Raw genomic sequence first — 72,089 nt, forward strand, 5'->3', positions numbered from 1 at the left:
GACTATTTCCAGAATTATATCCCCCTTGAACTTAGATTTTTTTCTAGAAACTGGTATTTTCACTCCAACTTCTTCATTCCTTATAGGATTTACTTTAAAATCCCACATCTTAATAATATGACAAGGTTGTATAAACATAATTTCCTTACTAAGCATGGAAACTTAACACATTACTGTGATATAGACAAACTTATTTTATTATGTTTTGTGGTTGATATTTTCAAATACAGACTTCATCCTCAAATTCATTATAAATGGCAATACACAGGAGTGTATGACAATTAAAGAACTTTTTGAGGGACCGGTAGGGGACTACTGTATTGCCCGCAATACTATCAAATGCTTGTTGACCATAACTTGACCAATCAAAGTAGTTTTCTAAGATATTACATCCTTACAAATTTTGATAGGGATTCAGCTAATATGTTGTTTTCTACACTGTAGACAGACTTACTTTTGGTGACAAATGTGTCGTTAACAGGTAAACAGATCCTCACTGACTTATCTTTACAGCACTACAACAGCAGCAACAGGTACTTGTTTATATATGAAAGAAACAAACAAAAATTATGTCTTGGGTTGATGAATATAATATTTATTTATAAAAACTTAGGTTGTTAACATTTTTTCAATGGTAGTTATTATTTTTTTCAACCATCTGTATACATGTATCTTACAATACATGAAAGCACATTTTATAATTTTACAACTGGATAATTTCTGGACTGGGATAGTATGTGTTTTAGAATATATTTTAACTTGGTTGATTAAGACAAAGGTTTGCTTATTTCTCGGAGTCAGTCTTTAGAGACAGTTTCCATTACTTCAATTGTTTCGTAAGATTTATTATGCTGTAGTTTGATGCTGGTTTATCACACTGTATTGATAGCAGATTTAGCAAAGGCTCAAGGCTCAGTTACTCCTGACCATGAGTATTTCACAAGCAGAGTTTTGGTTTTCTCAAACAATGCTTTAGTTATGAGAGAAAAGAAACAGTATCCAGGGGTGAAGGCCCTTTGACTGTTTCTACCTCATTTCAATTGCAAAAAAAAGAAGAAAAATGTTTGATGTTTTATTGAGGAAACAAAGGGAGGTAATATTAACTTCACAACATTTCTGTATTTGGTGTGATTTAATGAAAAGGTAAGCCACTGAAGGAAACATGGCAGAAATAATGTTGGATGATGATGAGATAGTCGTTATTGTGGAAGGAGAGATGATTCTCTGGGGCGTAGGCACTGTGATCATTTCTGTCCCACTTGAACTTCTTCAAGGTTTGCCATGAGAAAGGTATAATGAATTGGTTGTGGGTTAATGTAAATCAGTAAGCTAATTTTAGCATACTAAGGACTCATCCTATGAGATAAGCATTTGATGGCATGACAGTCTTTAAAGAAAATAATGGAGTATTTTAAGTTCTGTCCAGAAATTATTCAATGCAAAAGTGGATGCTTATACCAAGAGTTGATGCTAATTTCTGCAAATGATAATCAAATATTAAAGTAAAGCATATTTTCTGTCAGTAGCGATAGTGATAATTGAAAAAAACAACAGATAGATCAAGAGACTGATGAAAATGAATTGGAAATTCACTTATTGTTTTCCTAATTTATAAAGGATCAATATGAGAAGTTCATATATATTAGATTAAAAATTAAAGAGATTTTTTTCCCTCTGGGAATTAATTAGAGTAGAGTTTATAGTATATTTTGAAAGCATTTATTTGTTAAAGACATGTTTTGAAATATAGCAAGTGCCTGTTGTTGTTTTTTGTACAAAGCAAGTATGGCCTACAAGACAGACAAATTATAAGTAAGACAAGGTCTACAATTTACATTTAAAACATTACTCTTTGGCTTAGATTTCTTTTATGATGGGTAAAAAAAATTCGTACAAAGAAAAATTTGAAGAAGAAAATTGAATATATTAATTACCATAATGTTTATGACCAAAGTAATATCAATTTTCAGATTATCATTTTAAGAGGATGCATATTGTTAAATATATGTTTTAATTTGGAATGATTTATTGAAAGATGATATTTGTTAATAGTGTGGTTGGGTATAGAACACTGGCGTCTCACAAGGTCTTGTTACTTTTCTCCAACATAAATGTAACCTTGGCAGTTGCATAAATGACTTTGTTGATTTACATGCTAGGTTGCACACCAAATATAAGGCCCCCTTTACACCAATAAATGTATAAGATTCAATGGCATACATGCAATATTTTACATATTATCTTACCAGACTTGGGAAAGGGGACTTGGTGGAAGAGAATCCCTTCTCAATCGCACTTTGTCTATAAAGCTACCAATTTTTTCTGTGCACACAAAAAACAACTTTAAATTTCATTAGCTCTATATATTACATACTTCAGTAGCCTAATGAATTTACTGCTATTGTCAAATATAGTACAACCAATTGACTGGGATGCTCCCGGAAGCCTCCTAGCTGATGACACTATGAGTTTTGAAGATAGTCTTTAGTGTCATTGATTTCTTCAATGTTCTTACTTAAATGTCATCCCCAAATATCCATTAAATGGATGATGGCCCATTGTCTTTGCTGCATGTAAGAGATTTAAACTTGTGATGTATTCTTGATTTGAAGCTTACTCACCTTGAAAAGAACTTGGTGTAACATAGCCAACAAGCTGACTAATATGCATCTGTATATTCATGTGTGGATAGTTTCTTTTTCTGTTTTGTCAGACATACATTTCTGTGCAACTGATGAGAAAATCCTTGAATTTTTGACAAATTCATATACCAATTTCTCAAAAATCTTCCCCTAGTCCAGTGTTGACCACTTGCATTGTCAATATTATTGTCGTTTTAATAAGCAATTTTTGCTACAAACCTGAGTAAAGTTTGATTTCTTGGACACATCTTTAGTATGTGGTACATTGTCACTGCTATAAAAATCACATTCATTGTCAGAAATATCAGCTCTATCAATTTGAACTCTCACATGATGTCCACTTCTGTAACCTTCCATATAATGAGGATTTACATTTTCATATTTTTCAGAATCATTATAGTCGGGCTCAAAATGATCTTCATTTTCTATGGTTTTCACTGCACTCCCAGTGTTCTTATCTGGCATATCTAACACGATCCTGACTTCTCAAAGCTTTTAATTTGGCTCCAGATAAACTGTTTGTATTAAATGGCTTGTATTGTGTAGAAACATCATGCACTTGTTGCTATAGAGGGCATGGTTGTAAGTAGTGTTGACAGAAAAGTCATTTGCAGATGTATTGATGACTTATATGCAAAAAAAAATCTACATATTGGATGAAAGTTAATTATTTTGAAAATCCTGAATTTAACTTCTTTTGTTGATTGTTTTATCTCAGAGATTTCTTACATAAATTGTGGTACACATAAAGTACATCCAACCTTCATCTAGATATAAATCATGATAAATTTGTTTGCTGTCTGAGGTCAGTAATGTCTATTGTGATTCCACTGACTTTATACTCTTCAAACCACTTGCCTCTCTATGCTGTAGGTCCTAGCCGAGTGTTTTCAGAAAGCTATTCAACTAGCTTACTCAGGTGCCCGTTTGTGCCTGAAATAATTCACAGAGGGGCATATCTGTGGTCTTTCTCCACAGTAAAGCTGGAAAGTGGCCATACAACCTGTACAGTGTTGGTGCAACATTTAACACCCCCCTCCCCCTGCACACACACACACACAGAATACATGTCTGCCATAATCTTTAAGTAAATCCTGTTCCTATGACTGAGTCAGATTACTTGACTGAGTTTATGACTTAAGGCCTGGCAGTAAACCTGTGACACAAATCTTTGGCAGGTTTTGATATTTTTATGTGTGGACAAAGGTCATTCCATATATTCCTGATAGTTATATTGCGTATTATAGAACCTTTGTATGGAGGGCGATCGTTGCCAAAATTCCAGACATGTAATGTGTTCCTTTTTAAAACTACTTTTGAAAATGCGAACATGTATGTCAAGCATTTTTGATTGCATTCGGGCACAGCAAATGGTATGCCTCTTAATCCAATCTTTTAATTGAAGGCACCCGCTTATAAATAACAAGTTTACATGTAAATCTTAACAACTGACCTAACATGGAGAACAACAACATATTAACAAGTTGGTATCTACCATTGCATATAATACATAAGTATGTTTACACACTTGTAGATATTTATCTGTACCTGAAAAACACAAATGAAATGTAAAACTCGAATGCAGAAAATATAATTTAATAAAACGTGTTTCCAGTCGTAGAACTACAACAGTACGTTTACACAGTTACATGTTCAAAATGACAAAAGTAGATTCACAAAGTTAAACGATTTTAAGTCATGCATGACGCCCCGCCCCTCTCTGAGTATTTACGATCTTCTATTACGGAAATGTACGGACAGGTATAATACCCGTCGCCTCTCTCCTATTTTTAGCTCACCTGTCACAAAGTGACAGGGTGAGCTTTTGTGATCGCTTTTCGTCCGGCGTCCGTCCGTCCGTCGTCCGTCCGTAAACTTGCTTTAAATGACATCTCCTCATAAACCACTGAGCCAATTTCATCCAAACTTCACAGGAATGTTCCTTTGGTGGTCCCCTTTAAAAATTGTTCAAAGAATTTAATTCCATGCAGAACTCTGGTTGCCATGGCAACGGAAAGAAAAATCTTTAAATATCTTCTTTTAAACAACCCTAAGAGCTAGAGCTTAGATATTTGGCATGAAACATCTTCTAGTGAGTGTCTACCAAGTTTGTTCAATTGAAAGCCCTGGGGTCAAAATTGGCCCCGCCCCAGGGGGTCATTGATTTTCCCTATATGCATATAGTAAAAACTTAAAAAATCTTCTTTTAAAGAACCCAAAGAGCTAGAGCTAAGATATTTGGCATGAAACATCTTCTAGTGAGTGTCTACCAAGTTTGTTCAAATAAAAGCCCTGGGGTCAAAATTGGCCCCGCCCCAGGGGGTCATTGATTTTCCCTATATACATATAGAAAAAACTTAAAAAATCTTCTTTTAAAGAACTGTAAGAGCTAGAGCTTAGATATTTGGCATGAAACATCTTCTAGTGAATGTCTACCAAGTTTGTTCAAATAAAAGCCCTGGGGTTAAAATTGGCCCCGCCCCAGGGGGTCATTGATTTTCCCTATATGCATATAGTAAAAACTTAAAAATTCTTCTTTTAAAGAACCCAAAGAGCTAGAGCTAAGATATTAAGCATGAAACATCTTCTAGTGAGTGTCTACCAAGTTTGTTCAAATTAAAGCCTTGGGGTCAAAATTGGCCCCGCCCCGGGGTCATTGATTTTCCCTATATGCATATAGTAAAACTTAAAAAATCTTCTTTTAAAGAACCATAAGAGCTAGAGCTTAGATATTTGGCATGAAACGTCTTCTAGTGAATGTCTACCAAGTTTGTTCAAATAAAAGCCCTGGGGTCAAAATTGACCCCACCCCAGGGGGTCATAGATTTTCCCTATATGCATATTGTAAAAACTTAAAAAATCTTCTTTTAAAGAACCCAAAGAGCTAGAGCTAAGATATTTACCATGAAACATCTTCTAATGAGTGTCTACCAAGTTTGTTCAAATAAAAGCCCTGGGGTCAAAATTGGCCCCGCCCCAAAAACTTAAAAAATCTTCTTTTAAAGAACTCAAAGAGCTAGAGCTAAGATATTTAGCATGAAACATGTTCTAATGGGTGTCTACCAAGTATGTTCAAATAAAAGCCCTGGGGTCAAAACTGGCCCTGCCCGGGGGGGGGGGTCATTGATTTTCCTTATATGTGTATAGCAAAAACTTAAAAATCTTCCTTGAAAAAACCCAAATAGCTAGAGTTTAGATATTAAGCATGAAACATCTTTAAGTAAATATCTACAAAGTTTGTTCAAATAAAAGCCCGGGGGTCAAAACTGGCCCTGCCCCAGGGGTGTCATTGTTTTTAACTATATGTGTTTAGTAAAAACTTTAAAAATCTTCTTTTAAAAAACCCAATGAGCTAGAACTTAGATGTTTAGCATGAAACTTCTTCTTATGGGTGTCTACCAAGTCTGTTCAAATAAACAAATAAAAGCCCTTTGGTAAAAATTGGCCTGGGGGTAGGGGGGGGCCTATATACAGGTGAGCGACCTCAGGGCCATCATGGCCCTCTTGTTCAATAAAGTGAAGTAAAACACGGTGTCCATTCTAACTTTTTTTATTTCTATAAAAAGTCCAATATTATTGGTATCAAATGAAAGATTACTCCATAAGCTTTCTATGAGTGCCTCGGCAATAAAAATGAATTAAATAGATGTATTGAATTTTTAGCTCGACTATTCGAAGAATATGAGAGCTATTGTAGTCGCCCCGGCGTCGGCGTCAGCGTCCGCGTCGGCGTCTGCGTTGGTTTAAGTTTTTTGTAAAGTCAAATATCTCAATTATTACTTGAGATATTCAATTGAAACTTACAATACTTATTTATAGTAACAAGGTACATCGGATTGACAAGTTGGATAACTCTGCCTACAATATTGACAGAATTATGCCCCTTTTTAACTTAGAAATTTTAGTTAAAGTTTTTTGTAAAGTCAAATATCTCAATTATTACTTGAGATATTCAATTGAAACTTACAATACTTATTTATAGTAACAAGGTACATCAGATTGACAAGTTGGATAACTCTGCCTACAATATTGACAGAATTATGCCCCTTTTTAACTTAGAAATTTTGGTTAAAGTTTTTTGTAAAGTCAAATATCTCAATTATTACTTGAGATATTCAATTGAAACTTACAATACTTATTAATAGTAACAAGGTACATCAGATTGACAAGTTGGATAACTCTGCCTACAATATTGACAGAATTATGCCCCTTTTTAACTTAGAAATTTTGGTTAAAGTTTTTTGTAAAGTCAAATATCTCAATTATTGCTTGAGATATTCAATTGAAACTTACAATACTTATTTATAGTAACAAGGAACATCAGATTGACAAGTTGGATAACTCTGCCTACAATATTGACAGAATTATGCCCCTTTGGAACTTAGAAATTTTGGTTAAAGTTTTTTTGTAAAGTCAAATATCTCAATTATTGCTTGAGATATTCAATTGAAATTTAAAATCTTTTTTTTATAGTAACAAGGTACATCAGATTGACAAGTTGGATAACTCTGCCTGCAATATTTGCAGAATTATTTGCCCATTTGAAACTTAGAAATTTTGGTTACAGGTTAATGGTCTTCAAAGATATTAACTTGAAACTTTACACATGTACTTAGGGTCATAATTGGAGAGTCATAATTGTATGTCACTGACCAAGTTCCATAACTCTATCTTGCATTAAGGCTGATTCATGTATCCCCTTTTCTACTTAGTCTCTTTGTTAATGTTTACATGCAAGTTTTACATATCTCAATAACTATTAAAGATATTTATTTAAAACTTCACATATGCATTTAGGGTCATAATTGTAGGTCACTGACAATGATCCATAATTCTATCTTGCATTTAGGCTGATTTTTCTCCCCTTTTTTCAACTTAGAAATTCATGATAAAGTTTTGCTTGTAAGCTGTTATCTCAACAACTACTGAAGGGTTTGTGCCTTTTTTGGGACAATTTTATGCATTCATAATAATAAAGCAGTAATTTACTTGATAAAACATCTTAATAACAAGCCTTTGTACCTTTTCTGTCAAATTTATGTATTCATAGGTAATTGATATTATTATACTCAATAAAACACCCTTGTGACATTACCTTCCGAATAGTCAAGCCAAAACTGTATAATTAGACTCTCTCTAAGGCCTATAACATGAATTTATAAAAAAAAATTAGCCCTTTTGTGAACTTAAAAAATTTAACATTATAAAGGCTCTTTTACTATCAAGCACTTAGAATAGTCGAGCGTGCTGTCCTTCCGACAGCTCTTGTTTTGTTTGTTTTTTTACTCTGAAAATAACACTCTCAAATTGGTAAGAAAAACACGGCGTTCCCTCCAAACTTTTTTTTATTTCGTAATCAATTTTGATAATTTTGGATTGAAATAAAAGTGTGCTTCATACGATTTATGATATATAATTATATTTATATTAACTGCAACAACCACCAAAAACTCAATTGAAGCTTGTATGGAGAAATAAGAAACAACCATGTTATGAGATTGATATTTGGGCTTTATTAAGCCATAAGTATAACATGAACAAGAATGGGGTAATTTCAAAATGAATTAATTTTTCGTTAAAAAGTTTATCATGTTACTTTCTGTAAAATAGAGAAAATAAGAATCCCTAAAGAACACTCAAAACAACAAAATTGAGAATGTTGCAGGCTCGGTTTCATTGAGCCTGCTCATGGACGGTAATGGAAAGAGCAAGTTATCGTCCACGCCCCCTAGCACCGGCTTAAGCAAAATACAACATGAACTGGTACAATTTTGAATTTTGAAACATCCGCAGATGTGTTAACATGGCGATTATCATGGAACCTTCAATGTAACATGTAAGTGCCATACCATGAAAACGGCATATGATCTCCAAGTAAAAAAAAAAACACACTCTGAAATTCAGTAAGAGAAACATGGCGCACCCTACTTACTTTTTTTATTTCATGGTAAATTTTAATTATTTTAGAATATGATAAACAAGATCATCAAAGAAAGGCGGCGTTGATAATTTTAGACTCATGTTAAAGAATCCTTTATGAACTTTCTAGTAATGCCTTAAAATGAAAATTAATTAAGTAGAAGTATTAAAAATTTTGTTTCTAACTTATCATTGTTTTTTTCTCTTAAATCCACACTCATATATTCGGAAAAAAATCACTTCGCTTCCTTAAGATACTTTATTCAAAAAAGAAATTGAATCATAATTGAATGCAATTTTAGACCATAAGCTTTGAACAAGTATATTAAAAATCTGGAAACAAAGTTATCCCTCGGAAGCATTAATCACAACAAAATTACATAAGAATTGCAGACTCGGTTTGATTGAGTCTGTACATGAGGGATAATGAACAAGTGCACCATCCCTCACGCCCCCTTGCACCGGCTTGAACGGTACTCAATTCTCAACACTTAATATTGCTCCGAAGAACCAGAAAAATATATAAATCACTGAAGTGAAGTACGGGGCAAATTTTTACAGCTGCCACACGGCACTTGACACCTGCTGTTGTGAAGTATAAAAATCTGGAAACATAGTGATCCCTCGGAAGCATTAATCACAACAAAATTACATAAGAATTGCAGACTCGGTTTGATTGAGGGATAATGAACAAGTGCAAAAAGTTTTTATTCATACTGAAAATACGTTATTAAAAATTGTACATATGTGCTACGGATAAGTTTTTTCTTGATTTCGGAAAGGAAACCTCGGTGGTCGCTTTAAAATCCTATTTTTGCAAATACTTAAATAGTTTTTGTTGAAAATGAAATTTGTGCCAATAAATTTTTCAATGACTAATAAGAATATTGGATGGTTTTTACATTATTAATAAAATTACTCCCTTGAAGTTGGTCATTGTTTCCCCTAAAAATTTCCAAATCGCCGATGTTTCTCAGGAATATATGATAAACAAGATCGACAAGGAAATGCGGCGCTCAATGAACGCAATCTCACATGACCCTCGCCAAGGCCGGGTCAAGCACTCCAAACTCTCAATCTGACCTTCACCTGGAGATGAATGCAACAGATAACGACACCCCCCTCATTAACCCAGGGTTGGATCAGTGAATCTGAAGGAAAGTTGTCAGGGTCAAATTTGTGCCTGTTTGTCTCCTGTGCGCTACCATAACATAACCACAAAATTCAGTGTTCACATTACAACAAGTTCATTTCCTCATTGTTGATACTGTATAATCATTTAAAAGTTCTTTTTGTATAAAATAATTTGATAAACATGAAAATATATGAAGTAATTTAATGTTTTATTTAAAAATAAATATTTATGCATAATTATAATTTGTTTAAAAGTCAAGTAAGTAAAAAATAAAGCAAAATCCCCCCCCCCCCTCCAAATAAACGAGTAAACGAGACTTACCTCGGTTAAAGTTCCTTGTAGTCATATAACACTGATGAGATCAGATGAGATGCACGTGATGATCAGCCGATAACCTTAGACTTCAACACCAAAAATACTTCCTTTACAGAAAATTCAATCAAACACCTATATCTGAGGGTTCGAAAATCCCGACAGGGACTTTGGATTCTTTTATGTGAGGAAGCTATCCAGCTAGCTTACGGAACGTCAGTGGTTCTACTCAGGTGCCCGTTCGTGCCTGAAATAATGCACGGAAGGGCACCTGAGGTCTTCCTCCACCAGTAAAGCTGGAACGTCGCGATATGACCTATACTGTGTCGATGTGACGTAAAACCCAAAACAAACAAACAAACAAATATCATAGAAAATGGTGGGCAAAACAAAAAAGGGTAAGGCATCTGATAGACAACAATTTTTTGAACACTGGGATCAATACTGATTTGTTTTCGTGAATAATAAAACCAACACTTTCTATTAAAGAAACTGTATCACTTCATTGTTCTGGCATTCAATTTTGAAACGAGTCATCAATATAACCAGAATTTGTGTAGCCCATTTTGCGTAACTTGACATAAATTGGTTTCATAAACTTTGCAAAGAGTTTAGGAGCACAGCCAATAGTATAAGGTAAACAAGTATACTGATAAATTTCATTTTTCCATTCAAATCTTAAAAATTTTCTATGTTCTTTGCAGATAGGTCCCGAGTAGTATGCATGACACAAATTAACCGAGGCAAACCACATATTTTGGCTTAATTAATTTCAATGTGGATTCAAAAGTACCCATTTCAAAATGATGATATTCTACATGCTTATTTAACTTAAATTAAGAATCATTCTGAGTTCACCATCTTTTTTCGGTCTTGTGAAAATTGGAGAAATAAACTGACCTTCAGTTTCTTGGACTTGTTCCAAAACATTCATTCTTAATAACTTGACCAGTTCTTTTTCAATTATATTCAAAGGTCACTTACTACCATGCTGTTCTCTCAATAAACCTTCAGAATCTATTCCATTATCATAATTATCATCATAATTTGAACCATCATAGTCAAAATAACCATGGCTGTAATCATCAGACTGATATTCATACCCTACTGGTCAAAGACTCCACTTTCTCATTTGTTTTGTTTATGTTGTTGTTCATGTCACGTAAAATCATCAAGGCTTCATGATTGAAACTGAAAATATTGTTACAGTTGATGAAGACGATTTCACTGGTGTCTTCTTAGTAGAAGCCAACTTTTTTTCCTTTATCTGTGTTTTCTTTCGGATTTTCCGTACTTTGTGTGGTCTTCTGTGAAGAACTTGACCCATTTTTTTATCATATAATGCTGTGACTGGGCAGTATCTATTACTAAAATATTGTTTAAACTTCTTATGCCCCCCTGAATTCCTGTCTTGACCCACACTTTTTACAAATGATAGTTTCCTTTTTATGTTCATAATTTCTCTTTTTTATTCCAGCTTTTCATTTTTTAGCTCACCTGTCACAAAGTGACAGGGTGAGCTTTTGTGATCGCTTTTCGTCCGGCGTCCGTCGGTCCATCGTCCGTCTGTCGTCCGTCCGTCCGTAAACTTTTACTTTAAATGACATCTCATAAACCACTAAGCCGATTTCATCCAAACTTCACAGGAATGTTCCTTTGGTGGTCACCTTTAAAAATTGTTCAAAGAATTTAATTCCATGCAAAACTCTGGTTGCCATGGCAACCGAAAGAAAAAACTTTGAATATCTTCTTTTAAAAAACCATAAGAGCTAGAGCTTAGATATTTGGCATGAAACATCTTCTAGTGAGTGTCTACCAAGTTTGTTCAAATAAAAGCCCTCGGGTCAAAATTGGCCCCGCCCCGGGGGGTCATTGATTTTCCCTATATGCATATAGTAAAAACTTAAAAAATCTTCTTTTAAAGAACCCAAAAGGCTAGAGCTAAGATATTTAGCATGAAACATGTTCTAATGGGTGTCTACCAAGTTTGTTCAAATAAAAGCCCTGGGGTGAAAATTGGCCCCGCCCCAGGGGGTCATTGATTTTCCCTATTTGCATATAGTAAAAACTTAAAAATCTTCTTTTAAAGAACTCAAAGAGCTAGAGCTTAGATATTTGGCATGAAACATCTTCTAGTGAGTGTCTACCAAGTTTGTTCAAATAAAAGCCCTGGGGTCAAAATTGGCCCCGCCCCGGGGGGTCATTGATTTTCCCTATATGCATATAGTAAAAACTTATAAATCTTCTTTTAAAGAACCCAAAGAGCTAGAGCTAAGATATTTAGCATGAAACATGTTCTAATGGGTGTCTACCAAGTTGGTTCAAATAAAAGCCCTGGGGTGAAAATTGGCCCCGCCCCAGGGGTCATTGATTTTCCCTATATGCATATAGTAAAAACTTAAAAATCTTCTTTTAATGAACTCAAAGAGCTTGAGCTTAGATATTTGGCATGAAACATCTTCTAGTGTGTGTCTACCAAGTTTGTTCAAATAAAAGCCCTGGGGTCAAAATTTGCCCCGCCCCGGGGGAGTCATTGATTTTCCCTATATGCATATAGTAAAAACTTAAAAAATCTTCTTTTAGAGAACCCAAAGAGCTAGAGCTAAGATATTTAGCATGAAACATGTTCTTATGGGTGTCTACCAAGTTTGTTCAAATAAAAGCCCTGCGGTGAAAATTGGCCCCGCCCCGGGGGGTCATTGATTTTCCCTATATGCATATAGTAAAAACTTAAAAAATCTTCTTTTAAAGAACTCAAAGAGCTATGGCTAAGATATTGGGCATCAAACATGTTCTAATAGGTGTCTACCAAGTTTGTTCAAATACAAGCCCAGGGGTCAAAATTGGCCCCGCCCCGGGGGTCATTGATTTTCTTTATATGTGTTTAGCAAAAACTTTAAATCTTCTTTGAAAAAACCCAAATAGCTAGAGTTTAGATATTAAGCATGAAACATCTTCTAGTAAGTGTCTACAAAGTTTGTTCAAATAAAAGCCCTGGGGTCAAAACTGGCCCAGCCCCAGGGGTGTCATTGTTATTAACTATATGTGTATAGTAAAAACTTTAAAAAAAATTTCTTTTAAAAAGCCCAATGAGCTAGAGCTTAAATGTTTAGCATGAAACATCTTCTTATGGGTGTCTACCAAGTTTGTGCAAATAAAAGCCCTTGGGTTAAATTGGCTCTGCAACGTTGGGGGGGGGGGGGGTTGGGGGGGCCTATATACAGGTGAGCGACCTCAGGGCCATCATGGCCCTCTTGTTTGTTTTTTCATTCTAATGCGTTGAGTAGTATATGGAACTGGTGTTTATGTTTCCTGTGTTGCTGGAACCAGAGGTGTGGAACTCTGTTATGCTGACACAAAGGTGAAAGATCCTGATCTTTAACTCCTATATTTGAAGGTTAAAGACAATTGGAAATGCTTTCCCTTTAAAAACAACATACGGATGACTATGTGATGCCTCTGGAAATGTTCAATACCTTGTCATTTGCTTGAAAACTCAAGATTGTAAGTCTCATGTAGCTTTATACAACTATACAGCAAATGAATGGGCGAGGAACAAATGCAAGCTTAACAGTACTTGCTGGCTTCTTTATCTAGGGTTCATTGCAAATTGGACTCTTTACCTGTCCAGTACTTGTACCTTTCAACTTTTCCACATAATAACTTATGCCATATAAGGCTATAACTCAGGATCTATTGATCTAGAGACCTGTGCTCTATCTGATTTGCTAAATTTATAGGTTGAAGGAAAGTCACTTACTTAGATCAGTGGTTTCCAGATCAGCTACAATGTAAGTCGGTGGTCCATGTGGTAGAACTTGCTTGAATACTCCACAATATCCACCTCTTCATCATGTCCAATGCCTGCCAGCAAACAGTAAATACACATAAATGAAAAAAACAGAGAGTGTAATAATTACTTTGGTCACATAGATAAGGTATCTGTATAATTGTGTTCGATTTCCAAATAATTACGCTCTTCTGACGCTTTCTTACCCAAAATAGTTTTAGAATATCTGCCCTGTTTGTCGAGAGCAGCCATTTTGAACATTCTGATGATGTAATGGTTTCCCGCTATCGTGTTATCCGTTTACTGGTGAATGATGCAAAGGCACAGTTGTTGTAGTAAATTTTATTTTTTCTAGAAAAAAAAGGGTGTTTAAGTCATCTTAATGCAAAGGAATATATATGTTTATTAAACAGAATTGTTAAGTTCATTGAGTAAGTGTTCCCTTGTTAATGTCTGGTATCTGTATTTCAGTTTCTTTCATCACTGTGTGGTTGTTAAGAACACATTCTCAAATGCCGCTGTATGCTGAAAGAACCAATCCAAAACTTGTCATCTTTTGTGTGGATTTCCTGATATCTCGAGGGAATATCCTTAACCCAATCCAAACCTGGTCATCTTTTGGGAGGATTTCCTGATATCTCGAGGGAATATCCTTAACCCAATCCAAACCTAGTCATCTTTTGTGAGGATTTCCTGATATCTCAAGGGAATATCCTTAACAATTCAAGAATAACGGATTCCGTGTAACGGTTGCAGTCAGGCCACTGTGCTGGACCTTGATTTGGTCCAAGGAAACACCTGCAAATACACAAATGATGTGACTTATGAAACACAAACAACAAATATAAAGCATATGCAAGTATGCATTTCACAGTAACTAAAATAAAAAAATCATGTTGTTGTAAAACTTAATTAAACCGAAATACACACCTCTTTAAGAACAATACATGAATGTGTTATGTATTATTGGCTCACCAGAGCTGAAGGCTCAGGGTGTGCTATTAGTATCCAAGGGGGATGCTCCGTCGTACGTCATGCGTCAACAATCGTCTTCTTCTCTGACACTACTGGGCAGATCATTTACATGTACTTCAAATTTGGTCTGTAGCATCCTTGTGCAGTCACACTTGAATTTGCTCATGTCATTCCAATTGGCCCCTTTTAGGGGTCAGCAGAGCTAAAAATAGAAATACCTTTAAACATCTTCTACAGTACTAATTGATGGATGATCATCAAACTTTGTCTGTAGCATTCTTAGGTAGGGTTTGACTAGCTATGTATGAATAGTTGAATACCCATGTAAAGGTTGGTACCAGCTGGTTGGTACACTGAATATGTCTAAGTAAAATTGAACAGTGTCGTATCAATTAATAACATTAGATTTAAAACATGTTTTGTGTGTAGGAAGATTGACACTTGTACTGTTTCCCACTTCTACAGTGCTCTAAAGTTAAATAGAATAAATAAAGAACATTTAAAGGAACTTAATTTATTTTTATGCATGTTTATTATTCTTTGAATAAAGAAGTAAAACTACTTTTTGTTATTAATAAATGTACACATATGCTATGAAACACTGTAAAGAAATAGTCACAAGGATAGATATTAAAACAGTTATAATGAGTATGTCCAAATGTCTACTTTAGCACAGTAGGGAGATTTAATCTCTACAACTCCCTCACCACAACAGTCACATGAAACCAAGCCATCTGGACTGGCACCTATAAATGGATACTTGGGATTTATCCAGAGTTCACTTTGCTGAATTAATAAATTTGAATGTGTTTGTTTCATTTCGGACTCGTTTGACTTCAGGGCATCTTTTTCATGTTTACAACCATACACTGTGGCATTATTCTTGAATTTATTAATTCCACATACTGCATGTACTGTTGATATGGCTGGGTTTTCAACATCTCCAACACATACTGCTTTCATATTTGAGGCAGTTATTAGTCCCATACGCAGTCTATGCCACTCTTTGGATTTGCTCTGCTCTTTTGTTAAGATTTCAACATTTTTAGCTTGTTGGTCTAAGTATGGTTTGGATACAATAGATGACCAACTCTGACTGGGTGTTCAATATTTATTTTGATGATGTGAATATGAAACCTATAAAATGAATAAACAATTATAAATACATGAAATACAAAACACAAATTAAAATACAAATTCAATATCAATATCATTTCAACATTTCATATTTCAAACAATTCCAACTATTTAATTCATCCATTTCAATACATTTCTTTTAAGTAATTTAAAGTAAAACATATTTTACCAGGTGCAACTGGATGACCTCTATTATATAAAATTATAAATATCAAATCCGTTCTATAAAGAACAAACGTAAAGTTGATTTATATAAAGACAATATTCAAAATGTTCTATGAAGAACTACTGATGTTAACTCTACAATGCAAAGTTTTAAAATGATTTCTTAGAAAAGGAATGTAAATTGCCCATGCATAAAATGATATGAAATCACTCTCAACCAATCACATTCTTACTTAAAAATATACAAAGTATTTATTGGACATCACTTAACAACACAGGACATAACAAGAGACAGTTCATTGAGCATAGTAACTCACAACAAGAACAAGACACTACCCATAATTCTTATAATGATGAATGAAAATGATGTCATTTGATTATGTCTGAATGAATGAGAATGTACAGTTAGTTATTCACTACAGTGATTACAACTGTGTTTGTAAATATAGGATGAGTATACTGATAGATAAATTGACCTTATCTACATATTAATTCCACATACTGCATGTACTGTTGATATGGCTGGGTTTTCAACATCTCCAACACATCCCCTGTGAACATTTTAAGAGCAGTACATGAAACGTTCTTGCACAGGTCAAGAACATTGTTCAAGAATTGCATCTGAACTGTTCTTGATATGTTTCAGAACTGTTCAAGTACATTTTAAGAAATGTTAAATTGGACAATTTTTAGGAACAATAGTTCTTGAGGAGTTCTTAAAACCTGTTCAAAACAGTTTAAGTGCAGTTCTTGAACAGTATTTCTTGAATAGTTCAAGAACAGTATTTCTTGAATAGTTCAAGAACTCTTATTCTTGAACAGTTCATAGACTATTCATGAACAGTGTTCAAGAACACTTCAAGGACTTTTGTTCCTAAAAATTGTCCAAATTTAAACATTACAGCAATAATCAGTGAAAATTCAATAATTTGACCTTAAACATCAATATCAAGTCAATCAATTCATTGATAACAAAATTATAGCCAGTTACAGCCAAAAACAAGAGAATTTCAATAATTTTAGCTACAAGGTGACTTAGGTCAATGTCTTGTACATGAGGGAAGGTCAGTCTGTATGGTCAACTTGAAGGTCTATGCTAAAGTATTGTTGTGTCCAAGGTTGAAGACAATCCATTGAAAGATAACATATTTGTAGCCACTAATTGCAGCAAGAGCTGTTCATCGAGCAGCGGGTTTGACTTTTCTCAGTTCTGGATAGTAAAAAGTACATTATTTACACTTTGACCTGAAAATGCAGTTTTTTATACTAAAAATGTATAGAATCACCTAATTTCACCAAAAATTTTACATTTGTAGGTTGATTAATACCTAAGTTATTGTGACCCTGACCTTTGACCTTATGACTTTAAAATCAATAGGGTCATGTATTGAACATGGCTGTTCATCCTATAAAATTTTACAGCTGTAGGTTGGTCAATACTTTAGTTATTGAGCAGAAACTGTTTTCAGTTTTAAGGAGATAGTGAATTTGACCTTGTGACCCAAAAATCAATAGGGGTCTTCTATTCAATATAGACAATCATCCTATGAAGTTTGAATATTGTGGGCCAAATGGAACTTAAGTTATGCTCCAGAAACCAAATTGCTAATGGACGGACGGACACCAGGGAGTATAACATATGTCTGAAATTCTTTCGGGCATATAAAAAGGTATGATTTCTGTTTAAGTTTGCTGACGACAATAGGAACGCCGACATGACTGTAGTAATACCTATAATTTTTTCTAAAACAAAAAAACAAGAGCTCTAAATGTTAACTGTTACACCGAATCACTGATGGCTATAAAACACACTAGCATTTTACAATTTTTCTTTCATAGCTTCTCTTCTTGTTGTCTTAATGATATTGTCCATCTTCTTCCTGAGGACATCAGTTTGTAATGATGGACACTTTTTGAGGACTGCTTTTTCAAGAAGTTCCATTTTCTTAGTGTCAAGGGCTGGCCTTGTGTTTGAATCTGGAGATTTTATTGTTTTCTTACCAGTTCGAGAACAAATGATTAGTTCTTCTTTGGTAAAAACACCAAAACATAATTTTTTGAAACACTCGTTAACTTCTTTTTCACTTCCAGACGACAAATGGCTAACCAAGTCCAGCAGTTCATTAACATGTTGCTCCGTGCTGGACACCTGTTGGAACCTGGTTCCACTGCTGGCACTTGGCTCATCTTCTTCCCTCCTTGGCTTTTTTATCGCCCTTTTTAGTTCCTTCATCTCTTTTTCTAAGATTTCTATCCTTTTTTCCAGAGATCTTTTCTTGCTGAAAATTACATAATATAATAAGATATACAATTATTCTCCAGCAATTTTGATGTTTTTTTAGAGGTTGATATTATTGTAATTCACACCCCTTTTACTTGGTACTTTTACAAGGTGTATTTTTACCAAAGTATATGCAAAATTGAAATACAAGAGCTGCATGGACAGCACTCAAAGACTTGTTACCATTTTTTGATAGTATGAATACTTAATATAAGTTTGACAAAATTGCTTACATATTAGTGTAATTGGATCTGTTTCCGGGGAATATCATAGTACTTAAAAAATTTTAAGTATCTTATCAAAAATGAAAGAGGTACAACTTCCAAATTTTTTTTATTCGAGAGTTGTCAGGGTGATGAATGTTAACAGAAGAATACATGGTCACTATATCCCTGACAACTGTCGTCTGCTTTTTTAACCCTAAGCATGCTGGGAAAATAGTCATAATGTTGAAAATGTTGTCTGCTTAATGTTAAAAATTTATCAAACTATCTCAAAATTTAGAAGTTACTTCAAATTTGGACTAGCAATTCATATTTTTTTAATTTTTAGCACTGATGACCATTTTGTTAAGTGAAGCGGAACAAGTTCATCAACTTAAATAGCAGATCATTCCGGTGTAAATGGTTTTACAAGTTATATTTTATTGTTCTAATTGTCTATGGAAACACTTCCACCAAATTACAAAATGGCCCAAATAATGAACTTCTCACCTGGAATGAATTTTTGAAGTTGATATTCCTTCAGACTTGTCTCTAGGTATTTCACCTAAGATGAAAAGGAATTTTCTATAGTTAAAAAATAAAAGTTTGTCATTCATGAATATGCAAACAGTGTTCAGTAGAACGTCAGAACAAGGCTTGACCAAAGACAGTGTGCTCCACTATTCTCAGACTTTAACAAAATTTTCTCATAGGCCCATCATGCCCTATAAATGCTTTTATTTTTAATTCTCAAAAGCTTGTTTTATTTAGTAGTTTGTAGTTTCCAAAAAGTTAACAGTTATAGTGGTTTAGTATTTTGTATGGAAGTCAGAATACTACTTTGTTTACATTTAGCTACTTTTAAGACAAATTATTTAACATTTATTGCTACTCTTCAGATAATAAGAAACTAACATGCTCAAAAACTATTATTTAAATGTTATAAAACTTATTTTGCCCTTTTTAAATAAGGAAAATTTATTTTTTCGAAGGCATAAATGCCAAAAAGAGGCATAATTAGCAAAGTTTTCAGTACCAGAGTTTTAAAAGATTCCAAAATAAATCTGAGCAGATTTCAAAATAAATCTGAGCAGATTTCAAAATAAATCTCATCAAAACATAACTATTTTCTATCTGAGAGTACTGCGGAATTGCATCCTCTTCCCAATACTGGTGGTCTGGGGCCGTATTCACAACTGATCTTAAGTTATTATGCCCCCGCCATGTAATGGCCGGGGCATATAGTGTTACCCTGTTCCGTCCTTCCATCATTCCGTCCTTCCGTCATTCTGTCATTCCGTCATCATCAGTTTCCGTTCATTATCTTAGTAACGGTTGCACATATTCAACTCAAATTTGACATATGGATATGTCATGAGAAAATACAGGTCAAGTTCGAATTTGGTCATGGTTCAACGATTTTTGGCAGAGTTATGCCCCTTTTACTTTGAAAATAATATGAAATTTTCAGTTTCCGTTCATTATCTCCCCAACCGTACAACACATTCAACTCAAATTTGACATATGGATATGTCATGAGAAAATACAGGTCAAGTTCGAATTTGGTCATGGTTCGATGATTTTTGGCAGAGTTATGCTCCTTTTACTTTGAAAATAATATGAAATTTTCAGTTTCTGTTTATTATCTCCCCAACAGTACAACACATTCAACTCAAATTTGACATATGGATATTTTTTTGGAATGCCAAGGTCAAGTTCGAATTTGGTCATGGTTCAATAATTTTTGGCAGAGTAATGCCCTTTTCACTTTGAAAAAAATATGAAATTTACAGTTTCTGTTCATTATCTACCCAACAGTGTTACATATTCAACTCAAATTTGACATATGGATATGTCAAAGGAATGGGCAGGTCAAGTTGGAATTTGGTCATGGTTCGATGATTTTTTGGCAGAGTTATGTCCCTTTCACTTTGAAAATAATAATAATAGATACATCTTAGGAATAAGCAGTTTAAGTTTGAATTTGGTCGTGGTTCAATGATTTTGGACAAACTTATCTTTCTTGAATATTGGAAAAAAATTTGAACTTTCAGTTTCAGCACTCATACTTTTGTGGAAATGTATGTAGCCATTATTTTGGCTACAAATATGAAATATGCTATTTTCAAAAGGATAAGACTGAATAATTTCAGTGCCTTGAACATTGTATGAAAATGGTTTGTGTTAACATTGAAAAGTTTTAAGGGCTTTGAACTTAAAATGAAAACAATAATTTGTGCAAACAAATTTGGAACTAAATATAATAACATCTGAAATTTTGGCTGCATGCGGGGGCATCCGTGGCATGATGACACATTTCTAGTTTCTTAAGTTAAAACATAAGTTGAAAAAAAAATCTTAGCTAAGAAATTTTTTTATCTTAAGCTTAAGTCATATTCCAAAACTTACTTAAGTAAAACTTAGCCAAGATTTTTCTTAAGTTTAAGAAATATCTTAAGCAGTAAATATTTCACTTAAAAAAATCTTAAGTTGGTTGCTAATGAAAGAGGGGTTTTCCGTTACTAAAAATAGTAACGGAAGTGCTCTTCAATGTCTAAAATTAGAACCGGGTGTTTATACGCTGTCAAATCCAGCTGAAAACATGTCAAAGTACCATATAAAACTAAAAGATGTATCTACTATGTGGAAGGGATGTCAACATGAATTATAAAATGAAAATCTATATCTAAGTTTAAAACTATTTTAAGTTTTATAGCCTAAAATGGGAATCAATTTGGGGGAAATGGATATGTTACTTGTCAAGGCCATGGCCTATGTATTGGCAAAACTCAATAGCACATATGAGCCGCGTCACAACAAAACCAACATAATGGGTTTGCGACCATTATGGCTCCAGACCAGCCTGCGCATCCACGCAGTCTCATCTGGATCCGTGCTGTTCACTTAAAAACCCTGTTACAAGTAGAGAAACTGGTAGCGAACAGCATGGATCCTGATCAGACTGTGCGGATGCGCAGGCTGGTCTGTATCCATGCTGGTCGCAAACGCATAACGTTGGTTTTGTCGTGACGCGGCTCATATAAGATGACTGAACTTGATGGGGTAGGCTAGCCATTACATCACTTGAATCTTAAAGGATAAAAAAATTAAATAATAGAGGGGGGGGGGGGGGTGGGGGCAGAAGAGTCCTCAGTGAAGTGACTTGCTAAAATTTGTATAAATAAGTGTATGAAGCCCATGGTAAAGGTATTTATGCATGGAAAGTTTAACCTAGTACAGACAGATGGCTTAAATTTCATTTTTTATGCCCCCGCCATATAATGGCAGGGGCATATAGTGTTACCCTGTTCCGTCATTCCGTCATTCCGTCATTCCGTCCTTCCGTCCTTCCGTCATCATCAGTTTCCGTTCATTATCTTAATAACCCTTGCACATATTGAACTCAAATTTGACATATGGATATGTCATGAGAAAATACAGGTCAAGTTCGAAATTGGTCATGGTTCGATGATTTTTGGCAGAGTTATGCCCCTTTTACATTGAAAATAATATGAAATTTTCAGTTTCCGTTCATTATCTCCCAAACGGTTCAAAACATTCAATTCAAAATTGACATATGGATATGTCATGAGAAAATACAGGTCAAGTTCGAAATTGGTCATGGTTCGATGATTTTTGGCAGAGTTATGCCCCTTTTACATTGAAAATAATATGAAATTTTCAGTTTCCGTTCATTATCTCCCAAACGGTTCCAAACATTCAATTCAAAATTGACATATTGATATGTCATAAGAAAATACAGGTCAAGTTCGAAATTGGTCATGGTTTGATGATTTTTGGCAGAGTTATGCCCCTTTTACTTTGAAAATAATATGAAATTTTCAGTTTCCGTTCATTAACTCCCCAATGGTACAACACATTCAACTCAAACTTGACATATGGATACGTCAAAGGAATGCGCAGGTCAAGTTTAAATTTGGTCATGGTTCAATGATTTTTTGCAGAGTTATGCCCCTTTCACTTTGAAAATAATATAAAATTTTCAGTTTCCGTTCATTATCTCCCCAATCGTACAACACATTTAGCTCAAACTTGACATATTGATACGTCAAAGGAATGCGCAGGTCAAGTTCAAATTTGGTCATGGTTCGATGATTTTTGGCAGAGTTATGCCCCTTTTACTTTGAAAATAATATGAAATTTTCAGTTTCTGTTTATTATCTCCCCAACAGTATTAAACATTCAACTCAAATTTGACATATTGATACGTCAAAGGAATGCGCAGGTCAATTTCAAATTTGGTCATGGTTCGATGATTTTTGGCAGAGTTTATGCCCTTTCACAAAAATAATATGAATTTTCAGTTTCCGTTTTATTATCTCCCCAACAATATTACACATTCAAATCAAATTTGACATATGGATATGTTTTTGGAATGCGCAGACCAAGTTCGAATCTGGTCATGGTTCGATGATTTTTGGCAGAGTAATGCCCCTTTCACTTTGAAAATGATATGAAATTTACAGTTTCTGTTCATTATCAACCCAACAGTGTTACATATTCAACTCAAAATTGACATATGGATATGTCAAAGGAATGGGCAGGTCAAGTTGGAATTTGGTCATGGTTCGATGATTTTTTGCAGAGTTATGTCCCTTTCACTTTGAAAATAATATAGATACATCTTAGGAATAAGCAGTTTAAGTTTGAATTTGGTCGTGGTTCAATGATTTTAGACAAACTTATCTTTCCTGAATGTTGAACTTTCAGTTTCAGCACTCATACTTTTGTGGAAATGTATATAGCCATTATGTTGGCTACAAATATGCAATATGCTGTTTTTAAAAGGTTAAGACTGAATAATTTCAGTGCCTTGAACATTGTATAAAAATGGTTTGTGTTAACATTGAAAAGTTTTAAGGGCTTTGAACTTAGAATGAAAAAAATAATTTGTGCAAACAAATTTGGAAATAAATATTATAACATTTGAAATTTTGGCTGCATGCGGGGGCATCCGTGGCATGATGACACATTTCTAGTTTTCATTTGCGATAAAAGTTCTTTTAAAATAATAACAAAAAGAAGGCATTTAAATTACATGTCATGCTTTTCAGCTGTTCTGCTTCTAAATGATAAATCATCTAGTGTGTAAACAAGTCACAGGTTGTTTTTTTATTATTTATTCCCTTTTAAATGCATTATCAAATTTAAAACTTTACATGAACAGTTTTTTTTGACATCATACATACATGTTAGAAGAAAATACATATTTCAGAAGCTATGACCAAGTATATAGCCTATGCTTTCTATTTTTGACATTATGATAGTGCTTGCACCGCAGATTAATGTTTTTAGACATACTGAAAGCTGCCGGCATAGTAGTTTAGAACATTAAGCGGTATATATGCAAGCTTATATGAGCTGTGTCATGACAAAACCAACATAATGGGTTTGCGACCAGCATGGATCAAGACCAGCCTGCGCATCCGCGCAGTCTGATCAGAATCCATGCTGTTTGCTATCAATTTCTTTACTTGTTATAGGGTCTGTAAGCGAACAGCATGGATCCTGATCAGACTGTGCGGATGCAAACCCATTATGTTGGTTTTGTCATGACGCGGCTCATATCTCCAGTTCTGCAGTTTTGACTGTTTTAATTATACAGAAAATTTCATTCAAATGCTCACAAATTCCAAACAATTTTCATGAATAGTTCAAGGATAGCACACAAAAAAACAAGTAAGATTGAGCTGTCAGAAGAGCAGTGCATTCCAGTTTTCTCAGTGCTTATCTGGATAGTAAACTACATATTTTCTACAAAATTAGATAATTATGCCCCCATTTCGAAGAAAAGGGGGTATATTGCTTTGCACTTGTCGGTCCGTTGGTCCGTAGACCAAATGGTTTCCGAGTGATAACTAAAGAACCCTTAGGCCTAGGAACTTCAAACTTGGTATGGTGATTGGTCATGACCAGTAGATGACCCCTATTGATTTTGGGGTCAAGGGGTCAAAGGTCAAGGTCACATTGACCTTGTAAGCAAAAACGGTTTCCGATCAATAACTAAAGAACCTTAAGGGCTAGGAACTTCAAAACTTGGTATGGTGATTGGTCATGACAAGTAGAACCCCTATTGATTTTGGGGTCAAGGGTCAAAGGTCAAGGTCACATTGACCTTGTAAAGACGGTTTCCCCCAATAACTAAAGAACCTTAAGGCCTAGGAACTTCAAATTGGTATGGTGATTGGGTCAAGGGGTCAAAGGTCAAAAAGGTCACATTGACCTTGTAAGCAAAAACGGTTTCCGATCAATAACTAAAGAACCTTAAGGCCTAGGAACTTCAAACTTGGTATGGTGATTGGTCATGATCAGTAGATGACCCCTATTGATTTTGGGGTCAAGGGGGTCAAAGGTCAAGGTCACATTGACCTTGTAAGCAAAAACGGTTTTCGATCAATAACTCAAGAACCTTAAGGCCTAGGAACTTCAAACTTGGTATGGTGATTGGTCATGATCAGTAGATGACCCCTATTGATTTTGGGGTCAAGGGGTCAAAGGTCAAGGTCACATTGACCTTGTAAGCAAAAAACGGTTTCCGATCAATAACTCAAGAACCTTAAGGCCTAGGAACTTCAAACTTGGTATGGTGATTGGTCATGATCAGTAGATGAACCCTATTGATTTTGGGGTCAAGGGTTCAAAGGTCAAGGTCACATTGACCTTGTAAGCAAAAACGGTTTCCGATCAATAACTCAAGAACCTTAAGGCCTAGGAACTTCAAACTTGGTATGGTGATTGGTCATGATCAGTAGATGACCCCTATTGATTTTGGGGTTAAGGGGTCAAAGGTCAAGGTCACATTGACCTTGTAAGCAAAAACGGTTTCCGATCAATAACTAAAGAACCTTAAGGCCTAGGAACTTCAAACTTGGTATGGTGATTGGTCATGATCAGTAGATGACCCCTATTGATTTTGGGGTCAAGGGTTCAAAGGTCAAGGTCACATTGACCTTGTAAGCAAAAACGGTTTCCGATCAATAACTAAAGAACGTTAAGGCCTAGGAACTTCAAACTTAATATGGTGATTGGTCATGATCAGAAGATGACCCCTATTGATTTTGGGGTCAAGGGGTCAAAGGTCAAGGTCACATTGACCTCTTAGATAAAAACGGTTTCCGATCAATAACTAAAGAACCCTTAGGCCTAGGAACTTCAAACTTGGTATGGTGATAGGTCATGATCAGAAGATGACCCCTATTGATTTTGGGGTCAAGGGGTCAAAGGTCAAGGTCACATTGACCTTGTAGGTAAAAACATTTTCCGATCAATTAACTAAAAACGCTTAGGCCTAGGAACTTCAAACTTTGTATGATGATTGGTTGTGACCAGCAGATGACCCCTATTGATTTTGGGATCAAGGGGTCAAAGGTCAAGGACACATTGACATTGTAAGTAAAAATGGTTTCTGATCAATAACTAAAGAACCCTTTGGCCTAGGAACTTCAAACTTGGCATGGTGATTGGTCATGAGCAGCAGATGACCCCTATTGATTTTGGGGTCAAAGGTCAAGGTCACATTGACCTTGTATGTTAAAAACGGTTTCTGATCACTTACCTAACACGCTTAGGCCTAGGAACTTCAAACTTTGTATGATGATTGGTTGTGACCAGCAGATGACCCCTATTGAGTTTTGGGTCAAGGGGTCAAAGGTTAAGGTCATGACCAGTAGATACTTGATAGCCCTTATTAATTGTTTGATCACTGGGTCAGAAGTCATGCATAATAACCTAATCACATGACTAATTGGCTGCTGATAGGGGGCATACATGTTTTACAAACATATCTTGTTTGAATAAAATCACATCAACCTTAACTTTGACTAAGCAGGCTGTGCCCACATTTCATAACTGTGTTCTTGACCTTAAAGATCTTATTAAAAATATCAACACAGGTCATTGTGAACCATCACCATGACCTTTTGACCCAAAATGAGTATCATGGCAGGTACAACTCATCATGGTTAAATCTGATACATACAATTTGTCAAAGTCTGATGTTCCTCAGTAAATGCCTATTAAATGGCTAGTTTTATGTTTGGTTACCACAAGTCCCAGTGACTTTGACCTTTTGACCTGAAAATGAGGGTACCAGGTTGAACTCATCAAGGTTCATCCACATATAAAGTTTTGATGTAATAGTTTTGTAAGTACATGTATTGTATAATGAAAATCAACAACACCAACAGGTCAGTCATACCGAATGAATATAACATTCATTTTTTCTTCTATAAAAAGTGGAGCTGATAATCTTACTGAAAACAATTACTAGGAAATGTTAATTCTGATCTTAATTCACACAGTTCTTTTTCCATGAATGAAATTTTCTTTCATAGTGATCCTTTTGATAGTCTTCTAGTTTCTCACAAGTTAGAATGTTCATGTGTTTTTCAATGAAAAAATTGGACCAATTCCTCTTGCATATTATGAACACAATCGGCAGTGATATATTTAATATTTTATCAAACAAGAGATTGGATAATGACGTGTCCTGTATAAAAGTTAGTAACTATAAGGCTCCTTGATGATGTACCCAGGTATGAATATTTTGGATTACTAGTGGTCTTCTAGAGTTTGATTCCTCTGATGAGTTCCAGTGTTTATGAACACAGTTAAGTCTGCATTGTTCCTATGTGTTTTCATTTATTAAGTGTCCATGATTTAAAGTTGCAACAGGTGATATTTGATGTTATATGCCATGAGCTGTCAGATAGAAAATCTGATACATTATGGTAGTATATAGTCACTACACATTAATCCCGATTTATTCTCCATGTATTTGGTCAATGAAGTAATGCTATGTTCAGCAGCATTATAAATTATGTAACATGTTGCTACTATGTTGATATCTTTATTCTCCATATCTGGATGACTACAAAATCCGAGGTTCATGAATAGTGTGATATCATCTGAAAATATAAAAAAAAATTTTTTTAAGAAAATATAGGTACATAAATCAACAAAAGCTGTCAAAGGCGACAGCGAAGCTCGACTAATAAAATACTAGACACAGTACGGAACACAAAACTATGAAAAAAAAATCAATTATGTATAATTATTATTATGTATTAAGTTATAGTAAAAAAATAACATTTGTTAACATAAATTCCATGTTCAAGGGGGAATAATTCTGGAAATAGTCATGCTAGAGTTATGAAACTTGTCACACAACATGTGTGTAATGATAAGAAATATATATTTGAAGTTTAAAGTAGATACCTTAAAAGTAAAGAAGTATTTCTTAAGGTAATTCCTAAGTTCAAAGAGAGATTAATCTGACAATATTGCATCAATAGTTATGAACCTTGTAACATAAGATGTAATTGATGATAATGAATAAGTATTTGAAGTTTGAGGTAGATATCTTTAAAACTGAAGAAGTTATAGAAAAAACTACATTTTTCAAGTAAAAAAATCTTAGTTATGGGGAGATAATTCTTGCAATATTGGTGCTAGAGTTATGAACCTTGTCATATAACATGTCGATGGCTCAGCGCAATACTGGTCTAAGTGACATTTTTACCAAAAATCACTTTTTTACATATTTTGATAATGTAAGGTCAAATACACATTCTGTGAAAATTTTAGGGTAATTTATGCTTTTTTTGCCTTTTTTATTTACTTTTAAAATAAAAGTCTATCTCAGGTAGTTCAATTTTGTCAGTGCAATATAGGTCTAACTTGAGTTGGTCTCTTATTGCGATGTCAAATATATCAATTTTCCTCAAAAATGCTTGAGTTAGACCTTAAATGTTTCATTTCCAGGTAGAGAATAATATGCATATCCCATTGAAATGTGTTAAAAAGAATGTGAGAATTCATGAAAACACTAGAAATTATTTGCCTCCATCAGTGCTTTGTATAAATCGCAAAATATTAGCCAATTGCATATCATGTACAAGTAACTGTAAACGAAAAATCTTGAAAAAAATTAATAATAATTTAGTGTCACAATTAAACATTTATTTTGTCTTTGAAGTTATTACATCATACTCATACTGTATTATTTGATAACATAAAGTGCAGTTGAAACTATCAATTTTGTACAATTTAGTAAAAGACAGTGTATGTTTCTCATGCATACATTTAAAATGGAAAATAACGCGTGTTACACTAGTGGATTCATAACCTCTGATCCCCCTCTAAAAATTCATTTTTCTTTTAGTTTGACCTTTGTTTAATCATATGCTGAGATTTCCTAATTCTTAATTTTATACTTTGTTCATATTTATATAATGTGTAATGGTGTAAGGGGGTAGACAGTATATTGTTTCACTGCCAAATCAAACTTAGCCTGTAACACAATGAACAATTTCAGGTTTGAGAGCCTTCTTGGGTTTTTATTTTTAAAAAATGTATCTACTTCTGTATCACTCTCTTTAATCAAGTAAAGTTATTTAAGAAATAATATATCCCAAACTGATTTTATTGCTCATTAACATCACTGTTTAGAGTTCGGATGCGAGGAATTATATCACGAGGGCGTAGCCCGAGTGATATAATGATGTGCATCCGAACGAAAAACAGTTTAATGTTATCAAGCAATAAAATCACTGATTTGGATATATTATTTCGATTCTAACACGACATTAACGAATAAATGCTGCCGTACCTGATATTTAGCTAAATTTCGCCTGATTTGTTTCCGTTCTTATTGTCAGCGCGTCACATTTTTAGTGGTAACGTCACGTGTAAAATGATTACGTCAAACGTCTAAATATAGAACGTCAAACAGTGACTTTATAGCATAATAACACACACTTTCAGTTCTTTTATGTTCAATAGGGAAAAATGCGGGTTGTATTAGAAATATAAACTTTACACTATCAACTCAAACAAAACAATAACAACATAGTGTCAACATGTGCCAATCACACTCTTCACAATACTTATATTATTGATACAATATCTTTCTGTCTGATGTGATATGTGCAGAAAAAATCAAAATATGCACACTTACATATTATAATGACCTTTCCAGTTCTTGTATTCTGATAATTTTTTACATCAAACAGCTCCATTGAATTTTCGAGAGTGCAATTGTCAAAAACTCTTTGACTTATGTGGCAGAAACAGCTATAAATTGATAAAAATGTTTCATTTATGTCATTAATTTTACCTATCAAATTTAATGAAATTAAAAATGTAATGACTATCAACTGCTTTTGGTATAGTATCAGTGTCAATGAGAAAATTCAAACATTTAACCATTCTAATTGTTTAGTGCTAATCTAAGGTATGCACATGGTGCTTTTCAGGTGTGCGCCCTTACATATCTGAATGAGTAAGTGGTTGCAAGTGTTTAAAGCACATCTAACTTTACAAAAAATGATTCAGAATTACATCATGTGCTACTATGAATCCCTGATAGTGGTTGTACTGCCCTACTTTTTTCTCTCAAATATGTTTGACAACCTCTTGTTATTTGGGTAAAATGACTTTGATATATAAAATGAAACACTTTTCTGAAGATATGCAGTTTTCAGCAAAACATGTCATAAAATTTGCACATTACACTTTCAAAATATACTCTAAACAGTTGAGAAAAGTAAATACAAAAGTTGTAATAAAAGCATGGTCTAACAGCGGTTTTCATTTTTGAAAATATTTGATATTTATAAATGATTATACCATCAGAAAAGAGGACCACATACATTAAATTCAATAAGATTTAGCGCATAACAGTAATATCGGAATCACAGCATTTAAGCACCAATGGTGGTAATGGTGTGCATTGAGAAAATAAAATGTGTCTTCTTTGTACAAATGTGAGTTATACAAAATGTACATTCCCTGTTTTATATCATAATATATACCTGGATCATCAGTCATCATTGTTCATGACTACTGCTCATAACACTATATGAATCAAAACTGTGTGCATTTTGTTTAGAATTCAAATTTATTGCACAGATTATCTGCAAAAGATCTTAAGTAAATCTGAATCTCAAACAAATTGAAAAAGGAGAAAGAAGTGTACTTTCATCTAAAGTCAGCTCGCATGATATATTAATAGAAAAAACATTAAAGAATTTAGTCATTGTAAAGTTCTTCTACAGACTTGCAAAATATTTGAAACAATGTTTAAATTAACAAAACAATTTTGTTCAAAATTTATAATTTCATTTATATCAGAATATTTAACATAAAACAGGTCTAACTCAAATATTTGTACCACTTTTACCAAATTGCAAGAGAAAAATTTGAGTCTAACTCAAGTTAGTCTTGTAATGCGCTCAGAATTTCAGCGCAATAAAGGTCTAACTCTAAAATACACAATTTGTAACATTTTAATAAAAAATTATATAAATGGCATTATTTCTTATTATAATTAATGTTAACATAGCAAAAAAAATATTTTCTAATATAAGTATTTTTGAATAAAATCAGTTTTTTGTCTCTCCTGAACATTTTCAAAAATAGCAGTTAGACCAGTATTGCGCTGAGCCATCGATGTGGTTAATGATAAGGAACATATGTTTGAAGTATGAACTTGATCCCTTAAGAAATAAATAAGTAACAGTAAAAATTAGTATTTTTTAAGGAAAATTCTAAGTTCAAGGGGAGATACATCTGAAAATATTGTGCTAGAGTTATGAACCTTGCCACATAAGATGAGGTTGATGAAAAGTAACATATATTTGAAGTTTGAAGTTGATACCTTAAGAAAATGAAAAAGTTATAGTGAAAAATATTTTATTTTACTAAACCAAAACTTTAACCTGAAATCTGGATTCTGCAATAATCCATGCTAGAGTAAAGTTATGGACCTTGGATGGTGATCAATTTTAATCCTGAATATTAAGTTTTAAGTGAATACCTCAGTAGTTTTGAAGATTGAGGAACTTCTTGTTCAAAAAGGGTTATAATTCTGGCAAAATCCATGCTAGAGTTATGAGCCTTGGATAATAATCACCAATTATGAGTTAAGTTTAAATTGAATAATTTAATGTTGATGGTGCATGGAAAACTTTAACAGGGTGTCCGTTAGACCCTTCAAATTTCCAAAAGGCCTGATTTGACCCTCAGGATTTAATTAACTGGAGGGTCAAATTTTGTTAAAATCATAGGGATTTGGCCCTGTAGTCTGTAAAACTTGTTCAAAATGACCCTCAGGATTTCATGGCTAGTGAACACCCTGCTTTAAACAAACTGATGACTGATACCCTAGTGTCTGAGTAAGCTTACAATGTCTAAATTTTTTCAAACCTTTCCTTAGGTAGACTATTGAGATTTGACCAACATAATAATACTCATTGAGCTTTTTCATTCCATCATAAATCTATTTTTTATTTTTCTTTGAATTCCTTGAGATAGATTGTGCTGCTTTTGTTTTTTTTTGCTTTTTATGACTGTCAACCTGCTTCCTATTCTATGTATTTAAGCAACAAGAACCTTTTAGTAAAAGATGGGTTAAAAAACCCCAAAAAACTTTTAAACATCTCCTTCTTCAGAACCAATTGATGGATAATCACCAAACTTTGTCTGTAGCATTCTTGGGTACTCTTTTATCATGTTTGCTAAATATATTAATTTGATTGGTCCCTTTTAAGCGCCACTAAAGCTAAAAATAGAAAAAAACTTTCGAACATCATTTCCTACTGAAATAATTGATAGATGATTACCAAACTTTGTGGACCGCCTCCGTGGTTGAGTGGTTAGAGTCGATGACTTCTAATCCAGTTACCTCTCTGGCGTGGGTTCGATCCCCGGGAGATGCTTTGGTAGTTAAGCGCGGAGGAGGTAGTCTAGTACTGGTGTAACTCTCCAGGAACGATGGTTAGGAAACTACCCGCCTACATGACTGAAATACTGTTGGGAAAAGGCGTAAAATTACACAAACAAAACCAAACTTTGTAGCATTCTTAGGTAGTCTTTTATCAAGTTTGCTCATATTAATTTGATTAGCCCCGTTTAAGCTAAAGCTTAAATGCCCCAGGTCATGGCATTTCTTCAAATTATTGTTTAAACATATTCTATGCTCAAGTTTAATATGAGAACATATTGACATTCCAACACTAAAAAGCAGTTGTTTCTGGTGAACGACTCAGGGCCATCATGGCCCTCTTAATGTCTTTGAAAAACAGTGCAAAGGATATTTGTCAGGGTCACAGCAAATGGACTTGCTGCTCCTGTGACATTGACTTCAAATACCTCATCCTGAGCCTTCACAGTACAAATGGCTGCCAACGAAGGATCAGACAAAGCTAATTCTCCTTGTCCTATCCAAATGACAATGGCTCACAAATGCTAATGAAAGATTTACAGCGAGTTGAAGACCTTCTCTTCAGGTGACAATTCTGACATGGATTTCAAACTGTCTTCCTGATGTCTCTCCAGCATTAAAACCAAGGCCAGTAGACAATGCCACTGCAACAGGACTGTCATAGTATTTCCTTGTTTCTTGTAAGGTCTTTGGGCTTGGGCACCCTAAAAGCCTCACAGAACTCCTAGGCTGTCCTCTTGAAATTGTCTGCAGGTTTCATGGAAAACCGGCTCACCAACATTTTCCAAGTAGGCTAAGAGATTCAACGGCTTAGAGATTCAACATAGTGCTGTTGAACCCCAGTAACCATCTGAGTCAACCAGATTCGGTGCTCCTATCCACCTTTTTGTAACATTTTCTCCACTAACACACAACCAAAATATGCCAGGGAGATGGACCTCCAAATCATGCTTCTGGGTTAAGTCCCTATGTCACCCCGGCACTTGGCACCAAGATGTCCTCTAACCACTGGTGGGCACCACCTTGGAGAGCTAATTCTCCTCCAAATGCTTTGGCCATTCTCATGCCTCCTACCTTTAGGACTCCTGTTCCGACCATTTCCTTTGTCAGAACCGTGATAATGGTTATCCTGAAATATCTTCAGGAGACGCTCTACCACATTTGGCTTGTGGCTACCATAAGGCCCTGTAGTCACAACATTATTGGCGTATGATCTCGGAGCCGTCAACTGTGCTTAGTGGCCACAATCTCTGATTATGATTGGACTGCTGCAGGGTTAGAGGGTCCTCTAACTCCTTCACTTCAGCCCAAGACTTCTTTGGAGAACTGGCTTAACAGGGCTTACTGGCTTGACAGTAGGGCTGGCCTTCTTTGGACTTGCCAGCAACTTCCTTTCATCCCCAGACTCCAATTTGACCGTCATATCGAATTTGTCCAACAGAGCAATAGCTTAATATTACATATGTGATTTTGCCTCATAGTCACAGCGAATCCCCTAGATTGAAGGGTCAGAATCCAAGGGTGTCCTTGGGGGTCCCTGTTGGTTTTCCTTCCAATTGTGGCTTTTTGGCAGCTGGCAATTCATGGGCATTCTTGCTTATCCATGCATGTGAAACTGGAGTTTATCCTGTTCCTTTTCAAGATCTCTAGTCTAGCCCTTTCATTTGGACTTTTGGCTGAGTCCTGGCCCAGTAAAGCCTCTATAGCTTTTTGCTTATTTGGCAGGGCTGTTATCATGTTGGCCAATTCCAATTTACTTGGTTGCTTCAAAGTTATAGATTTTATGAGTATATTGGCAGACAGCCAGGTAATGGCAAAACATTTTCTGTTGCATTCTTTGTAATTATTTTTTTTTATCTGATTGTTCAGTTGTCAAGCTAATCGAGGATAGCTTTGACTGGTTGCCATGAACACGAGAAACAATTCTTTCTCATAAATTGACTTTGCAATTTATCACAAAGTATTTTAAAGTATCATCGAAGCAGACATTGTCATGGTAAAATATTCTTAAAAATATCGAAAAAATATCAAATCTTTTCACTTCTAATGGGTGTCTACCAAGTTTGTTCACATAAGGGTCCTTTGGTTAAAATTGGCCCCGCCGTTAGGTCATTGATTTCCCTTGTATGTGTGTAGTAAAAACTTAAAAAAATCTTCTTATAAAAAACTTCATAGAGCTAGAGTTTAGATACTAAGCAAGAAATATCTTCTAGTGAGTGTCTACCAAGTTTGTTAAAATAAAAGCCCTGGGGTCCAAATTGGCTTCTCTGGGGGGGGGTCATTTTTTTTCCCTATATGTATATATTATAAACTTAAAAAATCTTTTCATAAAAACCCCAAAGAGCTAAAGCATAGATATTTTTCATGAAACGTCTTCTAATGGGTGTCTACCTAGTTTGTTCAAATAAAAGCCCCTGGTTTAAAATTTGCCTTGGTCTGTATACAGTTGAGCAATTTCAGGGCCATCATGACCCTCTTGTTTCTGCATAATCCACCTTACTGGCTTGTATAGCTCTGCTGGTACTAGACTTACTGGTTTTCTTTGATACTGTTGAAGGTGCACCAACGTCATTTTTTCAGTCAGTTCAAGAATTCTCTTACAGTAGTTCTTCATTGCTCAAGGACCCCATTTAGTGTTGTAATTTCAAACAAACTTTCACTGGTATTTACAGACATTAAATAATGTAAAAACTCCGCAGACACAGACGCAGTCAAAATCTGTATTGATAGCTGTAGATTTCACTGATTTTAAAGTTAAAAGGTCTACAACTTTATCTAAATTTTGATTCTTTTAGTAATGTGCTCCATCAGAACCTCCTATTTCTGGTCTAGTTTCTTGCGATGCTTAGTAACATTTTCAAAGATTGCCATTGCTTTAGGCACCAAAGTTCTTATGCAAACAGGTTTCTTAGACATCAGCAGGCTGATAAAGGTGTAAAATTAAACTGACATAGTGACAGACTGATGTATTAGTATGCAGTACAACAATAAACAGTTATAAACTTTGCTGCCACACGGCGAAAGTCAACCTACATAGTATGACATTTACATATAAGGGTACAAAACACAGAAGAAGACAGTCGGTTTTCTCATATCCATATTTATTCCTAGATCAGTAGATGAGTGAATGTCTATCTGCAGTACAATATGTGATGACATGTGATCAAATGTGGTTTATACAGCAAAATACAAACAATAGTTTTAATATTATGACTAGAAGTACAATCAATAGAGTATTAAATGGTTTAGAATATAAAACTGAAATATTTTAGCGAAAAAACGATTTTATAATTCATCAATTTACAAACCAAATTTTCTTTAATAGTTTTGTTTAAAACTTTCTAGAATATAAATCTTTACTGATTAGATATTGACAATAATTCATAATTATCATTGGCCAATGAATTCATAATTATCATTGGCCAATGACTTTATCCAGCCCACTTTTCATCAAGTCTTTATCATTTTTAGCTAATTTGTTTTGAAGAAAAAGTCAAGCTATAATATTATCACTGTGTTGTTGGCGTGCAAAAATCTTACATGTAGCCCATTATTCAAACATTTTAGAATTTATCAACACATAACTTGGCATACTTGCTTATCATGACATGGCGCAGTTAAACAAGGGACATTATTTTGAAAGCTAATATTTTTTTAAGAGTTATGTCCCCTTTTACCTTAGAATTTTTGTTAAAATTGGTTATTGATAGTCAATGCCCTTTTCAGCCATATAGTGTTAACATCCAGTGCAATTATTCAAATTTTTCATTTTTCTTCTTTCTTTTTTTTTCAGAAAACAAATACATTTGCAAGGGTTGCAAAATGGTGATTCAATACTATGGACAAAAGTTTAACTTTGAAGTGACAAACATTAGTGGTCAGACATTGCCATCAGAAACATTCCAACTTCAGGGAACTAGAGACGATATTGATGGTGGAAACTTGTCAGAAAGTATAGCCAATCTCAGTATAACTAATAATGATTCATTTGTCTCTGGGTCAGACGGAACTTCAATGGACTCTAATTTTGGAAAAAGTGATTCTCACAGTGGCGTAGATGTTACATCAACACCTTGTTCTAACAGAAAAACTTTAGATCAGTCAAAAGGCAGTGAAGGCAGTTCAATTATAGGATCTGGACTCAACACATCAATAGATAAATTGACAACTCCTATAAAAGGAACAGATGGATCAACTGACAATTTATTTTCACCCCGAACACCCGTCAGTGACAGGTCATTTAGTGCACATGAAAATTTTTGTACGCCTAAGGTTGAAAAATTTATAGAGAAAAATATTTCGCAGAATTTTTATAAAGTAACATCAAGGACTAAGTTTGTTATACAAAGTGTTGATAGTAATATAGAGGATAGGGATACAAGTGCAGGAAAGGATGCTGTCAGGTATGCTGATATTGGTGGTATGGAAAAACAGATTGATATGCTAAAAGAAATGGTTCATACGCCAGTAGAGCAGCCTGAACTTTTCAGATCTTTTGGTAAGTTTGAATACATTCAAAACTGTTGGTAAGTTGAAATATGTTCAGATCTTTTGGTAAGTTTAAATGTTGTAAGTGGTTTGGTTGTTGACTTCAAAATTTAAACGACTTGCCCCTCATGGCTGTGGGTTCCAATCCCGACAGGGTCTTTGGATTCTTTCATGCCAGGAAGGTATCCTAAGCTTGCTTACGGAATGCAAGTGGTTCTATTTGGGTGTTGTGCCTGAAATAAAGCACGGGAGGGCACCTGAGGTCTCTCCACCTGAGTAAAGCTAAAGAGTGCTGTGTTAGTGCGACATTAAAACCCAACCCCCCTAAAAAAATGTTGTAAGTTAATATGGCACTTAATCATATTCAAAATAATTCCTTAGTGTTTTACATTGAACCATGTTTATTTGGTTTAAGCTCTGCTGTGACTCCAACCTTATTAAAAACCAGTACAATGTACTCGGGTTACTTCAGTAAATTATAAATGTATGTCAATGTTAAAAACATGCTGTATTTGTATATACATGAACTAGGTCTTCCACCTCCAAGCGGTGTGCTATTGTTTGGACCAAGTGGCTGTGGAAAGTCGATGCTTGTGAAAGCAGTCATCTCAGAAATCAACATCAACGTACAGACAGTGGCAGCTTCAGAGATATGGAGCAAGTAAGGCCCCTAATACAGGGTTTTCATTTCTATCTGAGGCAACAGCTTTATGTTCAAATCATCTATACGAGTGCACATTTTACTTGTGTTCTCAATCTAAAATAATTTTTCTTTGTTCCATTCCTATCTGCAATGCTGGAAAGTCACATGTTTACATGAACAAAAATAATTTAATATCATTGAGGCTTGAGTGATGTTATCTTTCTGGTCCTTTGGGATCATTGATACCAACACTTAGTGTTGAAAATTGAGTACTGCTCAAGCCGTTGCTAGGGGACGTGATGGATGTTGCACTTTATCATTAAACCTTATGACTTATACAGACTCAATCAAACTTCATTTTTATGTAATTTTTCTGTGATAAATGCTTTCAAGGAATCATCCTTTTCCCTGATTTTGAAAGTTTATTATGTTAGGCATACAATGTATTTTGTAGAAGAAAATATTGTGAAATATTAATGGTTGTTCTTTAGAAGCCAGGATATCATTTGTACTTTATATTACAGATTTTATGGCGAGACAGAAACCAAATTAAGAAAAATCTTTGAAGATGCCAGACGACTGTGAGTATTATATAAGTCTTGTAATAATTATAGGAATATTATGTGAGTCTTGTTTTATTCTGAATTTGCAATGTTCACACATATGTATGACAGCAAATAATGTTCACACATATGTATGACAGCAAATAAAACTTTGTATTATTTTATCTCAAAGGCAAAGCTGTTTAAGTATGACCACCCCTAATGAATTTGGCAAAATTTGTTCGATGGGCAATTATTTACTTGTTATAATTTGGCTATAGCAAGAAAACTCCAATATATATAGTACATTATATTAAAATGAATTTAATTAAATCATTAATAAGTAAGTTCTTGCAAAAAAAAACAATTCAGGCTACACCTTGTAAATGTTAGTTATTTTGTTTGACAGAGCTCCGAGTATCATTGTTATAGATGATATAGAGACTTTATGTCCACGTAGAGATGGCAGCCACAGCGAGGTCGAGAAAAGAGTGGTTACCTCCCTTCTTACACTGATGGACGGTATAAATAATGTATGATATATTTTTACAAATTTTTTATCATAATTTTAGTTTAAATTTTTAGTGATGAACCTCAATGAAGTTTTTATCACTGAATAAATTTTATTTGTTGGTCATCTGTTTCAAAGAAATATTAGTTATTATGATAGATTATGATAGCTGAGTCGTTATGGAATACCTGCTTATCGTGACAAAGTACAGTAACTGTTGTAAGTCAAGGGGCATAATTCTGAAAGATGTATTTGTGGGGTTATGCCCCTTCTTAACTTAATATTTTGTAAAAAAGGGTTGTCCTGAAAAGATTAGTGTTTACACCACATGCTATGCTCTTGTTTTTCATCAAAGGTTGAGAGTGGGAAGTTTGTGATGGTTCTGGGAACTACAAGTAAACCAGATGTTATTGACCCAGCTTTGAGACGACCTGGACGATTTGATAGAGAGATAGAGATTGGGGTACCATCTGTGTTTGACAGAAGAGAGGTAAGTGCCAAAATAGAAATTCCTTTGCACTAGTATTATAATGTTGTCAGTGTTGTATATATAACAGACCCAAAACGGGGCGGCCGTGGTCTAGTGGTTAAGGTCGTTGACTTAAAACTGCTCGCCCCTCAACGCTGTGGGTTCGAATCCGGACAGGGACTTGTGATTCTTTTATGTGTGGAAGCTATCTGGCTAGCTAAAGGAACGTGGGTGGTTCTTCTTGGGTGCCCATTAGTGACTGAAATAATGCATTGAAAAGCACCTGTGGTCTTCCTCCACCAGTAAAGCTGGAATGGAGCCATATGACCTATACTGTGTAGGTGTGAAGTAAAATCTAACAAACAATCAAACAGACCCAAAACAGGTTGGTTTAATTTAGCTTCATTGTACTCATAAAGATATGCTCACAATCAAAGACTCTACAATCACTGAAATATAAACATACATGCAGGGCTAGCCAGAAGGCTTATCAGTACACAGAGGCAGGCTTATATATTCTAGGCTTCGATTGGTTACTACTAGTATTAATGTAGAATTTAATACTTTGATTTTATACAGTAGTGGTTCTGCTGGGGAAAAAAACCCAATAATCTCTTATTTCATGGTAGCAATTGGCTTATCTAATCTTGTCTGTACAAAGTAATGGGTTAAAGCAGCTCTTCCAGATTTATGCTAATTTTCATGGAAATTTCTGAAATGTATTAAAAAGATCAATTATTGTCAACTGAAAAAAGAAAGTCATTTACTAATTGCAAGTAAATTACAAAAGAAAGGTCAAAATTCTGAAAGATAGCCCTTACTGCATTAGTCACACAGTAGAAATATGGTGAAAATACTGCAAAATCAGTTATTCAATGCATATAACATGTAAATCAAATCTTGGATTGTGAATATTTTTACTTTTCTTAAAGTTCGTTTTTCAGGGAGTAAACAATTTATCAATTATGAAAAAAATTATCTAAATATGTGGTATTCACAAAAAAGTGAAGAAAAAAAATTATCATTAAAATGACCAGTGAGTAGACAATATATCAATTGTGAACAGTGAAGAAAAAAGGGCATACAGCACTGTGCATATCGGATGATATTTTAGGTTTATCTTACAAACATTGCCTCACTTGTGTCTCTGTAAAAATGGTATTGTTCAACTGTAAATGTAAATTGAAATGATGTCAAATTTAATGAAAAAATGAGTTTTCCTACTGTAAACACTGTTTTTATTTTATGTATGTGAAAAAGAAGAATATTATATTCATGTAGCTTCATTGCGAAATTTATTGAGCTCACTGAATAAAAGCATGTAATGCTCACCAGAGGCTTGCATATTATAAATTTATTCAACTTTTTCCATAAATTCAGTATTGAACATACAAGTATCTCATGCTATAAATTTATATAACTTGTCCTATAAATTCAGTATTGAACCTACACACCTTCAATATCCTCTATATGTGACCATTTTAAATATAACTCTCTACCTATGATATTATAATATATTATTATGAGTAACTCATATCATGCTATATTTATAATTCAGATTTTAGACTGTATGTTGAGGAGATTGAACCATGACCTGACTGTACAAGAGATACAGGAAGTTGCTGATGCAGCTCACGGCTATGTTGGTGCGGATTTAGCTGCTCTTTGCAAAGAAGGTATGACTAATATAGCTCTGTTTTGTTGGAAATACATGCTAAATATGGGTTTTATATTTGCTCCGATGACATTTGGAGCTATATTCTGTGTTAAAGTTTTAATATCAAAATGCTAAATTTTAGCAAGAAATTAAACGGTAAGGAAATCCGGCTAGATGGTACTGATTTGTATTGATTGGCCATGTTTTATGTTTATAGTATATGAACTTACTTACTTCATAGCTTAAACATATTTTAGCAGGGAATTCAAAGGCTGGTCATGTTTTATGTTATTTTTATCTTAAGTTTATTTTATTTTATTTTCTTGTCTTACAGCGAGTCTACATTGTATGAAGCGAGTTGGATATCATAGTGACATGGTCTGTTTAACATTGGCTGATTTTAACTATGCAATGACTATGGTACAACCCAGTGCAATGAGAGAAGTCCAGTTGGAGGTCCCTAAGGTAAGCAATAATGAATATAGGTGAAAAGGAGGTCTTCCTACAACTCGACCGCCTCTGTGGTCCAGTGGTTAGAGACGATGACTTCTAATCCAGTTACCTCTGTGGCGTGGGTTCGATCGTCGGGAGATGCTTTGGTAGTTTAGCGCAGAGGAAGGTAGTCTAGTACTGGTGTTACTCTCCAGGAACGATGGTTAGGAAACTACCCGCCTATATGACTGAAATACTGTTGGGAAAAGGCGTAAAATGAAACAAACAAACAAACAAAACTTCCTACAACTCTGGATGACTTGAAAAAACTTCCATTTTGGGCTTTCAATAGACAGGAATTCCCACAGAACTGAAAGATATTTAAAGTCTTGATTGGCCTAATCTCTATATTCCCTATTGGGGCAGAAAATTTAAAATATTTATATATTTCACAATTTATCCTCACTCCACAGGATTAGGGAAAGCTATTATACACATCTAGGTATCATTGTCAGCGTAACACTTTGGTTAAGTTTTTTTTGCATGCAAGTTGATATGTCGGAGACAACTGCTGGGTTGAAACTTAACGCCCTTATTTGAGAGCATAATAGGTGGTCACACTCCAAGGCCCATAACCCTAACATGAATTTTGCCATAATTACATCCCTTTTTGAACTTAGAAAATTCTATATTATTTAGGCTCTTGTTTTACTATCAAACATTGAGAATAGTCGAGCATACTGTCCTACTAACAACTCTTGTTATTTTTCAGGTTTTATGGAGTGATATAGGTGGACAGGATCATATTAAGCTGAAATTGAAACAAGCTGTAGAGTGGCCATTAAAACACCCCGAGGCCTTTACAAGGATGGGTATATCCCCACCTAGAGGGATCCTGATGTATGGACCACCTGGATGTTCTAAAACGATGATAGCCAAGGCATTGGCAACAGAAAGTGGGCTCAATTTTCTAGCTGTAAAGGTAATGTGTAAAATGTATTGTTCTTTTAATCATTAAATGTTTTGATTTTGTTTTTGCTTAAACAAGTAATCTATGATTTATTTTGTTGCATTCACATTTATCAACATATACTGTGGTAAAAGACAATTTGTATGTAGTATCTGACTATCTTTCTTAGTTTTAATGAATAATTTAATCATAAATATTTCAGAATTTTGATTTTCCATAGAAAGAAATTTTGTTTCTATTTTCCTGGTAAAGAAGGATGTTAGGTTAGTTCAGAGTCTTGTATACAAATGAATGGTTTGGTCAGGACAGTTTATGCCTTTCAACACACGGATTGAAGGTTTGAGCTCTATTCAGGTTGCCATAAGTACTGGGTTTATACCTCCAGGAAGAGAACTTGAGAGGGGTATCAAATAAGCTGCCAGTTATCTGACGAGAATCATGTTTTAACTAAAACTGGAAACAGAAAATATTTACATTTTAAATTTATCTATATATTAACTAAATACATTTTCTGCTTCAGGGTCCTGAATTGTTCAGTAAATGGGTGGGAGAGTCAGAGAGGGCTGTGAGAGAAGTGTTTAGAAAGGCGCGAGCAGCGTCCCCGGCCATCATATTCTTCGATGAGATAGATGCTCTAGCTATAGAAAGAGGGAGGTAATACCTAAAGATTTAAAGTTTGTTTTTAATCTAAAATTTGTGATATGAATGTCTTGCACTAATGGACTTTGTCCTACTGTCCATTATTGATTTTAGGGATTTCAATACAGCAAAATATATAGTATGGCCAAATAATGAAGACTTACATGTATGTCATACTGTCATGATGTCATACTGCACATTGTAAATTGAAAATAGGTTAAATAGTCACCTTATGTTTGGCTCTGTCTGTATAGAATTTTTAGTTTGGTAAATGATACAAATGTGATAGCAGGAAGATTTTGAAATACATGTTCATTTATATTACAGACATGTAGTGGTGACAGCATCAATGTAGTATCTAGTTACTATTCTTTTGATTGCTAAATGACAGAATGTTAAAACATTCACTACAGTTTCCAGTGTTTTATAATCAGTTTGTCAGAAAGTAGATACAGTATTCAATATTGCCATGAAATATTTAAACTCTTAACTTTAGGTGAGCTGTTATGTGAACAGTTCGATCAATTTCTGTATTAGGCTTATAAAGGTGTTGTATTTACTAAACATGGCTATATTTGTATACAGTTCATCAGGGAGCAGTAATGTAGCAGATCGAGTATTGGCGCAGCTATTGACAGAGATAGATGGTGTGGAAGCGTTGAAGGATGTCACGATCGTAGCTGCTACAAACAGACCAGATATGATTGATAAGGTATAAATTTGATTACTTTAGCTTGTAGATAAATAACCTTTACAGCTAGGGGTGGGAGGGATTTCGGGTACAGCTCACTAGGATCGTGTGGTCATAGTTGCAAATGATTCAATTTCATCATATTTGTGTCTCATGGGTTTTAATTCTGTATTCAGTTGGGAATGTTGAACGTGAGGAAGTTACAAAAGTAGAGAAGTTGGGACTGAATAATACTCAGAAGGCATTTTAGGTTTAAGCTCGAAGGTCTTTTGAGGCTGACTGGTAAAGGTCACTGAATTTTATCAAATCCCACCATGGACATTGAATAAGATAATTAAGGCCCCCACGATTACACGTTTAAACGGATTCGTTTCGATTTTCATTCATAAACGTTTACGATATTGTTTACCGTTTAATCAAAATGACCATATTGTCTTACAAAATTTCTTAATCATTGCCTGTAATCATGGATTTTATCAATTCTAGTTGTTTATTCCAAAGTAAACAAACGGAAAATATGTGTTTACAACCCTCCACACAGCATTATGGTGCAAAATTGCTCATGACAGAATACATTTTTGGTAAAAAATGGGGTTACAATGCAGAAAGTGTGTGCTGACTCAATCGTGATAAGCCCTGAAATTCTTTATTTGTACATGTGTAAAAAATAGAAAGAAAGACATCATTTGGCTACTAAAATACATGGTGTGTATAGTACATAGAGGTACCACCCTTTAAACGGTATCGTTTCGGTTATTAGCAATCGTGTAAACGTTTACAAAAAATTGTAAACGTGGGAGCCTTAAAGATAATGTTTAAATCTTTTCAGTTACCCTACAGAAGGTAGACGGTTCTATTAAGGTACCCATTCAAGGGTTAAATAAAGAGGATTTTTGGGGTGCAGATAGGAACATAAAGTTCAATGATAAATGAGTATAATAAATTTACCTCTGTCAGGTAATTTGTGAATGTGTATGTTAGGATTTATCACAATCATACATGTGAACTTTTTTCGATGATCAAGTGGGAGATTTTTCTTCAAAAAGAGGGAGATTTTAGAATTTGAAATAAACAATTAAGTAAGTTCTGACATCAAAACTAGGGAGATTTCTTTATTTTTGTGAAAATACCCCTTATTTTCAGAAAAATCTTTGAAAATATGGCTGCAGAAAGTGGGAGTCTCCCGCTAAATGTTGGAGAGTTCACATGTATGCACAATAAAAAGAGCAGAAGGGTACACATTAAGGAGAATGACTTTTCAAGGTTTTTTCTTGTACATTTCACATATTTCTTACCAATAATTGCTTATTTTCTCATCTATTAATAGGCTTTATTGAGGCCGGGACGTTTTGACCGGGTGTTGTATGTCCCACTGCCAGATCTGTCGACGAGGGCAGAGATTTTCACCATCAACCTGCGTAAAATGCCTGTTGATTCAGACTGTACATCAACCTGGCTTGCTGACTGTACCGCTGGGTATTCCGGCGCTGAGGTTAGTATTGCAAACTCGTGTTTTGTATGATTATAAACTTTAAGAGCCTTTTGCTCATTGTCTGAGACATTGTATTTTTTATGCCCCCCGAAAAATTTCGGGGGAGCATATAGTCGGCGCCTTGTCCGTCTGTCCGTCGGTTTTCTTGTCCGGAGCATAACTTGAAAACCCTTGGAGATAATTTGTTTAAACTTCATATAGTGGTAGAGGGCATTGAGAGGGAGTGCAGTGTCAAAGAACCATAACTCTATTTTGCCCGGTTTTTGAATTATCTCCCCTTATAGAAAAATCTTGTCCGAAGCATAACTCTAAAACTATAAGAGATATCAACATGAAACTTTGTAGGTGAATAGATCTCAATGGGTAGATGTGCAGTACATAAGAACAATAACTCTTTTTTTCCTAATTTTGGAGTTATTGCCCTTTGTTAATTTCAACACTTTGAACTTTGTCCAGAACATAACTCTAAAACTATAAGAGATATTAAGATGAAACATTGTAGGTAGATAGATCTCATTGAGTAGAAGTGCAGTGCAAAAGAACCATAACTCTGTTAAGCCTCATTTTTGAATTATCTCCCCTTATAGAAAAATCTTGTCCGGGGCATAACTCTAAAACTATAAGAGATATCAACATGAAACTTTGTAGGTGAATAGATCTCAATGGGTAGATGTGCAGTGCTTAAGAACAATAACTCTTTTTGTCCTAATTTTGGAGTTATTGCCCTTTGTTAATTTTTACACTGAACTTTGTCCGGAACATAACTCTAAAATTATAAGAGATATCAAGATGAAACATTGTAGGTAGATAGATCTCATTGAGTAGAAGTGCAGTGCAAAAAAAACATAACTCTGTTAAGCCTCATTTTTGAATTATCTCCCCTTTTAGAAAAATCTTGTACTGGACATAGCTGTAAAACTATAAGAGATATCAACATGAAACTTTGTAGGTAGATGTATCTCAATGGGTAGATGTGCAGTGCATGAGAATCATAACTCTGCCTTGCCTAATTCTTGGTCTTGAGTTATTGCCATTTGTTTATTTTTACTTTTTGAATTTGTCCGGAACATAACTCGGAAACCATAAGAGATGTCAACAAGAAACTTTGTAAGTTGATAGATAACAGTGATTAGAAGTGCAGTGGAAAGAACAGTAACTCTGCCTTTCCTAATTTTGGAATTATTGCACTTTGAACTTTTTCCAGGGACATAACTCTGAAACTACAAGAGGTGTACTTTCCTGTGTCCAAAACCTATTCGGGGAGCATCACCCGGCTCAAACAGGGCTCTTGCTTAGTTGAAGAAGACAATGAGGCAAAACTGATAAGATTGCATCCAATAATGAAAAATCACTTGATTCAAATACTTAAGTTATTGATTATATTTAATAAGGTGTGATATACATGTATAGTAAAATATTTTTCTTAATTCACATGAAATGTCAATGTAAATTGAGTGATATACAATGAATAATATATGAATTATAGAAAATGATAATTGATAAAGAGATATACTGGAAATGATATAGTGATAAAGATTAAGTCATATTCAGTGAGTAGCATACATAACAATATGTGATATAAAGAGTATTGTGAGATAAATGTGTGAAATAGTGATCTACAATAAGAGATATACTGTAAATGATATGCAGTGAGATATATGCAGCAGGTGATATAGATTTTAATTATATCATTGATAATGGCAAACATACAAGTATGATAATTAGATACAATATTTTTATTGATATTTTTCAGATTTCCTCAGTGTGCCATGAGGCAGCATTATTTGCTCTACAAGAGGATATAACCTGTCAGTTAGTGAAGAAATCACATTTCCAGCTAGCACTGAATACAGTTACACCTCGTATAAATGACTCTCTCATTAAATTCTATGATGAATATCAGCAAAAATCTGGTCTTCATACTGTATGAGCAAACTAAAATAGAAAAATAAAATGAAAATAAAAAAAATATATGAACAAGAAATATTTTTGTTTTTATTTGTCAGTATATGTATGTGAATAAACTACACTGTGTATTGTATAGGAACCTTTGTTGTTAAAGAGAAAAGAAAATGATTTGCTGTAAAATCGATCAGACCATTCTTTTTGGATATGTTAGGGTTAATTTCCAACCATATCCAGTAGGTTCGAATCCCACCAGGAGACATTGGATTCTTTCATTGAGGAAGCTATCAAGCTAGCTTATGAAACGTATTCAATGGTTCTACTTCAAGTGGCTGAAATAATGCATAGACAGGTCTGAGGTCTTCCTCCATTAATAAAGCTTGAAAGTCACCATGTAACCCCCCCCCCCCCTCCACACACACCAAAAAAAAAAATAATTAAAAAATCACTTTTTTTGTTGAAATTTGCTACTAACAATACTGCTTTGATGACATGATGAGAGCATAATATATATAGTGGAACCCCATTGTATCGTGCTATTCATTGTATCGATCTATTTACAAATGTTTCGATTTTTTGCAAAATGCACTAGCTACTAATTGCTAACATTTACAACAGTGTCACGAAATTCTTTCGCATTTGTTTCGAGCCGAAAAAATGACCAAAAATATGTTTCCAGTACCGTCAGACTTTGTAGATAATAAATAGACTTATAAATAGTGTGCTCTTATTAAAAGCACATTTCTGTCTGTTGAAAGTTCCTAAATTTATGCTGACATTTTAAAACATACAACTTTGATTCTAATTGACTGAAAAATCTAGCATAAAGATGAGTCAGGCTTCCCAAACTTTGACTAACTGAGCGATTCTCACAATGCATCGATATTATGGCGTGACCTAATTCTTCAAACTGTTTGACATGATCGTAAATATCCGTATATTCCAAATCTAAAAAGTATATATCAGTGATGTTTGCCATGTAAATATTATGACAAAAGGATCAAAATAAATGATACAAAATAAAGATTCAGGAATATTTAATTTTTGGGGAGGCTATGCCGACCCAATGTTAATAACTGTTCGTCAAATCTTACTGCCGCGGTAATCAGGTCACTGCCGCGGTAATCAGGTCAAAAAATAGTACCTTGATCTTTTCTAAGCTGACTCATCACTCATCACAGACATTTACAATATGAAAATATTTTCATTCTTTAATTTCATATCTGCAATTTGTAAAGATAATAATTCTCTGAAAAATTCTTGATTTTTGTTTAAATCACTACTCCGTGACGTCATACTGCCGCGGTAATCAGGTTTACGTACGTCTGTAATAAATAGTTCTGGTATGAAAACCCTTCAAAATAATAACTTTATCAATATTTTTTTAACAAAAAGCATAAATGAAAATTTGTAAGTAAATGCTTTAATTTAGTGGCAAATATTCTTTATTATTCTTGATAACAATTTTCCAATTACTACGCAGCGACCAACTGTTTTATGACGGGTCATTAACTAGAACGTTCCAACACCGTATTCTCCATTGTGTACACCGGTCTTACTGACGATATTTGAGACCGGTGTATATACAATGCCGTATTCTCAATATCATGCATGTTCTTTGTTGTTATAAACCATTAAAAGTCCTTAATATTTTTTAAAGACAAATAATTGTAAACTGTCGCTTACATCAGAGACATGGATCATGCTTGCGTGATAACTAAGGAAAACTAACTTATTAGTACACCCCAGGAGGCTGTACGCGGAAAACGGTCATAAACCGCTATATCATAGCTGTTAGTAAATATTTTGCATACATTTAACTAAAAATTCACTGATGGTGATGAGCATATAGTTTGAAACATTATATTCTTGAACCATTATCGCCGAAAAAAAACTATTTAACTACAAAACCCCTATAAGGACCTTCCGACAAAATTCCAGCACAATATTACATTTTACATTAGCAAAATAAAAAAGCAATACTTATATTTTCATCTTACATAATTCATTGATCAAACTTTTAACATAAAAGTATATTTGGCAATTGACAGATCCCTACTCTGATCTTTTATTTGTATAGGAATAAATTTAAACATGTGCTCTTTTGTTTAGGAATATTTTGTAGTGAAAGTCTTATATATTCACTGATCTCATAATTAGAATTAGACAGGTCTGGGATTTATACAACCAGTTGTTTACTTAACTATGCTCATTTTAATCCCAATAGAAACATTCAAATATTTGGGGTATAAAACATGACCAAAGTACCTAGTAGTCGTTTACCCGGTGGTGATCCCATTAAACTGATTATAGATTCGAATTGATTAGAAAACACAAATAGAAACATGTGTTTCCGTACAACAAAAATCGGAAGTAAAGTGAACAGTTAATTGACAGAAATATGTGGTCAAATATGTTTTAACAAAGCAATAATTATTTCAGAGAAAGACGCAAAGATCAGTATGACCCCGTATTGTGTAATTAGAAAGTTTATTCAATTCTAGGGCATACATCATAATTTGATAGTCCATGTGTAATAAAATTCAAATTTTCAATACAGATTATGAGATACATAAAAAATATTAAAGAATAAGAAGCTTTAATTAAAAAAACAAAAACAAAAAAAAAAAAAAACGCATACATATACAAATTACTTACAGTCGAGCATCGGGAAGTCATTAACATATCTTACGAAACTTTAATTTGAAAACGATATTTGCGCGCGCTGAAGTGATAAATGTTTATTTGAAAAATAAAAAAAAGAACTTTTATGTGTGTGTTCTAAAAAGAATCGGCGGCATAAGAGGAATTTCTTATTCATTTTACAACACTTGAAAAATTACTACAGAAAATGTGTTGTTGTTTTTTTTGTTTTGTTTTCAACAAAAGTGAGTGTGTTTTAAGTTTATTTATACTCGGCGCCGGAATAACCATATGTCCGAGATTATAGCATCTGGGACGTCTTTTTCAAGCAGATTCTTCCTGGAAGCCCATTCTTCGTTCTTTGGTGGTAAAGGAGACGACAATACCGTCAAGGCATCAACTTTCTGACTGACGACAACAAAAACGGCATCTATTAGCGCCAAACCTCCAGAGTAAGTCACGACAGGTCAACCAATCACCTCTGGTACTTATGATGACTTGACTATGTCCTTCCGTGTGCCTTCTCCGCGACGTGCACGCCTCTGGAGGAAATTGGAGAAGTTTCAACAAAAACTTCCAAAACACGTCATTTATAACATCATTCATAGCACTGACGGCTTCGGTGTTCTCATCTATTTGCAGGAAATGGTCGACAGGGAAAACCCTACGTAATAACCGCACACCCTGTTAACAACAGATTTTCCGCAGTATATATTTCAAGCTAGTGAGGTTTAAAAATACACAAGCTATCGATTAACTACCATTTATTTAGTTGGTTGAGTGTTGGGGCGCTGGAACATACGTTATAGCACATCCCAGGTTGGCGGTAAAAAAAGAAGATATAACTTCCTGATCAATTTTCACTTAGGTTGATTCAGTTTTGAATAAGCTTTGCAGATATGTATTTTTTCAAGATATATTTAGCTTTAATATTATCCGACGCCGTCAGTAATGAAATGGAATAATTTTCTGAAACGTGATTTTATTCGAGATTTGCTTCTGGAGAAGACAACCTTCTGTCCGTAGAGCATGAATATTAATATTCATCACAAGACAGTATCTTATTGATCTAAATTATGGTACATCTAAACGTGTATAATTTTTTATGTTCAATAAAAATGTTGCATCACTTGCAGTTGTTATTATCATTCAATAATATTAAAATGACATAAAGTATTTATGATGAACAGTCCTAGAATATTTTGACACAGGAACTTGAAATTCTATCAAATAATCAATATTAATTATAATATCCAAATATACCCCCTATATACTATAAAAAATTTTTATAGTATATAGGGGGTATATTTGGATATTATAATTAATATTGGTTATTTGATAGAATTTCAAGTTCCTGTGTTTGTGTTTTTTTATAGTATATTGTATATTTGGATATTATAATTAATATTGGTTATTTGATAGAATTTCAAGTTCCTGTGATTTTGATAAGGAACCGTCAGTTGTAAAATGTTATTGTTATCTGATAATGAACAGTCGTCATACTTGCTGGTATGTCATTTATTATTGACAGTTAAGGTTTTTCAAAATTTGTATGATTAACAGTCCGAATGTAGACCTCAATGAAATGTTCTGGAATATTAACAAAATGAATAGTCAACCACATTAACCATATATATGAATGGTTGAACACAACAGTAAGGATAAATAGCACAATGTGCATATCTTTTTATTTTGGTAGCATATTTTAAGCAAAAAGAAAAGACACTATAAGTCTGAAACATTCTCTCATAGCCTCCCCATCAGTACATTCAGTGCTTTGATTTTAACTGCAGTTGTGATTTATAGGTAAATAGATCGATACAACGGGGTTCCAGGCTAGTTCACTAGAGGATGTGGAAAGAAAAACTAGTACTAGTAAATGTGAGCTGAAACTCTATGCTAAATTTTCTAAACAAATCTTTTGCATTGAATTAACCAAAATTAACCTGATCTTGCTCTGTTGAGGAAATACACTTAATTAAATGTGGAAAATACACATGTACAACAAAATATCCAGTTGGAATATTAAAGTGTCATAGTTTTTTAGGGATTTCAATACTGGAATAGTTAAATTGAGTAACCAATAGTAGATTTTCGACAGAAAGCACCCACTAGCTGGCTTTATTTGCATACACTGTATATGTATGTTGTTGTCGTACTAAAAACTATAGTATTTAAAAGACTGTATCGGAATAAATAGATCTAAACAAATCTGAAAATTATAAAATCAGATTAAATTATGTCCTCGATACTTCTATAATGTTATACAACATGGGAACAAAATGGTAAATTCTTAATCGCCATATTTATGAGTTCATCTACATGTATGTGTTCAACCTGGTAACACACTAATTTTTACACTAGGTATACTGGAGTCAGCGGGTGTTCGGTCATTCCGTTTCAGATTTCATTCAAAATGTACAAGAGATATCAACTTCAAATTTTGTAGCTAGATAGATCTCATTGAGTAAAAGTGCAGTACAAAAGAATCGTAACTGTGCCTTGCCTATTTTTTGAGTTATTGACCTTCCTTTATTTTTTTCACTTTGAACTTTTTTTTGTCCGGGACCCAACTCTAAAACCGCAAGGGGTATTAACAAAAAAAAATATAATTGAGTAGAAGTGAAGTGCAAAAGAACCGTAACTCTTCCTTGCCTAATTTTTGAGTTATTGCACTTTGTTCATTTTCACACTTTGGATAAAAGGTATAAACATGAAACTATGTAGGTAGATAGATCTCACTAAGTTGAAGTGTAGAAATCTCGGGGAGAAAAAAGAACGAACGTATTGCCCTTAAACGAAGTCATGAAAACTTTAATTTAATTACCTTATTGATGTATGACAAATAATTGAAAAAAAATATTTGAAAAAAAATTCTATAAGCTACTGCATTTTCCTATGTGCACAATTATTTACTAAAAAGCACGTTTTCTGACAAACGTGTGTCGGAGGTATTCGGCACGTATGACAATTCCTTGTATTTGGTTATATTCACAGGCACGAGTATCGGACCTGGGATGAAAATATATGACCAGATTGATAATAAAGCCTGTGTTCATCTTAAAAAGTGTCAAAAAAAAAATTGTAAAAAATGACCCCCTTTAAAATATACTATAAGTTAACTTATAGTATATTTTAAAGGGGGTCATTTTTTACAATTTTTTTTTGGTTTTTGACACTTATAAGATGAACACAGGTTTTATTATCAATCTGGTCATATATTTTCATCCCAGGTCCGATATTCGTGCCTGTGGTTATATTCACTGACGTCTTTAGAAATACCCTGGTACTTAAATCTCTATTTTTTCGGATTTAAAGCCAGACTTTCACCAAACATTTTGTTCTTCAGAATTACACCTATAGCAAGCAAACAATATGATTTTAGTCTTTCGGCTCTACATTGTTGTGTTTGTGATACTTCTCTAGTTGGATGGTTCTAGTATAATGTTTAAATATCCTTAGGATTTGTTGCCTGCCTTTTAAATTTATCTTTTGACAGCTTACCTTGTGATAACCTATGATCCCCTTTCAAAATTCTATATTATTTAGATTCAACCCTTGTTTTCTGGCTTGGGGCACGCACCTTTTTACGTGGGATCATGCGCTGCTTTTCTTGAAATGGCACTCGCTTGTCGCATAGAAGGTTCTATACTAATCGCCATATGAACACATCTGGAGATGATAAAGAATTCAGAATTTTACCATTTCTTGTTTAAACGTTTCATTCTTCTTAAGCCGGTGCTGGGGGACGTGGACGGTAGATTTCACTTTCCCATTTTGCACATCAACAAATTCAAACAAACCGAGAATGGAACCTTTTTTTATTTTACCGTTTTGGACATTCTTTAGGGTTTCTTTTTTCTCTCGATTTTACACCATTAGCAACTAAAGACTAGTATTTCGGGCTAACACTAGCTTAATGCAACCAATTAGCAGTTACAGTATTTCAGTCTAAATCTGGTCTGGCTAATAGCAACCAAGCAGATGTTACAGCATTTCGGTTTATAGCAAGACATAGCAAGTCTTACATTGGCTTAAAGCAACCAAACGACATCCTCGGTAACCCATGCGTACTCGTTACGTATGCACTGATGTATTTACTTCAGCGAAACCAGTACCCGTTGATTCCGACGACGTCAAACGACTACAGTATTTCAGTTTTACACGGCATAATACCAGTTTAACACCCCCGGGTGTTTTTCTTTTTTTGTTGGGGGGGGGGGGATTTCCATCTGTCATTTTACTAATATAAAAAATCTGTGTCAGTCAGGCGCTTTGTATTAATACGCGCAGTACATTTAATACCAATCAATGCCCGTGACCGATTTACTACTTTCTTACGCGTGGGAACTACTTTTAATACCGTTTTAATACATAATATATTATATTGCCTTATAAAGGAAATACTTTGCCGGGGAGAGGGTTTTCCTGGGGGGTTACAATGCTTTTAAAACTGGGGCTTGGAATTTTTGGGGGAAACTGTCTTAATGATTTTAGTTTCTACATGATATTTTATATAAAAGGGTGCTTATATATTAGCACCCGGGTGCTATTCCGTAAGTATATATATAGAGAGACAATGATGCGATTCATTCCGTTTTAATACATAATATATTATATTGCCTTATAAAGGAAATACTTTGCCGGGGAGAGGGTTTTCCTGGGGGGTTACAATGCTTTTAAAACTGGGGCTTGGAATTTTTGGGGGAAACTGTCTTAATGATTTTAGTTTCTACATGATATTTTATATAAAAGGGTGCTTATATATTAGCACCCGGGTGCTATTCCGTAAGTATATATATAGAGAAACAATGATGCGATTCATTCCGTTTTAATACTTTATATATTATATTGCCTTACAAAGGAAATACTTTGCCGGGGAGAGGGTTTTCCTGGGGGGTTACAATGCTTTTAAAACTGGGGCTTGGAATTTTTGGGGGAAACTGTCTTAATGATTTTAGTTTCTACATGATATTTTATATAAAAGGGTGGTTATATATTAGCACCCGGGTGCTATTCCGTAAGTATATATATAGAGAAACAATGATGCGATTCATTCCGTTTTAATACATTATATATTATATTGACTTACAAAGGAAATACTTTGCCGGGGAGAGGGTTTTCCTGGGGGGTTACAATGCTTTTAAAACTGGGGCTTGGGATTTTTTGGGGAAACTGTCTTAATGATTTTAGTTTCTAAATGATATTTTATATAAAAGGGTGCTTATATATTAGCACCCGGGTGCTATTCTGTAAGTATATATATAGAGAGACAATGATGCGATTCATTCCGTTTTAATACATAATATATTATATTGCCTTATAAAGGAAAAACTTTGCCGGGGAGAGGGTTTTCCTGGGGGGTTACAATGCTTTTAAAAATGGGGCTTGGGATTTTTGGGGGAAACTGTCTTAATGATTTTAGTTTCTACATGATATTTTATATAAAAGGGTGCTTATATATTAGCACCCGGGTGCTATTCCGTAAGTATATATATAGAGAGACAATGATGCGATTCATTCCGTTTTTATACATTATATATTATATTGCCTTACAAAGGAAATACTTTGCCGGGGAGAGGGTTTTCCTGGGGGGTTACAATGCCGGTGCTTATATATTGGCACCCGGGTGCTATAATGTGAGATTGAAGTTCATTTATTATTGTGTTATAGTTATAAAAGTATAATAAAATCAAAATTTAAACGGAATGAATATAAACAGATATAATGTAATGTATATACTGTATCTATTCTTTATTATAAATGTATGATAATATCAAAATTTTAACGGAATGAATCTAATATAGATTTATATTAAGGTATAATTTTTTATACTGTATTGATTACCGTTTATCGTAAAAGTTAACGTTTACACGATTGTGTGCAAGTATCTGACTGTTTCGTTGGTAACACAAGAATTATGGGTAAGTAGGAACTACTTTTTTCAAGCGTCTCAATGACACGGATGAATTCAGTCATCTCCGCCACACCAAACATATATTGTAAATATAACGTAAAATTTAGAACACCCCGGGGGTGTTAAACTGGTATTATGCCTTTTACACTGGCTAGTAGGAACGATATAATACACCTAACTAAAAATATTTCAGTCTGGAACTGGCTGATGATAAATAGAGGATATTTGTTTAGTTCAGTGTAAGATCGGAATATATTTCACCGAGTGAGCACCAAAAGGTATATTTCACGAGTGGCGCAGCCACGAGTGAAATATGAACTTTTGGTGTTCACAAGGTGAAATATATTTCAATCTTACACTAAACTAAACAAATTTTCTTTTTATTACATGCAAAGAAACGTTTTAAAAAGACAATAAATCTAATAATTAATGAAAAGCGCGCCAAATAATGATGCAACGTGACGTCATTTACGACGTCACGTCATTAAGTTGGTACCCAGTACTGTGCACGCTGCTATTTTACTGAAACAACGTAAGGGGCTTAAATTCAAAACAGTGAAATTATCAAAGTGGTAATTTCACTGTTTCAAACAGTGAAATTACCAGTTTTATATCACTGATATATTTCTATAAACCACCGAAAAGCATGTAATAATACCTAGTACCTATTTGATCCTTCCCCATATTTTTTTTAGCTCATCTCCCACAAAATGACAGGGTGAGCTTTAGTGATAGCTTTTCGTCCGGCGTCCCCGTCTTTCGTCCGTCCGTAAACTTTTACTTTAAACGACATCTCCTCATAAACCGCTAAGCCAATTTCACCCAAACTTCACAGGAATGTTCCTTTGGTGGTCACCTTTAAAAATAATTCAAAAAAAAAAAATTCCATGAAGAACTCTGGTTGCCATGGCCACCAAAATAAATAACTTAAAATATCTTCTTTTAAATAACCTACAACATCTTCTAGTGATGGCTACCAAATTTGTTCAAATAAAAGCCCCAGGGTTAAATTGGCCCCGCCGCGGGGGTCTGATTTTCCTTACATGTCTATAGTAAAAATTCTTTAAAAAACCCCTAAGAGCAAGGGCTTAGACATTAAGCATAAAACATCTTCAAATGGGTGTCTACAAAGTTTGGTCAAATAAGTCATAGGGTCAAAATTAGCCCCGCCCCAGGTGGTCATTTATTTTCCTTATATATGCATGTATATAGTTAAAACTTAAAAACTTTTCTTGTGAAAATCCAAAAGAGCTAGAGCTTAGATATTTTGCATAAAACTGACTAGTGGATTCTACCAAGTTTGTTCAAATAAAAGCCCTAGGATCATTGGTTTTCTTGATATGTACCATAAATCCTGTATTTTTCGCGATATTTTAATTGTCGCTATTTCTTCTGGGGTGAAAGGGGCTCCATTAAACCTTTTGACCTATTTCTCAGGTGAGCGATCCAGGGCCCTCTGGGCCCTCTTGTTGTAAGTATCTATGAATTTCTTGTTAATTTATCTCTTTAATACGGAAGAGCTTTAGTGTCAGGTGTATGTTTTTTATTAACTCGAAATTTCGAGTTACTTTGCGTTAAATGGTGATGTTCAACTAGTTTGTTGTCAGGCAAATCATCACGGTAAAGCTATGTGCTGCGCCCAGATTTCAAACGGTCAACATATAAGCGTAATTAACCATGTTTGTTTGTCTATCAAGTGGGAAAATTTTACTCTGGTTCGTGTCAATTTTTCCCCTGGTTTCTGAAGCAGATTAAAAGACATGCCTGTTTCATTGGCGACGCCGGTGAGCGGCGTCGTCTTTTATGGAATAATAGAATCTATCATTTGGTTAGATAGAGGATAGGGAAATCCCAACCCGAGGGTGATCGGTTCCATCGGGAACGAGCCTTGGCGAGTTCCCGATGGAACCGATTGCCCGAGGGTTGGGATTTCCCTATCCTCTATCTAACCCAATGGTTGATTATTTTTCTCACTCACCTGAACACACAAATATCAGTGAATCTACTTAATTGCTACGCCCATTAGGCTACAACGTTCCTAGTTTTGAAAAGGGGGCGGGGCTTAGGCGCCTGACTTTCTATGATTAAAAAGCATTATGTACGTCCGCAAAAAAAATCTTCTGACCAAGTTTATGTGTGAAAAATTTAATGAAAATAAATTCATATGAGACCCCTCATGAAAAAGCAAGGTTATCATGATGAAACACATCGATATTAAAAACGGAAAGTGCCATAATATAAGTGTTTATAAGGAATTCAGTCCATACTTTAATGGTTGACAAAAAAGCGTTTACCGTTTGCAAAGATTTTTCTACTTTTTCGGTTATTTTGGCCGAATATTCAATTAAAATATATCAAAATGAGATTCGTCATCAAAAAGCATCGTTATCATAACAAAAAACATGAATGTTTTTCAGGCAAAGTGTCATAATATCCGATTTTACGAAGAACGTTTCGATATTTTAAAGTGTGCTATTTTTAGTAACAGATCGTTATTGGAAAGGGCGGATCTAGGTAGAGTAGGACTCATTGCAGTGTGAAAGTTAATATCAATCTATTTTGATTCCGTAGACAATTTAATAGATTAGCTTACAAATTTTTAATTCATTTTGACCTTTTGACGTTTAATTTTTGTTAAAATATGGGTGAATTTCACGTTGAGTGTGAGATAAGCCCATGTGAGATAAGATTTTCCAACACCGCTATTTTTAGTAACATTTAAGGATTTTTCTATCTGGTTAGTGAGAATGCTTTTTATTTTGGCCTATGGAAGGAGCTGTTATTATAAGCAGTTAATGTCATGTTGTGTTAATTAGTTTTATTTTGATTCGTAAAAATCAAGTAAACAAATATGTTGTTATATTTGTATTTAATAACTTTATGTAAAAAGCATGTGCATTGTAATATTATTTTCACGAAATCACAGGCGCTAGTCACATAATCAAATATTTTACATAACCGGTCTATATATATATGTATATAAAGATACAAGAAAAGCATTGATGCAAAGCATCAAAGGGCGACGCCAAAAGAATTTGATCCAGATTTGCACCTAAATACTTAACAAAAGATGTGTACTTTATAGCAGTACCATTACATGTGACCTGGAGGCTAGGGCCAGGTTAAGTTGAAACTTAAACCAAAAAAGAATAGACTCTGTCTTGCCAAGATGCAAAGGCAATTTATAGTCAATTAAGCAATCTTATAAAGACTCATGTTATAAGAAAGAATTTCTTCAGATTTAATTTATGAGACACAAGGATTCCTGAGTCATAAGCATATAATCACTGGCACGAGTATCGGACCTGGGAAGAAATAATTATGACCAGATGACCAGATTGATAAAAAAACTGTGTTTATAAAAACCAAAACAAAAAATGTAAATAATGATCCCCTTTAAAAATATACTATCAACTTGAAGTATATTTTAAAGGGGGTTATTATTTACATTTTATTTTGGTTGTTTGACACTTTTAAGATGAACACAGGTTTTTTTTCAAATCTGGCCATATTTTTTCATCCAAGGTCTGATACTCGTGCCTGTGCATTATAATAAAAGCTTATTGCTTAGGGTTGAAGACATGTAATTGACATATATTAGACATAAAAGAGGACCTAAAATGAACATCAGGGGACAGCATAGGTACTCAGAGCAGTAGTAGAATAAGTACCAGCCACATCAACCAGCTACTATCAGAGATAAGACTTAAACCATGTAAAGAATGTCATTTTATATATGGCAGATGCTTTGAAGTTTCATGAAGAAGAAGAAAAACAACTTCTTCATGTGCAGGATAGTGTGTTCAACTGTATCAAATGCCCTTTGTAGATCTAAAAGTATCATGCAATACTGCCTTTGTCCATTTCAAATAATGCAATCTGTTTAAATGAATCAAACATGTGTCAATTGAAAAACCACTTCTAAACCCTGACTGAAACTGCCAGACCATGACTCAAACCCATGACTTTCAGAAGACCAACTGAGCTATCCGTCCTGCTACACATTTTCTCTTTAATAATGAAACAGTTTCTAAACCACAACATATTTCCCCACTATATCGATTTGTGTTTGTGAATTTTCTTATGTTACAGAGCATAGGAAATTGAACTCATGCTTATATGCAGTCATAGGATGAGAAAAACTTTGAGCTTGACCAGAACTCTCATTAACCTGTGACCAACATAAGAAATTTTGTGAAGGCTGATTTGTATTTTGCATCAAGGGCACCGGGCAAAAACATGAAAATGCAACAAACAAACCACTTTGTGGTAGATTGTATTTTCATGTTTTCATCTGGCGCGCCCAGTTACTTTTTGTACTATGTTGGTTTTCATGTGGCACAAATCACCCACTATAAATTTAGTGCACAAAATTTATTCAAGGGCAAGTAACAATCTACTCTATGTACAGTCTGTTGTCGCGTTGACTCAGGAGACCTGGAGGTTGAGACCGGTGTCTCTTCATTACAAATAGATAAGACAGAAGCTGTCCTTTTTCAAACTATGCACATGTTAGAAAAAAATAGAATAACTATTCAGAATATGATTTTTTGAGACTTTATTAATTATATTGCTTGATCCAAGTTTAAGGACATTTTCAATCAATACCTGTTTTATCATTTATAACTTTAAATGAAAGTCTCATCCCTTTAATAATAATGACATAACTGTATCTCTTTAAATGCAGAAAAAAATTATAAGTCTCAACATATCAATATACTACTGTCTAAGATATACATGTACATGCACATAACATTAATAATTCCCAGTTTATATTAAATAAATATGAAATCCTAACATTAACATGCTTTTGATGACCTTACAACTGGTGAATTATATACAACAAAAAATAGTATTATAAGTAATACCTAAGATAGACAGAAAAGAACAAATAATCAGGTCTAGGATTTCATGATATTTACGGACAGTCTGTAAATTTTTGGACGATCCATAATTTTACAGATTTTCTTGTCTGTAAATTTACAGACAATAAGTAAGAAAATAGTAGAAGTTGCATTAAAATTTAAAAACCGCAGGTTAAAATGAATAAGGTTAGGTATTATATGATTAAATGTAACAGTATGCTAAGATTCAGAACAGTTTGATGACTTTCAATTTTCACTTTTAACAAAAAATTTCAAAATCATCATACAAAGATGAAACTCACCCCATTACCTTTGTAAATATAAACAATCAATAAAACAACTTGTCTTAAGCTGCGGATTTTATTGTAAAACTAAAAACAGCAAATTTCACATTGAATATCTGTTAATTCATGGATTGAAAAATCTTTTAATTTGTATACTGTCTATAAATTTACGGACAGTCCATAAATATCATGAAATCCTAGACCTGATAATTTAGTAAACATAAGTTACTTCCCCTTAAAATAAAGAAAACCTGAAAACCCAAAAGAACACGATAAACAGCAAAATTATGAAATGTTGCAGGTTCAATTTTATCAAGCCCATGCAAATTAATGGTAAAGTATTCATAAAAAAAATAGATGGCCATGTGTCAGCAGTAATTGCAGAAAATCGGATAGCTTTCAACATCCGGATACTGGTACACTTTGTAAAAACAACCATTCTGCGCAACAGATAAATGTAATAAGGATAAAATCAATAGGATAATCGTTTACAACAGTTCCATTACCTATCCTTATACTCAATTGCAGGTGAACTTTCTTCTTGTAGGAAAATTTTGAAAATGTATAAATGATACGGCCTCAATCTAGACCACAACGATATTCGAAATCCGGGTTTTAGTATTGTCATTAAAACTAAGGGACAAGCTGTTAAACTTAACCCCGCAATTTCGTGAAAATAATATCACAATGCACATGCTTTTTACATAAAGTTATTAAATACAAATATAACAACACATTTGTTTACTTGATTTTTTACGAATCAAAATAAAACTAATTTACACAACATGAAATTAACTGCTAATAATAACAGCTCCTTCCATAGGCAAAAATAAAAAGCGTTCCATAATAGACGACGCCGCTCACCGGCGTCGCCAATAAGGCCCCCAACGAAACAAAACATTATGTGGAACAAACGAGAACACTGCTGTAAGAAACGACCAGATCACGGTTATCTTTTCTGGTCGACATTCGAAAGGATCAATCCCATGCAGCGTTAACGCTTTTTATTTCATTAAAATTCTTCAAATAGCAAAGAAATGAGTAAAAGTTTCACAAAATGCCAATATTTTCAATCCATGTCGTTTTCGACGTCCAATCTATTCATGTATACAAACACGATTTCTGGTCGATTTCTACGAAATAAATAGAAAACGTATACAACAGTTCCATTACCTATCCCTATACTCATTTGCAGGTGAACGTTCTTCTTGTAGGAAAAATTTTGAAAATATATAAATGAATGAAAAAGAATTCGGCATCAATGTAGACCACAACGATATTCGAAATCCGGGTTTTAGTATTGCCAATAAAGCTAAGAACAGAGCCTGCAATTTCGTGCACAGGCGCTAGTCACATAATCAAATATTTTACATAACCGGTCTATATATATGTATATAAAGATATAAGGCCCCCAACGAAACAATAACATTATGTGGAACAAACAAGAACACTGCTGCAAGAAACGACCAGATCACGGTTATCTCTTTCTGGTCGCCATCTGAAAGCATCAATCCAAGTGCCAACGCTTTTTATTTCACTAAAATCCCTCAAATAGCAAAGAAATTGGGAAAAGTTTCGCAAAATGCCATTATTTTCAATTCATGTCGTTTTCGACGTCCATGCCATTCATGTATACAAACACGATTTCTGGTCGATTTTTACGAAATAAACAAAAAACGGCTAGAATTTCCACGTACGTTCCATAAACAAACTCTTTTTCTATCGATCTGCGAAGTCTTAACTGATCAAAAGCCCTCTTCATACGTAATTCATTAAAAAATACACAAGGATCCCGCTTGTGACAGTATTTTATTGCCATGTATATACTTTTCCGCTCTGAATATTATATAAGGATTTGATTGGTTAAGATAATTATCGGAATACTATTGACCAATCGTATAATACTATTTCTTTGCTTCATTTACCTGTCACTTCAAAATCAAAATGGCGCACTTTACTTGACCTCCGCTTCTACAACCATTTTTTTTAAATATTTGCGTACAAAGAGGGCTTTAGTTCAATTAAGACTTCGTAGATTGATAGAAAAAGAGTTTGTTTATGAAATTTATGAGGAAATTTTAGACGTTTTCTATTTATTTCGTAGAAATCGACCAGAAATCGTGTTTGTATACATGAATAGATTGGACGTCGAAAACGACATGGATTGAAAATATTGGCATTTTGTGAAACTTTTACTCATTTCTTTGCTATTTGAAGAATTTTAATGAAATAAAAAGCGTTAACGCTGCATGGGATTGATCCTTTCGAATGTCGACCAGAAAAGATAACCGTGATCTGGTCGTTTCTTACAGCAGTGTTCTCGTTTGTTCCACATAATGTTATTGTTTCGTTGGGGGCCTTATTGGCGACGCCGGTGAGCGGCGTCGTCTATTATGGAACGCTTTTTATTTTTGCCTATGGAAGGAGCTGTTATTATTAGCAGTTAATTTCATGTTGTGTAAATTAGTTTTATTTTGATTCGTAAAAATCAAGTAAACAAATGTGTTGTTATATTTGTATTTAATAACTTTATGTAAAAAGCATGTGCATTGTGATATTATTTTCACGAAATTGCGGGTTAAGTTTAACAGCTTGTCCCTTAGTTTTAATGACAATACTAAAACCCGGATTTCGAATATCGTTGTGGTCTAGATTGAGGCCGTATCATTTATACATTTTCAAAATTTTCCTACAAGAAGAAAGTTCACCTGCAATTGAGTATAAGGATAGGTAATGGAACTGTTGTATACGGTTATCCTATTGATTTTATCCATATTACATTTATCTATTGCACAGAATGATTGTTTTTACAAAATGTACCAGTATCCGGATGTTGAAAGCTATCCGATTTTCTGCAATTACTGCTGACACGTGGCCATCTAACTTTTAATTAATATTTTACCATTACTTTGAAGATCGTTTAGCACGACATGATTGTTGTGTATACATGTTATTTGGTACTTTTAATTTCTTCTCTTTGGCCATTTTCAACTTGGGTGGTTCCAGTATTCCTACTTGAATACTGTATAATCACCCTTAGGATATGTTGCCTGCTTTTTAAATTTGTCTTTTGACGTCTTATCTGTGATATGCAGGCTTCATAACCTCAGATTCCCTTTCAAAATTCCATTTTATTTAGTTCCGCCCATTGTTTTCTCGTTTACGGCAAAATCATTCTTTTACGTGGGGACCATACGCCGCTTTTCATGGAATGTCACTTCTGTGTCACATTGAAGGTTCCGTGATAACCGCCGTATTAACACATCTGCGGATGTTTCTAAATTCAAAATTTCACTATTTTCGTGTTAAATGTTGAATTCTGCTTAAGCCAGTGCTAGGGGGGCGTGGACGCTAACTTGCACCATGAACAGGCTCAATCAAACCGAGCCTGCAACATTTTCAATTTTGTTGTGTTGGACTTTCTTTAGGGATTCTGTTTTTCTCTATTTTAATAAAACTGAGCCTGCAACATTTTACAATTTTGCTGTTTATGTTGTTCTTTTAGGTTTCAGGTTTTCTCTATTTTAAGGGGAAGTAACTCATGTTTACTAAATTATTTGTTCTTTTCTGTCTATCTTAGGTATTACTTACTATTTTTGTTGTATTAAATTTACCAGTTGTAAAATCATCAAAAGCATAGAGGCACTGAGGACTGAATATAGAAAGATTTTTTGACTGGCTTTATATACCCATGACTGGATTTTTAAAGTTATTTCAGTTAGCACATACCTACAGGTATTCTGCTACAGGAATCTTCTAATCACTGTGTGAAACTAATTATTATTTTCTTTGTGTTTGTATATAAATTGTTTATAAAATAACCTTTGGTAAAAATGAAAGGTAGACAATTAAAAGCTATGCATATACGTGTTCATGTCCATATATTAAAACAGAGAAGGGATAACATCTGAAGTTATCAATTTTAAACACTTGGTGTATATATATGCAGTTAGTTATATAGTAAAGTCTAATGGAAGGTTAAAAGAGGGACAGTATTTGTTACTGTAAGAAATATGCATTTAACGTTTAGACACTCACAAAACTCAATCTTTAGTAATAGAAAGAGCACCAAAACACGAGGTTATCTGATTTGTACGAGGGGTCGTAGCCCCCGAGTATTAATCAGATTACCGAGTGTTTTGGTGTTCTTTCTCTTTTGTATCATAGTCAAACATAAAAACACGTTCCCTGTTGTCACAATATGAAACCCCGGCAAAAATGAACCAATGAACGAACATCTGAATATGATATTTCTGTCGCTTTTCCTTTCTCTGCCGTCACAATATGTAAACCCCAGCAAAAATGAGCCAATCAATGGGCATGCTCTGGAGTGCGGGTAACTAATACCCGCACTCCAGTTAACGCACGGTGCATGTATATGTATACGATTTAACCCTGACACATTTTCAACAGAAAGGTCTCCGAACTATGATACAATTATATGATATAGACTATTTTAGATTTTTTTACTTTTATACTATACATTATAGTTTTCTTTCTGGAAGATTATGAATTCCATCTAAGTACCAATGTTAATAGGATGTTATATTTATTTATAATGAAAACTGTGAATTATTAATGTAATGTGCATACATGTGTATCTTAGTATATGGATATAATGTGTATTTCTGTATTTAAAAACTTACAGTTATGATGGTTGAGACTTACATTTAAATTTATAAATGATAATACATGTATCGATAAGTCTACAGGTTATAGATGTTTATGGCTAATAATAGTATCTATAATAGAGTTTATACATTATAGTTTTCTTTCCCATCCATTTGTACCAATGTTAATGTTAGGATTTCATATTTATTTATTAGAAACTGGGAATTATTAATGTTATGTGCATACATGTATATCTAAGTATATTGATATGATGAGACTTATAATATGTCTGTATTTAAAGAGTTACAGTTATGACATTATTATTAAAGGGATGAGACTTTCATTTAAAGTTATAAATGATAATACATGTTTTGATTGATAATGTCCTTAAACTTGGATCAAGCAATTAATAAAGTCTCAAAAAATCTTATTCTGAATAGTTATTTTAATTTTTCTCTAACATGTGCATAGTTTGAAAAGGATAACTTCTGAAAAGGATAACTTCTGTCTTATCTATTTGTAATGGAGGGACACCGGTCTCAACCTCCAGGTCTCCAGTCATGTATGTATGTATGTATGTAGTTAAAGCTTAATGAGGGTCCATCCGCCCTTTCGGGCACAAAATGCAGCTTTCGCTGTCGAGTACGGACCCCGGACATGTCACCAGTCATGCCCTTAAAGAGTTAATTTTGAAGCACAAAGTGGTGATAATTTACCTCCATGCAATTTCCACGGAGTATTAGCCAAAGATATGAATTTTGAGCCAAAAGTAGGTCACTGTACGGCGGTCAATGAGAACCTAAATGTACAGTAACCTGTGACAATATGAAAGGTTAGCCCTGAAAAGGGCTGTTGGTGCCAGCAAAAAGCCTGCCTTACAAGCCGTCTATCTGTACTAGGGGCTCACGCACCCTAGCAAACAATCCTCGTCGTCTCAGCCTACTTTGTAGGGCCACTCCCCTCGGCATTAGTCATGACACCGGCAGCTGGTCCGCAGTTGTTGACGAAGTAGCAATCCCGTTGTTACAGCCTACGGGGGGCTTCTATTTAGTTGAGTTGTTTGCTACCGGCCATGCTGTAAATCTTCTGCCGATGCCCTGTGCCTTCTCAGCGACGTGCACGCTCCGAGGAAGTGAGAAGAGGTCTCCAGTCAACCCGACAACAGACTTTTCATAGAGTAGATTGTTACTTGCCCTTGCATAAGTTTGTGCACTAAATTATATAGTGGGTGATTTGTGCCACATGAAAACCAACAAAGTACAAAAAGTAAACGAGCGCCAGATGAAAATATAATCTACCACAAAGTGGTTCGTTTGTTGCATTTTCATGTTAAAGCCCGGTGCCCCTGATGCAAAATACAAATCGGCCTTCATAAAATTTCTTATCATAGAAAAAAAGGTTAGTTATTTCTTTATCTGTACAAAAAAATAGATAATGTACATGTATTAGTACAGTTATGTTCACTTTCTTTCAAATTGACCTGTTATAAATAATGGCACAACCAATAACTGTCTAAGCCCATTTCAGTAAAAATAATTATACAATATATAAATTGTTATTTTGATCAAGACTTTGAGTATGTAAACAAAAATCTGGAAGCAAAGTGATCCTTGGAAGAATTAATCACAACAAAATTACAAGAGAATTGCAGACTCTGCTTGATTGAGTCTGTACATGAGGGATAATGAATATATGCAACATCCCTCACGCCCCCTAGCACCGGCTTGAGGCGGTACTCAATTCTCAACACTTAATAGTGCTGGCATCAATGATCCCGAAGGACCAGAAAATATAAAAAAATAGAGAAAACAGAATCCCTAAAAGAAAGTCCAACCAACAAAATTGAAATGTTTGCAGGCTCGGTTTGATTGAGCCTGTTCATGACGGTACTGTAAAGTGCAAGTTACCGTCCCGCCCCCTAGCACCGGCTTAAGTAGAATTCAACATTTAAACACTAAAATGGTGAATTTTGAATTTAGAAACATCCGCAAATGTGTTCATACGGCGGTTATCATGGAACCTTCAATGTGACACAGTATTGTCATTCCATGAAAAGCGGCGTATGGTCCCCAAGTAAAGAATGCTTGTGCCCCAAACGAGAAAACAATGGGCGGAACTAAATAAAATGGAATTTTGAAAGGGGACCTGAGGTTATGAAGCCTGCATATCACAGATAAGACGTCAAAAGACAAATTTAAAAGGCAGTCAACATATCCTGAGGGTGATTATACAGTATTCAAGTAGGAATACTGGAACCACCCAAATTGAAAAAAGCATAATAAATACCATGTAAAATGTATACACAACAATAATGTCGTGCTGAACAATCTTAAGGATCGGAAATATAACATCATTGATTAAATGTACGGGGAGACTTTTTACAGCCGCCACACGGCACAAATAACACGGATGTGACAATGAAATAGCGAAAAACAGAATCCCTAAAGAAAGCCCAACACGGCAAAATTGTAAAATGTTGCAGGCTCGGTTTGATTGAGCCTGTTCATGGACGGTAATGGAAATTGCAAGTTACCGTCCACGCCCCCTAGCACCGGCTTAAGCAGAATTCAACATTTAAACACTAAAAAGGAACCATCCAAGTTGAAAATGGCCAAAAATAAGAAACTAAAGGTACCACATAACATGTATACACAACAATATTGTCGTGCTGAACGATCTTCAAGGATCGAAAATATAACATCTTTGATTAAATGTACGGGGAGACTTTTTACAGCCGCAACACTGAAGTGAAGTACGGGGCAACTTTTTACAGCTGCCACACAGCACTTGACACCTGCTGTTGTGAAGTATACAAATCTGGAAGCAAAGTGATCCCTCGGAAGAATTAATCACAACAAAATTACAAGAGAATTGCAGACTCGGCTTGATTAAGTCTGTACATGAGGGATAATGAATATGTGCAACATCCCTCACGCCTCCTAGCACCGGCTTGAGCGGTACTCAATTCTCAAAAAATAGTGAAAACAGAATCCCTAAAGAAAGTCCAACACGTCAAAATTGAAAATGTTGCAGGCTCGGTTTGATTGAGCCTGTTCATGGACGGTAATGGAAAGTGCAAGTTATCGTCCACGCCCCCTAGCACCGGCACAACATTTAATAGTGCTGGCATCAATGATCCCGAAGGACCAGAAAAATATAACAACACAGAAGTGAAGTACGGGGCAACTTTTTACAGCTGTAAGGTTGTTTTTTTCTTATTTGTTTAATTAAGAATAAATTTACTTGTTAATATCTGTCACGGTTAGAACTGTTCACTATTTAGGGGAAAATGTGTAAGCGGCCAGATAGCTCAATCGCTACAGCCGCGGTACATTATTCTGTGGGTCACTGGTTCGAGTTCTGGTCAAGCTGAAAGTTTTTCTCATCCTATGACTGCATATAACCAGAGTTTAATTCACTATACTCTGCAAACATCAGAAATTCAAGAACACAAATCAATATAGTGGGGAAATATGTTGTGGTTTAGAACTGTTTCATTATTAAAGAGGAAATGTGTAGCCGGCCGGATAGCTCAGTTGGTTTTCTGACAGTCATGGGTTCGAGTCATGGTCAGGCAGTTTCAGTCAGGGTTTATAAGTGGTTTTTCAACTGACACATGTTTGATTCATTTAACAGATTGTATTAAATTTGAAATGGACAAAGGCAGTATTGCTTAATACTTTTAGATCTACAAAAGGCATTTGATACAGTTGATCACACTATACTGCACATGAAGAAGTTCTTCTTCTTCTTCATGAAACTTCAAGCATCTGCCATAGGTAATGACATTCTTACATGGTTCAAATCTTATCTCTGATAGACAGCAGCTGGTGGATGTGGCTGGTACTCATTCTACTACTGCTCCGAGTACCTATGGTGTCCCCCCCCCCGAGTTTCATTTTAGGTCCTCTTTTATGACTAATATATGTCAATGACATGTCTGCCACCCTAAGCAATAAGCCTTTATTATATGCTGATGTATCTGGTAAAATAAATCTGAAGAAATTCTCTCTTATGGCATGAGTCTTATAAGATTGGTTAATTGACTATAAATTGCCTTTGCATCTTGGCAAGACAGAGTCTATTCTTTTTGGTTTAAGTTTCAACTTAAACTGGGCCTAGCCTCCAGGACACATGTAATGGTATTGCTATAAAGTACACATCCTTTGCTAAGTATTTAGGTGCAAAACTTGATCAATTCTTTTGGCGTCGCCTTTGATGCTTTGTATCAATGCTTTACTTGTAAATTATTTATGATATCTTGTGATGTATTACAAATATTTTACTCGTCACAGTACTAATCGCAATAAAAAGATCTGTGTTGCAAAGACTAAAATTAAATTTTCCCAGATCTAACCAGTTAAATGTATATTGTTTGAGGGTCCAGTGGTTTAGTGGTTAAAGTCGTTTAAGGATCAATTAACTCTGCCGCTGTGATTTTGAAACCCCTTGGCGATTCAGAATTACTACCAAGTTATTCAGCTAGCTTTCGTAAAGACGGCACGTGATAAACACACAACATCACCCGTGGTCTTCCTCTGCCAATAAAGATTAGCAATCTTCGGATGAGGTGTTCCGAATGAAAGATTGAATTTTGCCATAGATCTTTGCAGTTTATTACTTGAAATTGAAACATTTTCAAATATAGACTCCTGCTAACATGTCCCCTTTATGACACAGCACACACTAAACGGAAAATATACAGAAGGTTGTCGATGATACATTGTATGCGTAAACAGAACTAAGCAACCAGGAAAAACTGCTTATATATTTTGACAAAAAATTTTTATAAAGGTAAAAATCGTAAACAAAGTACTTAAAAAATTAAACAGAATATTATAATTTAAAATAAGGGACATACTCATCGCGGTTAATTTGATAAATGTCATTTAATCTATAATCTAACGGATATCTATTCTGTTCGTGAAATATTCTACGTGTGATAATACCTAACACAGACTGGTCAAACCGATGGCAACGGCCATCATAGTCTTTCCTAGAATCACAATACAGTTTATTCTCACTTCCGTCAGGCGCAATGCAGTTTTTGTTCAATGCGCATGTCACCCAAGCTTCAACGGCAAACACGTGATTACGCGATCAAAATGAAACATGCCGTCGTCGCCAGATTTCACCAAAAGGTCTAAATTTACAACGATCTTCGCCGAGGAACTCGTAAGTGCCATTATCAGTATGATGAGTCATGCTAGATGAGCGTCTGTCATTTGTAGAAACTGTGTGAAGAATACTGTACTTTTTGACGTAGTCTATGGCAGGATCAACGATGCTTGTTGCGAATCTGATTGAGCTATCCATCCACCATACAAAACCAAATTCCATAAATAACATCTGTGTTAAATGTAAGAATATATAAATAATTAAAAAACTAATTTGTTCCGTATTGGGACACATTCATCAAAAAATGTAGTCATTTATAAATGACTAGACGTAACGAATGTAATTTGTGATGCTTTTGCGAACCAACTTTAGCGAAAATCTTCTACGCAGCCACTTTATAGGGTTAACGCACGTTTTTCCGTGTTATAACGTCTGCAGAGTCCCGAGGAACGGTTGGTGCCCGTGCCCGATAGGGCGAGGGTTCCAACAGTTCCGAGGGACTCTGCAGACTTTATAACACGAAATAAACGTGCGTTGACGCTATTATAGCATAAAATTTTAAAACAGATTCATGATGTATATTATATACAAAGCACAAACATTAAATCCTTGTGCTTGAACGGTATTTATCCAACTCTACATGTTTTTACGTATGCGTTTTATTCTTTCCGGGGCCAACATTTTGGGAACCGAAAGAAATTTCGAATTTTAATTGATTTAACAAAGTTTAACTTTGGAGATATATTAACTTAAGAAAAACATAACATTACTCTACCAAGACAAAAACAGGCCCCTCAGAAATTCCTAGAATGATTACAGATTGGTGGTAGAAAAAAAGATCAGTGACATCAGCTAGATTCAGTTTCAGAATCGGTTTTTTTCAAGCACGCAAGTTTAAAAAAAATCAGGCATAAAACATTATTCTCTCAAAGAAACATACAGAACATTTATCAATATAAACATCAATAAAACAACGTTTTCTCATATTCATTTTGTGCTTTCCATTTTTGTAAGTTAATCAGGGGATTAAACTGAATGACAGATTCTATTTGTTTTACATTGACAACTGTCCGTTTCTAAGAAAGGGCGACAACCAAGATTACAGTAGCGGCGATGTCTATACGCCGTATTGCCGGCATACATGTAATTACTTGAGGTCTCAACCCGGTACGGAATTAGACCCAGCCCATGTAGTCTAGAAAGTAGTTCTTTAAAATTATGAAATGGCCCAATTTAAGTCATCTCTAGTTAGATTGTTCATAATTAAAGTGTATTTATTGCATGTGTGTAGTTTTTGTGTGTTATATGATGACTTTAAAAGTTGTTTTTTGTGTATTCTCCAGGAACTCATTTCTTGGTGGAAGGATTAAAGATGTACTACCCACCAGCTGTCAGGAGTTTTTAAAGTGGTGAATTTAAACAGTGTAACAACAGAATGAAGATTTCTGAAAAAAGTAGATGGCTAACCTATTATATTTTGGGCATCATTTGACTTAGATAGTGTTAATGTTTAAAGTTGAAGACAGTATATAATTCATCAAGAACATTGGAATCCAGAATTAAACCTCAAATTTGAGATGTGTGAAGTTGGCGGCCTAGCGGCCTGGCGGCCTGGCGGCGTGAAGTTGGCGGCCTAGCGGCCTGGCGGCCTGGCGGCGTGAAGTTGGCGGCCTAGCGGCCTGGCGGCCCAGCGGCGTGAAGTTGGCGGCCCAGCGGCCTGGCGGCCTAGCGGCGTGAAGTTGGCGGCCTAGCGGCCTGGCGGCCTAGCGGCCAAAAAATTTTAATGTTGTAAAAATGTTTTTTTAACAATAAAACGGCATTTAATGAAGTTTTAAAAGAATTATTGTTATTTAAACGATATATCTAAAGAAAAAATCACTTTCAGAAATTATTTTAATTTTGTCATTTT

At 34.5% G+C, this 72,089-nt stretch overlaps 1 protein-coding gene across 1 annotated transcript; it reads left to right on the plus strand.

Moving 5' to 3' along the window:
- The first annotated feature begins 36,071 nt into the window (after positions 1 to 36,071).
- LOC132749432 (ATPase family gene 2 protein homolog A-like) lies at positions 36,072 to 46,810 on the plus strand. Its single transcript, XM_060739160.1, has 12 exons — positions 36,072 to 36,801; positions 37,323 to 37,452; positions 37,959 to 38,015; positions 38,386 to 38,509; positions 38,843 to 38,977; positions 40,515 to 40,632; positions 40,948 to 41,078; positions 41,818 to 42,027; positions 42,536 to 42,669; positions 43,240 to 43,366; positions 44,673 to 44,837; positions 46,591 to 46,810. The coding sequence occupies exons 1-12, from the start codon at positions 36,126 to 36,128 to the stop codon at positions 46,765 to 46,767; spliced, it is 2,184 nt and encodes a 727-aa protein (XP_060595143.1). The 5' UTR covers positions 36,072 to 36,125; the 3' UTR covers positions 46,768 to 46,810.
- The last annotated feature ends 25,279 nt before the right edge of the window (positions 46,811 to 72,089 follow it).

Source organism: Ruditapes philippinarum, unplaced genomic scaffold (assembly GCF_026571515.1).
Source record: "Ruditapes philippinarum isolate M1 unplaced genomic scaffold, ASM2657151v2 ctg4054_1_1_1_1, whole genome shotgun sequence".
Lineage (NCBI taxonomy): Eukaryota > Metazoa > Mollusca > Bivalvia > Venerida > Veneridae > Ruditapes > Ruditapes philippinarum.

What these genes read in the sequence shown, in the direction of transcription:
- LOC132749432 (XM_060739160.1), top strand. Translation starts at nt 36,126, where the DNA reads ATGGTGATTCAATACTATGGACAAAAGTTTAACTTTGAAGTGACAAAC. An exon ending in TGAACTTTTCAGATCTTTTG is followed by an intron (nt 36,802 to 37,322) that starts GTAAGTTTGAAT and finishes TACATGAACTAG; the next exon opens with GTCTTCCACCTCCAAGCGGT. An exon ending in CTGTGTTTGACAGAAGAGAG is followed by an intron (nt 38,978 to 40,514) that starts GTAAGTGCCAAA and finishes TTTATAATTCAG; the next exon opens with ATTTTAGACTGTATGTTGAG.